General features: G+C 67.2%; 12 protein-coding genes across 12 annotated transcripts; 5 read left to right on the forward strand and 7 right to left on the reverse strand.

The window, feature by feature from the left end:
- Positions 1-13,512: 13,512 nt before the first annotated feature.
- EMIHUDRAFT_45581 (hypothetical protein) lies at positions 13,513-13,938 on the forward strand (the record flags this gene model as incomplete). The annotated part of the gene is made up of 2 exons (XM_005792866.1): positions 13,513-13,611; positions 13,684-13,938. Coding segments are annotated over 2 exons (354 nt in total), but the record flags the coding sequence as incomplete, so codon positions are not given.
- Positions 13,939-15,052: 1,114 nt separating this feature from the next.
- Positions 15,053-18,561, reverse strand: EMIHUDRAFT_222578 (hypothetical protein; the record flags this gene model as incomplete). The annotated part of the gene is made up of 4 exons (XM_005792867.1): positions 15,053-15,175; positions 15,970-16,044; positions 16,114-16,637; positions 18,135-18,561. 4 exons carry the CDS (start codon positions 18,559-18,561, stop codon positions 15,053-15,055), a joined length of 1,149 nt encoding a protein of 382 aa, XP_005792924.1.
- A 5,954-nt stretch (positions 18,562-24,515) lies between these two features.
- EMIHUDRAFT_454208 (hypothetical protein) lies at positions 24,516-26,308 on the reverse strand (the record flags this gene model as incomplete). The annotated part of the gene is made up of 6 exons (XM_005792868.1): positions 24,516-24,790; positions 25,022-25,072; positions 25,166-25,315; positions 25,407-25,709; positions 25,791-26,057; positions 26,252-26,308. Coding segments are annotated over 6 exons (1,101 nt in total), but the record flags the coding sequence as incomplete, so codon positions are not given.
- Positions 26,309-27,389: 1,081 nt separating this feature from the next.
- On the forward strand, positions 27,390-28,632 carry EMIHUDRAFT_222581 (hypothetical protein; the record flags this gene model as incomplete). The annotated part of the gene is made up of 3 exons (XM_005792869.1): positions 27,390-28,093; positions 28,183-28,303; positions 28,396-28,632. The coding sequence occupies 3 exons, from the start codon at positions 27,390-27,392 to the stop codon at positions 28,630-28,632; spliced, it is 1,062 nt and encodes a 353-aa protein (XP_005792926.1).
- A 4,385-nt stretch (positions 28,633-33,017) lies between these two features.
- Positions 33,018-33,767, reverse strand: EMIHUDRAFT_54250 (hypothetical protein; the record flags this gene model as incomplete). Its single annotated transcript, XM_005792870.1, has 2 exons — positions 33,018-33,477; positions 33,538-33,767. Coding segments are annotated over 2 exons (690 nt in total), but the record flags the coding sequence as incomplete, so codon positions are not given.
- A 4,418-nt stretch (positions 33,768-38,185) lies between these two features.
- On the forward strand, positions 38,186-39,752 carry EMIHUDRAFT_439604 (hypothetical protein). Its single transcript, XM_005792871.1, has one exon. It carries the CDS (start codon positions 38,212-38,214, stop codon positions 39,271-39,273), a length of 1,062 nt encoding a protein of 353 aa, XP_005792928.1. The 5' UTR covers positions 38,186-38,211; the 3' UTR covers positions 39,274-39,752.
- Positions 39,753-39,941: 189 nt separating this feature from the next.
- On the reverse strand, positions 39,942-41,914 carry EMIHUDRAFT_557975 (hypothetical protein; the record flags this gene model as incomplete). The annotated part of the gene is made up of 5 exons (XM_005792872.1): positions 41,239-41,914; positions 40,980-41,168; positions 40,706-40,837; positions 40,165-40,481; positions 39,942-40,059 (listed from the first exon to the last, which is right to left on the reverse strand). Exons 1-5 carry the CDS (start codon positions 41,860-41,862, stop codon positions 39,942-39,944), a joined length of 1,380 nt encoding a protein of 459 aa, XP_005792929.1. The 5' UTR covers positions 41,863-41,914.
- A 1,209-nt stretch (positions 41,915-43,123) lies between these two features.
- Positions 43,124-45,357, reverse strand: EMIHUDRAFT_222586 (hypothetical protein; the record flags this gene model as incomplete). The annotated part of the gene is made up of 3 exons (XM_005792873.1): positions 43,124-44,761; positions 44,996-45,124; positions 45,328-45,357. The coding sequence occupies 3 exons, from the start codon at positions 45,355-45,357 to the stop codon at positions 43,124-43,126; spliced, it is 1,797 nt and encodes a 598-aa protein (XP_005792930.1).
- A 3,833-nt stretch (positions 45,358-49,190) lies between these two features.
- On the reverse strand, positions 49,191-51,728 carry EMIHUDRAFT_108449 (hypothetical protein; the record flags this gene model as incomplete). The annotated part of the gene is made up of 1 exon (XM_005792874.1): positions 49,191-51,728. The coding sequence occupies one exon, from the start codon at positions 51,726-51,728 to the stop codon at positions 49,191-49,193; it is 2,538 nt and encodes an 845-aa protein (XP_005792931.1).
- Positions 51,729-59,634: 7,906 nt separating this feature from the next.
- Positions 59,635-61,176, forward strand: GDA2 (glutathione dehydrogenase; the record flags this gene model as incomplete). The annotated part of the gene is made up of 2 exons (XM_005792875.1): positions 59,635-60,507; positions 60,579-61,176. Coding segments are annotated over 2 exons (1,367 nt in total), but the record flags the coding sequence as incomplete, so codon positions are not given.
- A 2,026-nt stretch (positions 61,177-63,202) lies between these two features.
- On the forward strand, positions 63,203-63,952 carry EMIHUDRAFT_222594 (hypothetical protein; the record flags this gene model as incomplete). The annotated part of the gene is made up of 3 exons (XM_005792876.1): positions 63,203-63,225; positions 63,313-63,469; positions 63,755-63,952. The coding sequence occupies 3 exons, from the start codon at positions 63,203-63,205 to the stop codon at positions 63,950-63,952; spliced, it is 378 nt and encodes a 125-aa protein (XP_005792933.1).
- Positions 63,953-64,199: 247 nt separating this feature from the next.
- EMIHUDRAFT_422938 (hypothetical protein) lies at positions 64,200-65,380 on the reverse strand (the record flags this gene model as incomplete). The annotated part of the gene is made up of 2 exons (XM_005792877.1): positions 64,200-64,785; positions 64,871-65,380. 2 exons carry the CDS (start codon positions 65,378-65,380, stop codon positions 64,558-64,560), a joined length of 738 nt encoding a protein of 245 aa, XP_005792934.1. The 3' UTR covers positions 64,200-64,557.
- Positions 65,381-65,999: the final 619 nt, after the last annotated feature.

The raw sequence follows: 65,999 nt of genomic DNA on the forward strand, positions 1-65,999 counted from the left end.
CTTCCTCGAGGTGCTGATTGAGGAGCACGTGCTCGAGCGGAACCTCGAGCGGAACCTCGGCGTGCACATCCTCGCCATCTTCGACGCGTGCACCCTCACCTTCCGCAAGGAGCGCTCGAACAAGGTGCGCGAGCTCTGTTTCCACCCGCTCGTCTACTGCCTCGACCTGCGGGACAAGTGCCCCGAGCGGCACGCGCTCGCCGACCGGATCTTCGGCTCCTCGATGCGCGACAAGATCCGCAACCCCGCGCTCGTCGACCAGCTCTGGAACCACCTCTCTTCCTCGCCGTCTGCCTCCACGCCCACCCTGCGCGGCGGCTGCTTCAAGCTGCTCGGCACCGTCGCCCGCCGCTTCCCGGTCGAGACGTCGGTCGACAAGCGGTTCGAGGTGCGGCACCCGACGTCGCTCTACCACCGCGCGATGAAGACGCTGCAGGCCCAGACCGACTCGGCCGCGCCAAAGCTGCCCGAGGTTGCCGGCGCCCTCTCCGGCCTCGACGGCCTCCTCATCGACGCAGAGCTGAAGCCTGCAGACGTCGAGCTCGTGTTCGAGGTGGTGCTCAAGTGTCTCTCGGTGGACCTCGACGAGGTGAAGCGGTACACGATGCCTCGCGCCGCGCTGACCTGCCTCGGGAACAACGTCCCCGTCTTCGCCGCCCAGACGCCCGCACTCGTCGACGGCGAGCCCGCGCCAAGCGCCTCGGCGTGAGGGCTCGGGCGGCCTGCCTCGCAGCTTCCGCGGAGCCTCACCTGGTAGGCGAGCTGGTGGAAGGGCCTAGGCTGGCGGACTCGCTGCTGCTGCGGAGGGCGGCGGACCTCTGGCCGCCCCTCAAGCGCCTCGCCTCGCACTCGAACCAGTTCCTCCGCCCAAGGAGGGGGCCGCGTGCTGTGAGCAGCGCCTCTCTTCACAGCTGCAGCCGTGTGAACAGGTACCTGCGCCCCCTCGCGGACGGCGTGCTGCGCGAGGTGCTGCACGCCCTCGCAGGCGAGCTCGCCGCTCGCAGCGAGGCGGCAAGGCGCAGGCGGCGTCTCTGCTCACGGCTGTGTTCACGGCTGTGTGCGTGAGCAGGCCAGCTCGCCGCCGCCTACGAGGCAGGAGGGGCGCTGCGCGACGGAGCCGTGGCGATGTACAACACGCTCCTGCGCGCGTTCCGCGAGATGGAGACTGCCGCGGAACGCGGCGAGGAGGGAGGGCGCGGCGAGGAGGGAGGGCGGGGCGAGGAGGGAGGGAGCGGCGGCGCGACTCGGCCGGCGGCGGCGCAGACGCTGCGGATCGGCGGGATCGTGCGGCTGCGGAGCGAGCTGTCGCCCGCCGTGGCGGCTCTGAGCGGCGTGGAGAAGGCCGGAGAGCAGCTGCGAGGCAACCGCCGCACGCCCGCAGCGGAGAGACAACTCACTAACTCGCTCACTCACTCACTCACACTCACTCACTCACACACACACACACACGCGCGCGCGCGCACACACACACACACACACACACACACACACACACACACACACACACACACACACACACACACACCTCTGCCTCCCGCCCCGCCCGCAGACCTCTGCCAGTTTGCGGCCCGCTTCTTCGCGCCGCACGCGCAGCCGCGCTCGGCTGAGGCAGGGCAGACCCTCTCCGGCCGAGCGTTCGAGCTCCCAACTTCCGAGGTGTGAACAGCGCTTCTTCACATCACTTGCTGTGAATAGGCCGAGCGTTCGAGCTCCCAACTTCCGAGGTGTGAACAGCGCTTCTTCACATCACTTGCTGTGAATAGGCCGAGCGTTCGAGCTGCCCAACTTCCTCGAGGCGTTCGCGCTGCTGCTGCCCCACGCGCCGACCGGCACCGCGGGCCTGCTCGAGACACTGCACGAGCTGCTCTACCTGCTGCACGAGTACTACGGCGTCCTGCAAAAGAAGCACCGCGCGCACGCCGCCGCCGCCACACAGCTGCTCTTCTCCGCCCTCGCCGGCCGCGGCGACGAGCTCGACCTCCTCCTCGGCCGGCTTGTCTACCCCGCCCTCACGCTCGCAATCGACTCCATCCCCGACGTCGCCGCCGGCAGCGGCTCCGCCGGCAGCGGCGTCGCCTCTTCGGCTGACGACGGCGGCGGCGAGGACGGCGGCGGCGGGGGCGGGGGCGGCGGCGGCGGCGTTGTCCACCTCGCAACGTATCTGTGGGTGCCCGTCCTCGACCCACTCTTGCGCCCGCCGGAGCGGTTCGAGGGGCAGGCGCGGCGGCGCGGAGAGAAGAAGTACGCCAAGGCGGCGGGCGGGTGGCGCGGCAGGGCGGGCGAGGGCGCCGCAGCCGCGGGTCGAGAGGAGACGTGCGCGCAGACGCTCGAGCACGTGCTCAACGCTCTGACTCGCATGATCGGTACGCTCGACGTGAGCGCCATCGCGGCCGCGGAGGAGGAGGAGGAGGAGGAGGCGCCCCTGGATTCCGCTCCCGCTCCTATCGCCGACGCCGCCGACGCCGCCGACGCCGCCGACGCCGCCGACGCCGCCGACGACGGCACGGAAGGGCTGCTTGCTCCCATGGGCGATGGCGCCATCAAGCAGTCCAAGAGCGGCGACGTCGCGGTCTTCCTCAAGCTCGTTCACTTTTGCGAGGCGCTGCTGCCGGCGCTGCGGCCGAGCTTGCTGCACCGGTGGCTGCACGTCCTGCTGATGGACCTCGTCACCAGGGCCTCGCGCGCGCCGCACGTCTCGGGCTTCGCGAAGCTTCTCCGCACGCTGCTCCAGACGTGCGCACGCTGCAGCTACTTCGACCCGCCCGCCACCTCACCCGGGACGAGCGACGCCGCACCAGCCGCCGCCTCCGAGGCCGCCGAGGCCCGGGCGGTCGCAGGCTCGGCAGACTGCAACCGCGAGCGGTGCTACAGCATGCTGCGCGCCTACCTCGTCTCGCTGCTGGCTCGAGCGCGGCGGCTCAAGGACGAGCTCTTCGCGGCGGTGGTCAACCTGCTGCTCGCCGCGCCGCTGCGCTTTGTCGGGGAGCAGCTTCGCCGGCCGAGCCCACCGCTGGTGGAGCTGCTCCGGCACGCGCTCGCCCTCGGCCACGCCTACCTGCCGCTCGCCCTGACGGCGCTCAGCGCGCTCGAGAAGTGGATGGCCGAGCTGCAGCCGCTCCTTCAGCCCCACTTGCCCGCGCTGCTGCCCGCGCTGCGCGAGTACCTTACCGTCGACGCATCGGAGACGGCCGTCGCAACGGCGCGCGTCGGGGGCGCGCTCGGCGACAAGGTTGGCCGGCGGATGCTCGAGCGGACCGGCAACCGGCGGAAGCGGCGGTCGCGCGAGCAGCACAGCGAGGAGGAGCGGCTCCAGGCGCGCGTCGTGCAGCTGCTCGGGCGGGTGGGGGGGGAGGTGGTCCTGCTCGTGCAGCCCGGGGGCGGGGGCGGGGGCGGGGGCGGGGGCGGGGGCGGGGGCGCGCGGTGGGACCTTGAGGAGCGCGTGGCGTGGGACGTCCCTCTCGAGGAGGAGAGGGACCTGAGCGTCCACCTCGACACGATCCTGCCCCGCGTGCTCGAGCTCGCGACCTCGTCGCTGCAGTACCGCGAGAAGGTCGCCGCGTGCGAGCTGCTCGAGGCCAGCGTCAAGCTCTGCGTCGGCATCAATGCGAACGCGCCCGCCGGCAACGCGGCCGCCGCTGACTTCGGAGCAATCAACCGGCGGCTCTACCCGGCGCTACTGCGGCTGGCCACCGACGCCGACGGCTTTGTGCGCCGTCTCTTCGAGCCGCTCACGCTGCAGATCATCCACTGGATCGTCAACCCGCAGCGCGCCGCCGCGGCGGACTCGATGACGATGCTCGACGCGTGCGTCGCCGCGACGGGCGACACGGAGCACGCGGGGCTGCGCGAGTTTGGCGCGCGCTGCCTGGGCGAGTTTGTGGCCTACTCGATCAAGCACAAGAGCAAGACGAGCAGTCGCTCGCCGCACGCGGTCCGGTCGCTCCTCGTGCGGCTCTACGCCCTCGCGCGCCACCCGGACGGGCTGCAGCGCCTCTCCTTCGCCTTCGCCATCGGCGCGTGCTACAGGCAGCTGCGCGAGGACACCGACTCGCTCGACGAGTCTCTGCTCGAGCTGATCCACAACACGCTCCTCGCGCTGCGCCTCGCGCAGGACGACGCGCCCGCGCTCGGCACCGCCGACCAGCTGTGCGGCGTCCTCGCCCACCTCAAGAAGATGCTGCTCCGCACCGCGGACAGGCTGCGCCGGGCCAACCCGCGCCGGCCGATGTACAAGGCAGGGCTCGACGGGCCCGAGGGCCGCGCGCCAACGGCCACACTCCCGGCGCGGAGGAGTGAAACGCGCTCACCACGTTGCCCCCCGAACGGCAGGCTTCGCTCGCTACCTCCTCGCGCAGAGTGTGACGCCGCACGCGCGTGCTCGCCTGGAGAGCAGCCGCCTCTTCGAGGAGGTGTGCGCGCTCCTCGCGGAGGGGCAGGCAGTCCGGCCCGCCGCCGCGTCGTCCCGATGGGTCGCCAGCGCGCTCGCCTCGGCGACGGTGCCGCGGCTCCCGGTCGTCGAGCGCCTCGCAGCCGCCCCGTGGCGCCAGCTCGCCGCCGGTGCCTGCGGCTCTCGCCCTCGCGAACCCCCTCGTCGCAGTGTTCGAGCCCCGAGGCGCTGTCCTGTAGGCCCGCCCGCCGGCGGCCGCGAGCTCGCGCCGTGGCTGGTCGAGGCGCAGGCGGCGCTCGACGCGACGTTCTGGTCGCTCAAGCAGGGCCACGCGCCCTACTCGGCGCTGCTACGGCCGGGCGGCGAGCTGCACGCGGCACTCGGCATCCTCAACGCAGTGCTGCGCGGCGCGCCGCCCTCGGCGCCACCCCTCGGCTGCGCGCTCTTCGAGGCGGCCGACGCGAGCGTTGCCGAGCCCGTCGCCCCGCTACGCGGCGCCTTGCTCTCCGCGCTGCGGTTCGTCAAGGAGCTCCAGCGGCAGGCGGCGCACACGGAGCTGCGGCTGCAGCAGCCGCTGCTCCACGTCGACGAGCCGGCGGCGCGCGATTGCGCCCTCCTCGCCGCGCTCGCGCCGGCGCGGCTGGGTTTCGAGCTCGGTGTTGTGGCGGCGCCCTACCGCCGGGTGCGCCAGCTCGCTTGCGAGGTGTGTCCCGGCCCGGCCCGCCTCTTGCTCCCGCCACCCCTCCCGTTGGCCCCGGTCGCGCTTTCCGCCCCCGCGCATTGGGCCGAGGCCGCGCTCGGCCGTGCAGGTGTGCATGCGCAGCCACGCTCGCGACGCGGCGGCGTTTGTCGGCGCCGTGCAGCGACTGGTGGGCGCGCCGCTCGAAGCCCTTACGACGGCGGAGCTCGGGCGTCGCGACGGCTCCGGCGACACTCTGTCCCAACAGGCCCTGGCCGACGGGCTGCTGCACCTCCGCAGCGTTGGCCGTGCGGCAGCCGAGGCTTCGCTGCCCCGCGATGCGAAGTCTTACGCCGCGGCGCTCGCCGGTCGCGTACTCCAAGCGCCCGCGTCGCTGCGGCCGCTGGAGCAGCCGCTCCTGGAGACGTGCTTTGAGCTCGCCGTCGATCTCGGCCACTCGCCGCTCTCTCTGCTCCGGTCGATCGACGAGTCGTGCGCGGGGCGGCTCTTCTTCCAGCGCTTCCGCGCCAAAGTCGTCAGCTGCCTCATGGACGTGCCGGCCGATGGCGTCGAGCAGGCGGTCGATTGCATCATCGCAGCGGCGAGTGGGAGAAACGACCTGCCGGGCGCGCCGCTCTGGCGGCTGCTGCTCGTGTGGGTCGAGCAGCTCGAGAGGCGCCGCGACAAGCCGTCCGAGCCTCTCGTGCGCGCGATCGACGCGCGCCTCCCGCCCCTCTTGTCGCGGCCAGCGTGGCCGGACCCGGCTCGCACCGACGGGATGCTCGCCCTCGCGCGGCGGCTCATCGGGCTGGGCGCGCACCTGGTGCTGCTCGCCCCGGGAGGGAGCTGCTTGCTCGACGGGCTGCTCTGCCTGCTGCGCGCCGACAACGGCCTGCCGACTGCCGACCGGCGGCGCGCTGTGGTGGAGGTCTTCAAGCTGCTGCCGCAGCTGCTGAGGTGGCTCCGGCCGTCGGGTGCTTCGGCGGGGCGCCTCGGGGCGCTGGTTTGCGCGGTGCGGGCTGTGTTGGACAACGAGGTGCCGTTGAGCTTCAGCGAGCTGACTCCCGCCCGGCGGCACGAGGTGCAGGAGCTGCTGCGGCCGGTCCTCGACGCCGTCGCCGACCCGCTCGTGCGGTCGCGCGAGCTGCTGCTTACCGTCCTCCGGCTCGAGGCGGTGCGCGAGCCGCAGCTCGGAGCCGGCCACGCAGAGGCCGCCGCAGCGGGTGCTGGTGGCGAGGCCCGCGGCGCGAGGAACGGCCAGCGCGAGGCGGTGCGCGCCGCCGTGCGCGACATGGTCCGCGCGGTGGTCGCAAAGGCGCCGTCGGGCGGTGGCGGCGCTGCGGGCGTCAGCGCGCCGGAGCTGTGGGCGCTGTGCGTCGATCGCGTCTGCGGGCCGGCCGACCCCGGCAGTGGCGGTGCGGACTGGCAGGAGAAGATGCTCCTGCTCGAGTGGGTCTCGGTGCCGCTCTGCGAGGAGATGGCCTCCGCCGAGAGCCTCACCGAGCTCGTGGCCGCCACCATGCCGGCGCTCGCGTCTCTCTGGAGCGAGACCGACTGGCCGAGCCGGCTGCCCGCGCCGGAGGACGCGCTGTCCGCCGCGCTGGTGCGGCGGCGTGCCGCCTTCGAGTGGATCGGCATGCTGATCGCCCGCGTGCCAAAGTCGTCCTTCGAGCCCGGCGGCAGGCTGCTCGAGGCGGCGGGCGCGAGCGGGCTGCCCGACCTCAAGAAGCTCTTGATTGAGCAGTGTGGCACGGCGGCCAAGGAGAGGCTCCCTCTGTCGCGGGAGCCCACGCCTCGCGTGGCCGCGCTCAAGCGGCTGCTCCACACCGCGGCGTACGGCGGGTACGTCAACCTGATCGTGCACACGCAGTCCAAGCCAGAGGTCGTCTCAAAGCTCCTCTTCAACTGGAAGAAGCTGTGGGAGAATGCCGCGCCGACCGCGGCCTTCAGACTGGCGCAGACCCCGGACCACCCCACCGAGCGTGGCTCGAGCCTCGCCCGTCGGCCGGGGGCGCCCCGCGCGACGACTCGCGGCGGCGGCGGCGGCGGCGGCTATCTGCCGTCGCAAGCGCTGATGTCCAGCTCCCTGTCGCAGGGCGCGGACGACCTTGGCTCCGGCGGCGGCGGCGGCGATCCCATGGCCGCCGCGCCGCACGCACTCGGCCGCGCGCACACGCAGAGCTCTCAGGCCCACTCCCAGTCCCAGAGCTCCGACGGCGACGCGCCCGACGGCCGGCCGGCACAGCGCGGGCCGCAGCAGCCGGAGGAGGGGGAGTGGCAGCGGGAGCAGCAGCGGGAGCGGGAGCGGGAGCAGCTCTTCGCCGACGACCCGGAGCGTGTCGGCGAGCTCGCCTCCGCCACGCTCGAGATGGACGCCCTCAACAAGGAGCCGCTGGTGCAGCTGCTGCTGCGCGCCGTCGACCAGGTGAGGCAGCGTGGCCTCGAGGCGCGGGGGGAGGGCGGCATGCCGGTGTGGATGGGCCGGCTGCTCGACACGCTCTCCAGCAGCTCCGCGACGTACACGACCCGGCTGCTCGTCGCGAGGCTCGTCTACGACCTCCGCAACTTGCCGCTCGAGCCGCTCGAGCCGGCAGGGGGGGAGGCCGCCTCGCCGGCCCCGGGCACGAAGAGGCTCTTTGCCGACCACGCCCGCCGGTGGTACAAGCCGCTCGCGCGGCTGGTGCTCGAGAGCCTCCACGCCAACGGCTGCTTCCACTACCTCGCGCACGACCTGCTCCAGCTGATGGGCAGCTGGCCCGCCGAGGCGGTGGACGAGGCGGACGGCGAGCTGCACGCGCTGCTGGGCCACGTGCTGGAGAAAGGGATGCTGCTCTGCAACGACAAGCGAGGGCCCGTCCTGGCCGAGAACGTGCGCACGCTCAAGCTGCTGCTCGGCCGCTGGGCCCCGCGGCTCGGCGCCAAGCTGCCGCTGCGCCGCCTCCTCATCCTCAAGCAGCTCAAGGCGCGCAGCAAGGGGGACGAGGCCAGGGAGGTGCAGTGGCGCAAGGCGGCGCTCCACCTCCTCAACGCGCTGCTCGCCAACCACCTCCCTCTCGCAGACGACGAGGCCGCCACGACCATCCCCGGCGGCCACTGGACGCGCCTCATGCCGCCCGGCAGCCCCGCGCTCGCCAACGCCCCGCCCGCGGCCAGCGACGCGTACACGCCCGTGGGGCCGACCGAGCTGCTCGACGCGCTGCTGAGCTGCGTCAAGCACGCGCGCAAGGCGGTGTACGACCCGGCCGCCACCGTGCTCGGCCAGGCGCTCGCGAGCCTGGGCGGCTCTGCGGCGGCGGACAAGCTGCCCGCCTGCGAGGAGAACGTCTTCAAGTACCTGTCGGAGCTGAGCATGTCCGACTACACGCAGGCGGGCACCAGCCGGCTGCTCGTGCTGCTCGACCACCTCTCGGAGGGGTACCCGCGCCTGCTCGAGCTGCGCGGCCGCCTGCTGGCCGTGTGGGCTCGCAGCAAGCTCCTCGAGGTCCACGGCGATGGGCGCGCAAACGTGCTGCGCTGCATGACGCACGCCGCCGCGCGCGAGCGCAGCGGCGCCGGCCAGGAGGAGCCCGCGCCGCTGCGAGGCGGCCCCGAGGGCGTGCCGCCGGTGACGACGAGCGTGACGAAGGAGGTGTGGGAGGGGCTGCTCTCGCAGCAGCAGCCCGAGGTGCAGCACGCCTCGCTCCGCCTCCTCCTCGAGCTCGCGCAGCACCGCCCCCTCGACAAGCTCTGGCCGCTGCTGCCCGCCCTCGACGCCGCTCTCGCGCGCCACCGAGCGGTGGACTGCCGCGCCCTCTACCACGAGCTGCTCATCCGGCTGCGCGAACGCGCAGCGGAGCCCGGCGCCGCGGTTCCCGACGCGGCGAGTGAGACCCTGCTCCGCTCGGGGCTGCTCGTCGGGCTGTGCGACCCCGACGAGACGAGGAGAGAGGCGATGCTCGGCTACTGGCACGGCCAGCTGCCGCGGAGCATGGCCGCCCGGCTCGTCGCGTGCTTTGAGACCCTCTACGCGCCGGCGGTGGAGGCGCAGTGGCTGCACATCTCGACGCTGCTCCTCCTGCAGCTGGTGCACGGGGCGCCCAACCGGCACAAGACCATCTTCGTCAAGACGCTCCTCGACACGAGCAGCTTCCAGCCCGTCGGCAACCTGGCGCCCACCCGAGGGAGCGCCTCGCTCGCCATGCTGCCCTGGGGCCACGAGTTCTTCTCGCAGAGCCAGCCCGCCTCGCAGGACGCGGGCGAGGGCGGCCCGCTCCGCGCGACCCAGTCCCAGCTCTACTCGCAGACGCAGACGCAGGACCAGCTCGGCGGCGTCCCCGCCACCTACAGCTCGCAGGCGGCCGACGGCGGCGGCGGCGGCGGCGGCGGCGGCGGCGGCGGCGGCGTGCAGCGGCGGCGTGCGGCTCTGCCGCCGGTGCCCGCCTTCGGTATGGGCAGCAGCCAAGCCGCGATGTCTGCTGGCGCGGGCAGCTCGCAGGAGCCGGACGGCGAGCGGCCGGTGCGCGACCGGCGCAGACGCAACCTCGTGGCGGCCAACGCCAGGCGCAGCAACGCACAGAGCGGCGCTGCGCGGCAGCGGAAGGTGCAGCTGATGCGCACGTACCGGGCGGGCGAGGTGCCAGACATTGCGCTGTGCGCGCTCGACTTCGTCGCGCCGCTGCAGTCGCTCGCGCGGCACGACCCGGTGGTCGCCAAGAACGCGCTCGTTCACCTCTACCGCGCCGTCCGACAGCAGCGCCTCGAAGGCGCGGGGGCGGACCAGCTGGTGCGGCCGCGCCTGCGGGCGTGGGCGGCGGTACCACACGCCGTCTCGACGTCTACGCTTCCTCCGCTGTAGGCGAGGCTCCACGCCGGCGTGGCTGCTCTGCTCACGTCGCGCGCGGGAGGCACCGCCTTCGTCGGCTGCCTGCACGAGCTCGCTCTGACCGAGGAGGGGGCGGGTGGGGCTGTGCCCGCTGATGTGAGGCACCCGCTGAGCCCGCTCGCTCCCCCCGCGTAGGACGACACGTCGGGCTGGCTCCGCCCGGAGGACGTGAGCGAGTCGGCGGAGCGCACCGGCACGCTGCACTCGGCGGCGCGGCTCATCGAGCGCCACATCGTCGCGGCGGCGCCCGCAGCTCGCCCTCAGAAGCGAGCCCGCGACCTCGCCTCGGCTGCGGCTTCGGGCGGCGAGCGCGAGGTGCGCGTCCTGCTGATGGAGATCTACCGCCAGCTCGCCGACGAGGATGTTGTGCGCGGCGCGGCGGCCGCGAGCACTCCCGCCCTTGCCGAGGGAGGCGCCTCTCCAGCTGTCGCCCTCCCGCTGTAGGCTTGGCGGCGGAGGTTGCCGGCGTGACCGAGTTGCGCGACGCGCTCTCCGCCGAGGCGCGCGGCGACTCCCTCGAGGCGCTGCGGCTGTTCCAGAGGGCGAGCGGCAGCCTGGGCGAGTCCGGCTCCGCGTCGGCGTCGGAAGAGCTGGAGCTCGCCCAGCGAGGGCGGCGCGCGTGCCTGCTCCGACTCGGGCGGTGGGGCGAGCTGCGCGCGGCGACGGAGGCGCTGGTGCAGCCGGGCGGTGACGGGCTCGGGACATGGCGCGAGAGCGCGCACGAGCCGTGGGTGAGGATGCTGCTGGTGAGCCGGGCAAAGGAGGGCGCCGCGGGGCAGGGCTGGAGGAGCTGGGTCGAGGAGCGGGCGGAGGGGGCGGCGGGCGGGGCCGGCGAGGCGTGTGCTCCTCACCCCGTCCGCGACAGCAGCTTGTTGCTCGATGCCGGCCTCGGCGCTCTCCTCGTCCTCGATCGGCTCGCCGCCGGCAGCGAGGACGGCGCTCGGTCGCTCCTGCCCGGCTGCGTCCAGGCCTTTGTCAGCCGCTGGGCCGCGCTGCACCCGCGCGCGACGATGGTTCGACTCAAGGAGCTGGAGCAGCTGCAGCTGCTCGCCGAGGTGTGGACAGCGCTGCTTCACACCTCTTGCTGTGAACAGGAGCTGGAACAGCTGCAGCTGCTCGCCGAGGCCAACGAGCTGCTCGACGTGCTGAAGCGACCGCTGCTCGCAGCGGCGGGTACCGGCCGCTGGGTCGCGACTGACGCCGTCGCCGCGCTCGCGCGCACGTGGTCGGGCCGCTACCCGAGCAGCTCCCAGCACGGCGCCGCGGTTTGGGACGACGTGGTGAGCAGCCGCGCGCTGCTCTTCTCCGTGCTGGAGCGCCGCCTCAACGAGGCGCTCGACGCCGTCGACTTCGACGACGAGGACGAGCGCGCGGCCATCCGTCAAGGCTCGCTCGGCGCCGCCAAGAGGTGCATCGCCGAGTCGCACGAGCGCGCCGCGCGCGCGCTCCGCATGCAAGGAGACTTCGAGCCCGCGAAGGGCCACCTGCTCGCGAGCATGGCCCTCCGCAAGGCGGACCCGAAGTGCTTCGGGCCGGTGAGCGTGCAGTTCCAGGCCGGCCTCCTCCAGCACACGGTCGCTAAGGCTCGCGCCAGCCGCAACTCGGGCGAGCTGCTGCAGATCTGGCAACAGGTGCGCCGGCCGGATGGGCCCCGCAACGCCAGTCTGGCCCTCCCCACCCCTGAAGCGCTCTCTTCGACTGCAGGGGGCGAAGCTACACGACATGTACGCATCCAACCCGCCGGAGGAGCGGTGCGAGCTGGCCGAGCTTCAGGCAGAGGTTGTGCAACTGATGCTCGACGGCGGCGATGCCGACGAGGGCGAGCGCCTGCTAACAGAGGTCATCGAGAGGCTGCGCTCGCTCCTCGACTCGCCCCTCGCCTCGCCCGCCGCCCTTGCGCCCGCGCGGCTCAAGCTCGTCGACCTCTGCTCCGCCTCCCTCAAGCGCGGGCACGAGACACGCGGCGTCGACCTCGCCCGCGTCGCTGTCGCCGAGGTTGTGCGTGCGATGGCCGGCGGCTCGCTCGCGGCACGCGACCGCTTCCTCACGGTGGTAGGCCCTAACCTGACCCCAAGTCTGACCTAACCCTAACCCTAGGCGCGGGACCGCCTGCTCACGGTGCTCGCGCTGCTGCGCGGCCGCGCGGAGACGTGGGAGGAGACGGGCGCCCAGCTGCTGACTCCGCCCGCCTGGATGATGCTCAAGTGGACATGCCAGCTCCTCGCGCTGCTCAACGAGCCGCACGGCGAGTGCGTCGCGCCCCTCCTCGAGCGGCTGGCGGCTGCCTACCCGGCTGCCGTCTACCACCCCTTCCAGCTCAGCAAGGAGTCGGTCTCGCGCAAGCCACGCCTCGCGCCGCGCGTCGCCGCCACGGTGCGAGCCATGAGCGCCGTGCTGCACAGCCCGCGGCTCGAGGCCCTGGCGGCCGCGTTCGAGGACCTCACGCACCCCGAGCTGAGGTACAAGGACCTGCTCGAGACGCTGACCGACCTGCTCAAGGAAGGGCGGGTCGAGGAGGCGCGCGCCAGCTACGTCGAGCTCACCCGCTGGCTCCGCGACCCGAAGCGCGGCGGCTTCCTCGCTGACTTTGCCAAGGCCAAGGTGGGCAGCCAAGGCGAGCGCACCCTCCAGAAGCTCGACGGTCTGTGCGGCGTCGACGGGCAGCACCTCGGTCGCTTCGTGGGGAGCGGGGGCGGACCGCCGACCCTGCAGAGGGAGCTCAATCGGGTCGGCATGGGCTGGAGGAAGCTCGAGGAGGTGTCGCAGGTGTGGGTCAAGGGCAACAAGCAGAGATCCACCCGGCTCGAGTCGTACTCGCCCCTGCTCGCAAAGTACCACCGCGCCGACGAGGCGGGCGGCGACCCGCTCGAGGCGCTCGAGCTGCCGGGGCAGTACGATGGGGACGCGCCGCCACTGGTCGACCAGCACGCGGCGGCAGACAGCTTTGACGCCGAGCTGCTCGTGATGGCGTCGCTCCGCAAGCCCAAGCGGCTGACCGTCTACTGCTCGGACCAGCGCGAGCGGCGCTACCTGATCAAGGGCGGCGAGGACCTGCGGCAAGACCAGCGCATCCAGCAGATCTTTGCGGTGGTCAACACGGTGCTCGCAGCCGACGGACAGTGCGCGACGCGCGGCCTGGCGATGCGGACGTACAGCGTGCTGCCGCTCAACGAGCGGGTCGGCTTCATCGAGTGGATGGACGGCACGCAGCCGCTCGGCAAGCTGATCGAGAAGGTTGCAAGGGTGAAGCACCGGGGTGGGCAAGATCCGATCAGTATGGCGGCGACCAAGTTCGCCGCCGCCTACCCCTTGGCCAGCAAAGGCCAGCTGCCGAGGTGGGCCAGCTGCAGCCGGAGAGACGCGGAGCAGCACCTCGCTGATGCGCACGCTCTGTTGCCGGCCGACCTCCTCTCGCGCGGCATCGAGTCGCTCTCCGTCGGTGCGCGCTCCCACACGAGATGCCGCAACCTAAACCTCCCGCACGTCGACATCCACGCTCGGCTCGCCTCACCCCCTCTCCCCCCCCCCCCCCCCCCACACACCACCACCCCCCTCCTCCTCCCTCCTCCTCCCTCCTCTGCAGGAGCCGAGTCGTTCCTCGCGACCCGCTCCTGCTTTGCGCGCTCCCTCGCCGTGGTGACCGTCGTCGGGCACCTCCTCGGCATCGGAGACCGCCACCTCGAGGTGCGGCTGTACCTTCTGCTTCTAGTGGTGGGTCACCCTAGTCCTTACCTGTACCTGTCACATGTGAACTAGAACTTCATGGTGGAGGAGGCGAGCGGCCGCGTCGTCGGCATCGACTTTGGCCACGCGTTTGGCTCGGCGACCCACCAGCTGCCACAGCCGGAGCTGATGGGCGTGCGGCTCACTCGCCAGCTCACCTCCTTCCTCCGGCCGCTCGACTCGGGCGTGCTGCTCAAGGGGCACATGGTGCTCGTGCTGCGCACGCTGCGAGCCCAGCGCGACGAGCTCCTGCGCGTGATGGACGTGTTTGTCTCCGAGCCGAACGTCGATTGGGCGAAGCAGGCGCGCACACTCGCTCGTCGCCTCGCTCGTCGCCTCGCCGCCACGCCACCCCACCCGGCCCCTCCCTCCTATCCCTCCTACGCCCGCTCTCGCCTCGCCCAGCGCCCCACCCAACGCCGTTTTCGGCAGGCGCGCAAGCTGGGCGAGGCGCAGCTGGCGAGCGTGCTCGAGCCGTCCGAAGGTGAGAGCCAGGCGTCGACGGTGGTGGCGAGCGAGGGCGGCGGCGCCGCCGACGGCGACAGGGACGCGGCGTGGGCGCGCAACCGGCTGGCCTCAGTGGTGTCCAAGCTGAGCGGAGGTAACGCCGCCCACATCACCGAGGCTGAGCTGCGGCTGAACCCGGTGGCCGCCAAGCCCGCCACCTTCGACCGGCTGGTCGAGATTGTACGCGGACCGGCAGACAGCTTGCGCCGCCAACTGCCCGCCACCGCTCTGACCCCGGAGCAGCAGGCGCGCTGCGGGCCTCGCTACCGCCCCCCGCCACGCACACGCTGACCTGGCTAGCCCCCTCGCCATAGGTTGACGTGCTGCTCGAGCTTGCCACCGATCCGAACGTGCTGGGCCGCACGTACCACGGGTGGAAGCCGTGGCTGTGAGATGCACTTCCGCCTTGCAAGATAAACATCTCTACTCTCTGCATTTTTCGTCATGTGTTGATGTGTATACGCAAGTCTGTAACGTACGGGCAGTCTCTCGGTGTACGGCTTTACCTACCTTACCTCCTGTCACATATTACCGTATGAACTATATCACAACTACTGGGCTGGGTTTTTTTAGGCATTGTGGGGTTGGCACTCCCATCGACCCTCATGACCTCCTGCGGTCTCTGAGATGGACACCAGTAGGTGTGGGACCATAGCCAGGGTACACTCGAAGGCTGGGTAAGCAGTAGAGGTCGATACTCGACGCGTCCCACATGGTCTGTGTCGCTGTCGGCACGCTGTCGACAGGACGTCGAGCGACACCGGTGGCAGTGCCACCCAGGAGTGGTCGGGCGGTCTCCCGTCATGAGAGAGCCACCATGTGATCCGTATGATGATTCCTGACAACCGCCTCAGTCAACTTTCGTCACAGTTCCCGCTCTGAGAGGAGCTGCGGGTCAGTTCGACAGCTGGAGCTGTGTCGCCGGCGTGCAGCGGCCTGCCTCCGGAGGTGCCTCTGAGGTGGACATTTTTTGGTCACCGTGAGAGAACGCGTTCGAATTTTCACTCCGGAACTTCAACTTCGCACGCGCACCGGCCAGGGCTACAATAGTGCCAGTGAGGCGAAGGCGCGAGTCGGAAGGCCGCGACCGTCAAGTGTTCCCCCAATTTTCCTACAATCGCTGTGAACCCAGCCTGAGCCACGTAACTCCACGACCTCTCTCCACACACGACCCTCTCGCCGAAAAAAAAAGATACGCCGCGTTGTACATACATACACACAGAGAGAGACGGGGCAAACCATGGGGCAAAAACCAAGAGGAAGATCGAAAATGGGGGACCCACCCCGGTCCACCTGCGACTCAGACCCCAGACAGAGAGCCGAACCTGCGAGCTGCGTGTGTCGCCCGCTGCTCCCCGCTCTACACCAACAAGCCTACCCGCCGTAGCAGTACGTTTTGAGGCCCATTGCGCAGAGATTTGCATTCATCACGGCAACGTTGTTTCGGTTCGACAGGACGTTTGCACCAGGAGGCGGAGGTGGAGGCGGTACCCCCGGCGGGATTGGAGGCGGCGGAGGTGTTGGCTCGCCTGGAGGCGGAGGTGTTGGCGCGCCTCCAAGCGGGGACGGTGGTGGGAGTGTGGTAGCTGCCGGCGGGGTGGCGGCTGGCGGCGGGGCGGCAGCTGCCCCTGTCCTGCTCCATGGGAGCCAGCTCCATGAGCCGCTCGGTGCGGTCGTTGGCGGTGCCAGTGCCGGCGGCAGTGTAGGTGGCAGTGGCGTGGGTGGCGCCACCGGAGGTGCCGGTGGGAGTGGCGGTGGCAGTGGAGCCGATGGCGACGGCGGCTGTGCGGCCGCCGTGGCTCGGGTCCGCACTGCCACCTCGTAGGTTGGCAACGCGGCGTTCACTGCTGCCTCGGCGGTCATGAAGGCTGCCTCGGCGGCGAGCGCCTGTTCACAGCTAAGGTGTGAAGAGATGCTGTGTGCAGCCTTGACGCCGGCCTGCGGCGGGGCGAGCACCGCCACACCCGCCGCCCTCTCGCGCCCCAAGGCCTTCGCCACCTCAATCTCGAGGGCGACGGAAGGCGGGGAGGAGGCCGCGGCCTTGGCCTCCGCCGCCAGAAGCGCCTTCTCCGCCGCCGCCTCCTCCGCCGTGGCGAGCGCTGTGGCGACCATCGCTACGGCGAGCACGGCGCGCTTCGCGTCGAACGCCGCAATTGGGTCTGCAATGCTCCCAAGAGGGACTGCCGGCGCCGGGGCGGGAGGCAGCTTCGGGAGCGGCTGCGACGCGGCTGCGGCCGCCGCCACAACCGCCTCGGCCTTGCCCGCCAGCTGCGCCTCGACGGCCATCACCTCCTGTTCCGCCGCTGTCAGCGCCCCAGCCGCGAGCTGCAGGCGCGACGCCCAGTTCGGGAGCCACGCCGGCAGCAAGTCCGCCTTGTACAGCGCGATCTCGGCCTCCCTCACCCGCCGGTGGGCCCCCATCAGCTTCGCCGGCAAGGCCAGAAGCTGCGCCGTCGCCAGCTGTCGCACCCGCTCAAGCTCTAGCGAGGCGGGACCAGCAGCGCCAGGCCCGCCGGCGGCACCGCCGTATGCATAGCCGGACGCTGCCTGCGGGGCGGTAGCTGCCGGCGGAGTGGCGGCTGGCGGCGGGGTGGCGGCTGGCGGCGGGGTGGCAGCTGCCCCTGTCCTGCTCCATGGGAGCCAGCTGCTCCATGAGCCGCTCGGTGCGGTCGTTGGCGGCGGGGGTTGGAAGGGCTGGCGGCGAGGAGGGCGCGCTGGCGGCGAGGGTGGAGAAAGAGCCCCCAGCGGAGCGGGCGGCGCGGGCGGGGGCTGCGGCGGCTCGGGAGGCGGCGGCGAGGGGCTGGGCGAAGGAATGGTGTACGGCGGAGGGGGCGACACCGGCGGAGGCGGCGGGGGCGGGGCAGAGGGCAGCGGCGGGCTCTGCGGCGGCGGGGAACTTGATGGCGGTTGGGAGGGCGGACGGAGTGGATGCGGGGAGGGTGGGTGCGCGGGCGGCGGCGGCGGAGGCGGCGGCGGCGGCGGCGGCAACGGCTCCCATCCCCAGAAGGATGGCGGCGAGGGTGGGGGCGGCGGCGGCGGGGGGGCGGATGGAGGGTGCGGTGGCAGGCCAGGAGGCGGCGGGGGTGGCGGGGCGGGAGGAGGGTGCGGCGGCGGCACGTCGGGAGGCTGCGGCGATGATGGCGGCACGGGCGGCGATGATGGCGGCACGGGCGGCGATGATGGCGGCAGGGGCGACGAGGGGGGGAGGTATGGCGGAGGTGGGGCCTCGGCGACAGATGGGGCGAAGAAGGAAGTCAACGCAGTTGCCAAACTGTTCAGCCAGAAGGATGGCGGCGAGGGTGGGGGCGGCGGCGGCGGCGGCGGCAACGGCTCCCATCCCCCGAAGGATGGCGGCGAGGGTGGGGGCGGCGGCGGCGGGGGGGCGGATGGAGGGTGCGGTGGCAGGCCAGGAGGCTGCGGCGGGGGTGGCGGGGCGGGAGGAGGGCGCGGTGGCGGCACGTCGGGAGGCTGCGGCGATGATGGCGGCACGGGCGAGAGGGGCGGGCGGGGCGGGGCGGGAGGATCGAAGGGTGGCTGCTGCGGGGCGGGAGGAGGGTGCGGCGGCGGCACGTCGGGAGGCTGCGCCTGCGGCGATGATGGCGGCAGTGGCGACGAGGGGGGGAGGTATGGCGGAGGTGGGGCCTCGGCGACAGATGGGGCGAAGAAGGAAGTCCACGCGGAGTCGACGGTGGGGCGAAGAAGGAAGTCCAAGAAGGTTTGCGGAGGGGACGGTGGCGGCGGCGGCGACTGAGGAGGCGACGATGGCGGCGGCGGCGACTGCGGAGGCGACGGCGGCGGCGGCGATTGCGGAGGGGACGTTGGCGGCGGCGACTGCGGAGGGGACGTTGGCGGCGGCGATTGCGGAGGCGACGGTGGCGGCGGCAACGTATGCGGAGGCGACGGTGGCGGCGGCGTTTGCGGAGAGGGCGGTTGTGACGGCGGTGCTGAAGGTGGTGCTGGCGAGGACAGACTGGCACTGGCCTGCAGCGTTTGAGGCGGCATTTGGCGGGCCCAGCATCCAAACGAGTCGATGCGCAGAGTGGCGTCTGGCAGAGCGTCGTAGAGAACGCAGCGGATTTTCGCGCGTTCTCGGAGGGCGGTAGTCTGGATACCCAGGCAAAGAGAATTGTTCGTGCATTTGGCCTTGCACCGATCCACGCCGCTCAGGCCCCAAAACTCATCAATGACATACTCATAGCCAGACGAGACCTGGCCCGACGATCCCTTCTTGAACTTGCACGCGCCGACCGAGCTGGTGAGACGGCCCGGGGAGACAAACGACCCGGTGACGCCCGGGGAGAGAAGCGACCCTGTGACGCCCGCGCGACCACCAGCGCCCTTCGCAGCCTGAGCGGGAGGAGAGGGAGGAGAGCCCAGCAGAGCGCCCAGCAGAACGATCGACATGTATCTTAGTACCTGTGTCTTTGGAAGATTCCGCGCACAGCTTTTTTTCTTCTCGTACCCCCCCCCCCCCCCATCTTTCGGTTCCACTTCCTGCATACATTTTTCCATCGGAACACGGGCACCATCGGAACTATCGGAACACGGATCAGATTTCTGGGTTTCAGAAAAATGGTGGGGAACCGACATCATGGCCCCGAATGCCGTGCTTAGGTAATCTCAGCCGCAGCCCCAGCTAGAGGGTCGACAGCGTCCTAATCTAAAATCTGAGGATTCAGGATTGAGGGCTTGCTTCAGTGAGGCCAAAGTGAGTTTATGGATGTGTGAGAACGGTGCGGGACACGAGGAGTCACGCGGACCGACTCGTCGGTGACTCTGCTGCACGCCGTTTCAGAATTTTTCTCAGCGTGAGCGAGACGTGGAAGAATGCGACCGTCTCGGGTAGGAGCGTAGGAAGAGAGCCCGGAGTATCAGAGTAGCCGTCGTGGTCGTGGCGAGCAGCGCCGGCCACTCCGGCGCCGCGTCGGCAACATGGGAGCATGTCCACCGCCACTTCGCGGTCGCAGCGCTGTTGTTTGTCGCCCAAAACGCCGCATGTACCTCTGGCGGGCCAAAGATCGACTCACATGTCGATTTCGACGCGACGGCGGCATGGAGGCATCACGTCTCCATGCCGCCGTTAAGTTGGAGCCTGTCTCCTGGCGATCACAGCGCTCGCAGGAGGTACATGCGAGCTTTTCAGAGTCACTAGAGCAATTGGCCGGCGCCCCTTGGGCGCCGGACCCGCCCCGGGGGCGTGGCGTGTCTAGTGATGTGGCACGTCTAGAATAGATCAAGAGATCAGTAGTCAAATCAGAAAAGAGAGGTAAAGGAACACTCCGGGCCTTCGTAACCGAAAGGTGAGCTGAAGTGCTCAAGAGTATCTGCGTCGTACTTGAGATCGCAATCTAACAAATCGCTCGTGGCGGGTGTCTCGTGGAACGGTGCATTCATTAGCACCTCGTACGGCGACATTGCATTGATCACTCGACATAGATCAGACCGGATCTGAGCCTTCAACTCCCTAATCTGTGGAGGGTCGAAAATATGCTCCATAGAACGTTCGAGCATATTTTTCTTCCACTCTTTCTCGTCTTTCGCTTTGAGTAGCTCTTTGAGCTCGGCAACGCGAGCATGACCGTTGAAGAACCGTTGAAGGAGCGCGTCGTACGCATATTGGTAGGGCAGCTGTGGGAATCCGTCACAAGCTACGTCACCTTCTTTGATCTCTTCAACACTGAGCGATCGGAAGAGGTCTTCTGACACGCACCGCAGCCCCCGCTCCGACCTTCGGATCTCAAAGTCCGTGATTCCGTGTTCCAAAGCCGCCCTTGAATCCAATTCCGTACGTGGCTTTTCCAATTGAGATAATTCCGTATTCCAATTCAAAGCCCGTAATTCCGCAATCCTAACACGCACCGCAGCCAACCGATGCTCTTGCGGTCTCAACCTGTGCATGTCGAGCCATTCTTCCGGTGAAAATTCACTCCAAGGTTGTGGTGCATTCATTAGCACCTCGTACGGCGACATTGCATCGACTTCTCGTCGCAGGTCAGATAGTATCGACGCACTCAGATCCTCAATTTGTGAATTCAGCTCCTCGATCTGTTCCTCTCGGGCCTGCTCTCTCTCTTCTAAATCCTTGCGAGTGAACGAATAGTGGCTGCAGCCTCTGAGCATGGCCCTGAGCTCTGAGTCCCGCTCATGGCTACGGCACATGCGGTCCAGAAGCGAGTCGTACGCGAACTGGAAGGGCAGCTGCGGGAATCCCTCACACGTAATGTTGTTCTTTCGGATCAGATCCGCATCGAGTCTCCTGTACACGTCTTCTGACACACACCGCAACGGCCATTTGTTCTCCTTGCAGAAGGTTTGGTACCCCCAACTGGCGCGCCACTCACGCAAGAGGTCGTCCGTGAGGACCAAGGTGCCTGGTCGTTGATGAATTCCCCCCATGATGATGCAGAAATAGCTGCCTGGGACTCGTCGTTGCTCTTCAAACCAGTTCTGCATTGCCTCAGACTCATGAGTGATGCGGTCACTCGTCTCTGTCAACCTGGCCATCATTGGCTGTCCCTGCTCCATGTATGTCCTCCATGCAACATCGCGACGGTTGACCTTGACGATCTCCTCTCGTCCATTCAAGAGAAACACCCGAACTCCCTGCACCAAATGTCCATCGACGAACTCCCCGTCATGGAACTCTCCGTTGCTGAACTTGACGCATCCCCTCCCAGTGAACTCGAGAAATGATCCCTCCCGTTTCCAGTGGCCGTCGTAGCACCTCACGCGGATTTCGTCCGACCGGTGGTCTTCTTCGAGATACATTCTCGCTCCTCTGCCAAAGAGGCCTCGTATAAATACCTCGTCGATGAAATGCCGATCGAGATCGGCCTTCTTGGCTCCCATCTCCTGTAGCTTGACAATACGTTGCGCATTCTCCCGCTGAACCTGCTGCATATCGACAGGAATCTTGCCGCCGAGCGTTGACGGTGGCTCCCGTACGCTGTACTGGATGGTCGCTGACGGGGGCGGCCGTCTCCCGAGCACCTTCTCCCACGCACTCAAAAGACGCTCCCTGACTCCGCTGGCCGAGGAATTCAGCACCAACCAGGTGAGGTTGGCCAGCTGAAAGAAGAGTTGGATTGTCGGCGTCTTGAAAGACTGCGAGCGCGCTGAGCTATGCTGCTGCTGTCTCTGCTTCTCTCGCCGGTCGCCGTCGTCGGGCGGCCGCTGGCGTGCAGTGCGGTCTCGGCTCTGCTCATGGACCTTTTTCTGTGCCTTTAGGCGCTCTGCCATCAGCTTCCTGCGGGCGTCTCGCTCCTGCTCCCATCGGGCGTGATCGGCACTGAAGGCGGCCGCGTTCGCGTACGGCCTGCCCGGCCCGATTTCCTCCTGCCGTGGCTCGGCCCGAAGCTTGTCCGGCAGGGGAGGCACGTGGATGGTCGAGGGGCCGGCACCGGCCGACATGCATGGAGGGCGAACGCGCGACCAAATTTTCGGGCGGACAAACCGCGCGGGCTGCTACTTTCAATGATAGGGAAGCGATTGCGCGAAATCCCACACTGGTGGATTTTGTCTGCCCTCTAGCCCCCCGCCCCCCCCACTCGGCCGAGAGAGAGTTCCCGCAGGCAGAGAAGACTAATCCTGGGGGAAGCAACTCCAGACGCGCTCGATCGAGCTGGTTCTCCATAAAAAAAGTAATATATCTTTACTTCCAAAACCCGGACGTGCCTCCACCGGCACGCCGCTTCCGACAGGGTGATGGAAGGTTCGACGCACCCCCGGACTGGGCAGAGAGATCCCAGTGCATCTGCGCTGGGCTGTCCACCCCGCCCCCACTTGCCCTGACTGCACAGGATAGCGTGCCCCGACAAACGGCGACACATAGCGGGGGACACTGCGCCGGGGGGTATGCCTAACTTTGGTGCTTTGTGTGGGTCGCGTTCCCATGGTAGTTGTGTGGCTGAAGCCCTCGTGCCGCTGGCTTGCCCCTTCCAGCGGCTGGCCCCTCGAGACTGTCGGTGCTTGGCGGGAGGAGGGGGAGAGGGAGGCCCGGTGGGAGGAGAGGGAGAGGGAGGCCCGGTGGGAGGGGAGGAGAGGGAGGCCGCCTTGGGCTCTTCTCCTCCCCCCTCCCTAGGCTCTTCTCCTCTCCCCACCCTGGGCTCTTCTCCCCTCCTCCCTGGTACTCTCGGCCTGATTACCGGAGCGACTGCTGGAGCAGACGCTGGGGGGACACTCACGCCCGGAGGCGGTACGCACGACCCGGAGGCGTGGGGATGGGGGGGGGCCGCGCCGCCGCCGCCGTGCCGCCTTCTCCCGCTTTGACCTCCCCCTGAATGCCTTTGCAAGAACCGCCAGCGGCGGTGGTTGAGCCGTTCGCGGTTCGAGCGGGGACCTTTTGGCTCCCGGATCGAAACTCGGGTGGGGGTTGCTTCGCGGTAGCGAACGCGAGCGGCGTGAGCGCGTGCGTGTGCGCGTGCGCGGCTGCAAGGCGAGGCGCAGGCGCTGGCGCAGGGGTAGGCAAGGCGAGGCGGGCGGCGGCGGCGCGCGATAATTCCTTTTGCCCGGGTGAGGCGTGGCGAGCGCGTCGCGCGGTGATGACGCCGCACGCGGAGAAGCTCTTGGTGACCCACCGCGGTGGCAGCGAGCCAAAGCAAGCCACCTGCCGCATGACGGGTTGACCTCGAAAAAGAATTTTTTCACCTGGTTCTCCATAATTATCTTTACATTTTCTTGCGACGGGTTGCCGGCTCGCATTCCATGAAAATGAACACACATGTGTGATGTGTGTGTCTCCTCCGCAACAGCTACTACTGTATAAAGTCGGAAGTATGGGACACTCTCGCTCGCGGATCCTGCTCTAGGTCTAGCCCGCTGTGTGGACGCGCTGGTCTCCTCTAGCCCCTCCGCGTGGGCGAAGGCGTGGCCAGAGCGTGGTCCAAAGAGAGCAAGCCTGTAGGTCGGGCGGGACACTAGCGACCCTGGCCGGCCTTCCGGCGGCAACTAACGCCGCACACGAGCCAGGGGGAGCCCCGCCCCGTGGAGGGAGGGGAGGGAGGCTCTGACAGCAGCAGCTCGAGTCGGAGCCGGCGCCCCTCGCACTGCAGCCTTACTTGTTCAGGTTCCTCCACTTGTCCTTGAGGTGGACCTGGCGGCGTGGCGTCGTCGGGCGCGCGTCAATGACTCCCATGCGGCGCGGCGCGGCAAGCGGGAGGGAGGCGGGCGGGGGGCGGGCGGGCGGGCGGGCGGCGGGGAGGGTGGGACGGGTCGGCGCGCATTCGTGCGGTGCTTGTGGAACTTGAACTCGCGTAGGATGTCTGCCCAGCGTCCCTCGCCGTACTTTTGGTACCCCCGCTTGAGCTGCTCCACCTCCTCCGACGTCCACCGCAGCCGGCCGCACTTGGACTGCGGCTGCTTGCCGCCCGTGCGGGCCTGCTTGGCGACGGCGGGTCCGGGTCCGCCAGAGTCATCGCCGTCCGAGTCCTGCGCGCGGGTGCGCGCCACCGCTCAGCCAGAGGCGAGGGAGAGGGGCGGAGGGAGGAGGGGCGGAGGGAGGAGGGGCGGAGGGAGGTGGGAAGGGGAGAAGAGGGCAAAGGAGGGGCGGCGGGGGCGGCGCGGGAGGGGCGGCCTCGATCTCGCCCTGTATCTCGGCTGCATCTCGGCTGCATCTCGCCTCGATCTCGTCCTCGATCCGGTCGCCCGACTCGTTCCAAGGGATGCTCTTCCCGCGCCGCGTGCTGTGCACCGGGTCCGCAGCAGACGACGAGCCGCCGCCCCCTCGGCCCGTCTCTGGGCGGCCAGCCGCCGCACCGCCCGCCGCCGCACCGCCCGCCGCCGCACCGCCCGCCGCCGCGCCCGCCTTCCGCTTCCCCAGCGCCGTCGCCTCGGAGAGGGCGGCGGGCAGCGGGTCCACGACGCCGCGCGCCAGCCGGGCGGTGCCGCGCGCGAGCTCGGCCGCACTCCCACTCTGCGCCTCCTCCTCCCCCACCTCCTCCTCCGCCCCCGAGTCCCAGGCTCGGTCGGCGGCGGCTGCAGCGGCTGCGGCGGCCGCCGCCGCCCTGGCCGCCCTGGCCGCCCTGGCTGCCTTGGCTGCCGCCGCCTCGGCCGCCACCCTCTCCGCCTCGGCCGCCTCCGCCCTCCGCTCCGCCTGCCTCTGCTGCTGGAGGATGCGCGCCTTTGCCGCCTTCGCCGCCTCCGCCTCCTGCTCCTCCCTCAGCGCCGCCGCGCGCAGCTCCGCTGCCTTGGCCAGCTTCTCCGCCTCGATCCGGTCCAGGTCCGCCATCGACAGCTCCTCCACACTTCGCTGCCCCGCACCCCGCCCTGCACCCCGCCCCGCCCGCCCGCCGTCAGATGGGCCCGCCTCCGCCTCCGCCTCCGCCGCCGCGTCCGCGTCCGCGTCCGCGACCGCCTCCTCCGCCTCCGCAGGGGCCGCGCGTGCGCGTGCTTGCGCGCGCGCCCCGCGCACCGTCGGCGCCTCCTGTGGCGGGCGGGCCGCCTCGCCCTCGTCGGCGCCCTCCTCGTCGGCGCGGTCCTCGGCGCGGTCCTCGTCGGCGCGGTCCTCGTCGGCACCCTCCTTGTCGGCGCGGTCCTTGTCGGCGCAGTCCTCGCCCTCTCCGAGCTCGATGCTGATCAGCCGAGGGTGAGGCAGGAGAGGGCGGACGTGGTCGGAGAGGTACTCGTCGATCATGCCCTGCGGAGGAGGAGGAGGAGGGAGGAGGAGGGGAGGAGGGAGGAGGAGGGGAGGCGGGAGGGCGGTGGCGTGGTGGGCGGGCGGGCGGGCCAGGGGAGGGGAGAGGCGGCGGAGAGGAGGGGGAGGGGAGGGTGGGGGGAGGGGTGACGCGGATGGTGCGAGGCCGGTGGTGCGAGGCCGGTGGTGCGAGGCGTGGGGCGTGCGGTCGCAAGGCGGGGGTGGTGCGAGGGCCTGCAGGTGCTCGGCCGAGTGCCGCTGGAGGAGAGGGGCTGCCTTTGCAACCTGCGGGGGGGACACGGGAGGGAGGGCCGCGCCCGCGTCGCGTCGCACGCGGTGCGCCACGCTGCACACCCTCCGCTGCGGAGGACGCGGCACCTCCCCCTTGCACGCGCTCTCGAGCGCGTCGGTGAGGAGCCTCACGCACGACTTCTCCGCCTTGAAGCGCGGGCGGGAGAAGTGGCGGTCGAGGGCGCGCTTGCCCTCCCTCCAGCTGGCGGGCGTCGCGCGCAGGTGCTCCAGCACGACCTGGACGGCGCGGGGCGGGGTCGCGAGAGTTATGCGCAGCAGCGGCTGGGCCGGCTGCGGTGGCAGGCCCCGCCTGCATGCGCAGCTCCACCCGGAGGCCGACCAACGCTTCGGATGCGTCGTCGATGCCGAGGGACGCAACGAGCCTGTCGAGCGCACCCAGCGCTTCGCCGAGCGGCGTCGCGCCGGCGGAGACGGTCTGCAGCTGACGCACCCGCTTCCAGTTCTCGGCGCGCGCGTCGGCGGGCTGCACGCCCCGCTGCTCGAGGAGGTCGGCCACGGCGCGGGGCATGGGCTCGCCGCGCCCCGACGAGCAGGCGAGCTCGTAGATGCCCGACAGCACACGCGAGGCGATGTCGGGGTCTTGGCGAGGCGGTTCGGCCATCGGCTGCGCCTGAACCCGATGTCGTTCGATGTCGTTGGGAGTGCTGCCGCCAGCGCGCTCGTGTTTTCTTTTTTCAGTGATTCTTAACACCAAAAGGCACGGGCTGCCTGTGATGCACATGGCGCGGAGCAGCATCGGGTTGGTGTCGAACCCGAGCGGGTCCTCATCCCAATCCCGGCGCCCACCCTCCGCGTCGTCCTGCTCATCGTGCGCCGCTTCCTTTACTTCGACTTTACTTACTGCCACTGCGCCGCTGCACGCTGAGCTGCCGCCGCCGCCGCGGCTGCTCGCGGCCACGTGGCACGAGGCGGCGTTGGCAGCGGCGGCAAACAAAGCGTCGCGCGCGGTGCAGGGCAACTCAATCAATAAAGTAGACGGGGCCGCAAGTTGTTGTCATGGCAGCCACCATTGTAGCCAAACGAGTCGGCCAGCTGCGGCGGCCCAAGAGCGTCGGCAGCGTCTCGACCGTGCCAGAGCCCGTCTTGGGCAGTTAGGTTAGGTCTCCGGTGGGTGTCGGTCGTGAGCCTGACGCAATGAGACACGCTCCGCACCTCCGAAGCCTCCGAACGTTCGATTCGCCCCGTAACGTCTAACCGCCCGCCGCGCATAACTGACTCCTCATCACCTCCCTACCAACATACATAGGGAGGAAGGTGAAGAACAGTCAGGCTCGGACTGGACACCAACGCGGCACGCACAGACAAAGAAAACAGCGTTCGAAACCAAATCAGCGCCAGTGTCGTGCCCAACGCGGTATGCGTATGGGTGGACGCGGGACAGATGATGACGACACGCACGAGCGACACACAGACACAAACAGGCTCACAAGACACACAGCCAGCTGGCTGCCACACACCCTGTCCCTGAGTGGGCGTACACATCACTCAGGGCCACGCCCCCCTCTCGCCCCCCCCAAAGCACACACGGAACAAACATCACCTGGCAACCCTGTCTGCACGTCTCTCGCGCGCGCGAGAGAGAGTTGTTTTGTGTTTGCGCGCGCGTGAACAGGGCTCCACAGGCCCCAAATGACGTGTGAGTGTTAGAGTTGTTTGGTATTGCTAAAAATCTCTCTCTCACACGGACGCCGGTGCCAAGGGCTCAAACAACAGCACACAAACACAGACAGTAACGTGTGAGACTAGTCACTACTCGAGTAGAGCAGGCTTGCTCCGCCTCTAATCTCGTCGCCGGCCGCAAGGCACGGACAAGACCGTGCGTGTGTGGGGTCTTGTGAGCTGTCTATGGACGCCACCCTCTTCACAGGCTAGCGGCCAGCCGCTAGCCCTAAACTCGCACTCATGGGTGACGACAATTCATTGGATGAGTGTTTGCGAGCAGAAGCGCGTGTGCTGAATCTAGATCGCACGCCGTGGCATATCACATATGTATGACTTGGGTAGGCGTGCGACCGCAGCGCGCCGCCCGCCCGCCGTAAGCTCGACGGGGCGCGCGTGTCAGCTATAAGTTTGCCTGGAGAGCTATCCTGGTCTTTCCGAAGAACGAGCCCCGCGCCACGGGTGCCAGCCGTGCGAGGGTCGAAGGCGGTGTCGGTTGCAAAGTCACGCGCTTCCGCACGCGCCTCACCACACACGAACACAGATGGCCAAGCGCGCCGCGCCCCGCCGCCGCCTCGCCGTTCCCTCCTCGCCGGCGGCCCTGCTCGACCTCCTCGACGACGAGGTCCTCATGCACCTCCTGCAGCAGGCGCCAGCCATCGACTTGGCGCGCGCGTGCTGCTGCTGCGCCAGGCTGCGCGCTGCGGCGAGCGGCGCGGCGGCCCTGCTGCTGCGGCGGCGCAAGCCCTCGCCCTTGCCGCCGCCCGGCACGCCGTACAACCGCCTCCGCGCCCTCGGCACCGCCGAGGCGCTCGAGCGGCAGCTCGGCTGCCCGCGCTCGAGCGTGCGAGCCGGGTGGCGGGACGAGTACGTCGCACTGCAGACGGAGGACTTTCGGCTCTACCAGCTGCTGACGGGCGAGGCGTGGGGCTCCGAGCACCTCGACTTTTGCGCCGAGTTCTTCGGCGCGGGCGGAGAGCGGTCGGTCGACGCGTGCCTCTCGGCCAACGCGGGCGACATCGAGTGGCGGGTTACCGTGGCCGGCTGGAGCAGGCAGCACGCAGAGGTGGTCACGCTGCTGATGACCTCGGGCGCCGCGATGAGCCGCTCCCTCAGCCGGATCAAGACGTTTGCGGGCCGGCCGCGATACAGGCTGCCGGTGGCGCTGGGCCGCCCGGTGCCCTTTCCGGCGTCTGTGTGGGCCGTGTGCGACGCACTGGCGGCGGCGGCGCTGCGCCAGTCCGGCCCCGCGCCGCCGCACCTCTACTCTCCCCTCTCGCTGCCGCCCGAGGCGTGGGGGACCGGGCCCGGATGCCTGCTAGAGGAGGACGCTGCGTGGGGCGGGGCTGCTGCGGAGGGCAGAGGCGGCGCCGCGCCTCCTCGGAGCTCTCTCGGGGCCTTGCCGTAGGCGCGCTGCTGCGGAGGAAGGCGAAGGCCGGGCTCACGCTACGGACGCGCTCCTTTGTCAACGCCGAGGAGGCGTCGCGGTACGCGCTCGGCTCGGGCGAGGGGTTCCTGATCCACAACGACGAGAGTGAGACGCCGGTGAGCAAGGGACGTGTGCCGGAAAGAGAGGGTCCGCCCAGGGTCGACCCCCGCCCCTGCACCTCGCACGGCGCCTCTCCCCCTCCCGCCAGGTGCACGCGTCCGAGGTTGTCCGCTTCGTCAACCGGCGCGCCGACGCGCGCGGCTTCCACTCGCTCATCCAGGATGCCCCCGGGGAGGGGCTGCGCAGCAGGAGCGGGCCCGGCTACACGCTTCCGCCCTTTGCGACGGTCGTGCTCGAGCGGGTCGACGCGCCGGGCGAGTGGCGCCTCTACGGCAAGGAAATGCGCTGCCGCCTCTTCACCTGCTCCGTCACCTACTCGCTCTGACCGCAGCCCCCCCTGCAAAGAGGGCGAGATGGCGCTTGGTTTTTGCTTATTTTGTGCTGTAAGTCGTGCTAGTGGCATGATTCGTCTCGCTCCGCTTCGCAACGAGTATTTGGGTGCAGTGTGTCATCGCGAGTTGTGCGGGGACTGCGGTGTGACATGTGTAAGTCGGGGTAAGCTATGTGACACAGACACACTTTCACTTGACACACACGGTGATTTTCACACAACACGTCGCGCGAAGAGTGAAACCCCCCAAAAGCGTAGTCTCATTCACGGGACCTTCAAGAGGCACAGCTCACAAGCAGATCACCCTTCGTAGCGCACGCAAGCCGTACAGTACTCTAGATACTGCTCTGCATAGAACACATATTAGGTGTAGATACACATACACACACCAGCTACGCCTGCCGACGGACCGATGCTCACGCGGGATAGGCACACGATGGGCGAGCCCGGGGCGGTGGGGACGCTTTATGACGAGGCGTACAAGAGGCTGGGTAGGCCAGGGTGCGACGGGGCGCGGCTGAGGGAGGCACACCGCCGGCTCGAGAGAGCGCGGGACGACATGCTCAACCCAGAAAAACAACGAGAAGTTAGGGAGGAGTGGAAGCGGGAGGGATGGACGCGGCACGTAACATCGACATTGCGATGCGCGATCGACGCGAGCGCGCTAGAGGCCTACGCCGCCAGGCCAGAGGCCAACGTGGTGCCCGTTGATAAGCACGGGGTGCCGTATCGTGGCACGGAGCGGGAGATGATACAGAAGCTGCTTGGGAAGGCGTGTAGACGGGCCGGAGCGCGATGGGCGACCGTCGTCGTGAGATACTGGTACGGACATATGGGGGCGGCGCTGGTCGACGCAGGGCTTGTGAGCACGTCGAGGGAATACGCGGTACCGCCGGACCGTGACGTCGATCCGTTTGCGCTGCCACGCCGACTCCGGACGCTGGCCCTCGGCCCGTTCCACGACTTTGATGATGCTGCGGCGCACCCGCGAGCGCGAGTGCAGATGGTGGGGCCGGGGAGCGGCGTGACAAAGCAATTCCTGAGCAACAGGGAGGAAATCCTAAGCAGCATGGGGGCGGCCTTGTTCCAGGGAGAGGGGCGGCGGGAGAGACGTGCGCGGGTGAAGACGCTCTTCGCCTCGATCGACATGGACGGGAATGTGGCGACGTGGGCGGAGAGGTGGGGGTTGGACAAGGGCAAACTGAAGCAGACAAGGGTAGCACTAGAGGGCGGAGGCTCCTTTGACTTTGGGGCGTACCTTCAGGCGCAAGCCGAGGGCACGCTCTGGCTGAGCAACAGCCTGGAGGAGAGGACGGGAATGACCCGCTTTGTCACGGATTGGCTTGCGCACCACAAGCCAGGGAAGGGGCACCCGGAACGCACAGTCAAATCGTTCGCCTTTCAGGAGGCGGAGAGTATCAGCCGAAGGGCGAAGGTGCGTTGGGCCGCGCGCAACGGCCACGCAGTGCTGTCGTTGCAGCACGACGGTATAGTCGTAGCGGTCAAGAGAGGGAGTGACGCCGGCGACGTGGCGGAACAGATGGCGAGTGCGAGTGAGGAGGCGCTCGGATACCGGCAGCCGTGCGAGCTAAAAGAGCAAGAGCCGCCGAGCGGAGTAGCGAGACCGCAGCTGGCGACACGCGATGAGGTGGGAGGGGTAGTGCCGGGGCTAGGAGAGATGGAGGGCCCGCCCCCGAGGCACGGCGCGTGGGTAAGAGACGCCGAACTCCAGGAGGATCCGCTTACGCGCTTCCTACTGCGGTGGGACGAATTTGAGGTCGGGACACGGGCGCTGTCCGACAGAAACGGGACGCAGGTCATGATGGGCAAGGATAAAGAGCCGCTCGGCTCGGGGAAGGGCCGTGAGCTCAATGCGGAGGTGGCCAGGATATGCCTCGCGCTGCACAGAGCGCGGCCATTCACGCACCTCGCTGCGACGGATGGAGGGAGAGACACGCCGAATAAGTGGGTGGGGGATAGGTTCGTGCCGCAACCAGTTGTGTCGTACGGGGTGTACGAAGGGCCGGCCCGATTCGGGAGACCCGTCGAGGGATCTGGACAGCTCGAAGGGGGGGACGATGAGCTGCGGCTCGCGTTTGGGCAGGGGCTGTGGGGCGGCAGACTGCCGGACGACTGGCAGGTGATAGACGCGGAAATGTACGCGGTGCTGGCTTACCTGCGTAAGATGGCAACGGCGGAGGATGCGGCGGACAGGAGGTGCCTCGTCTTGAGCGACTGCAAGCCCGCGCTACAGCAGATCGAGGCGGCGTACCGAAAAGGCTCTCTCGAGGGGCTCCGGGAGTGGGATCGAGGGGCTCAGTTAGAGGGGATATGCAGATATCGCGCCCAGCTCGAATCCGTCACGTTCCTGTGGGTACCGAGCCACGCGGGGTGCGCTGGCAACGCCTATGCCGACGCCGCGGCGACGGCATACATGGGGGCCAGCGAGATTGAGGATGCCACCGCCGTCATCCGTGAAGCAGTGAGAACGCGCCCGTGTCTGTACACGGACCGCCGGAGGACGGCAGACAGAGAGGGGGGGCGGGAGGTACTGGACCGGAGGACCTATTACGCCACACGCGGCCACACGAACGAGTGGGTGCGAGGACGGCTCGGCGAGGGGCTCACGGCTGGGTCGCACACGGCAGGGGTGACAGGGCCGCTGTGGAGCGATGTGGTCAGGGGAACGACGAGACACAAATGGGACAAGCGCCAGCGGATCAAGGATCAGCACGGCGAGCGCGAGATTGATTTCGCCGACGTGGATGACCACAACGTGGTGACAAAGACCGTCATGGGAGCGCGGGTGCGGCAGCAGGCGGGGGTGCCACACGGAACGCACCACGAGAGGATCATGCGGGGAGAGGCGGGGAGGGAGACCCCGGGCGCAGCCACAAGGAGCGAACTCAGGGGCTGCCTCGTCTGTAAGGCCGCGAGGGACGCGGCGAGGAGGGCAGCACTAAAGCGGGACCCGCTGTGTCCGATCGTGCGGAAAGCCGCGCAGCAATGGACCGAGGAAGATGAGAACCCGCCTAGAGCGACAATGGCGCACGTGCTTAGCGGCGCCTGCCTGGGGAATAGGGAGCAGGCCAGATGGTTCCTCAGAGTAGCGCGAGCGCAGACAGGGACGGCGATCAGCAAAGTGGCACAGGCGGCACCCGACTCCAAGGATACGCTGAAGACGCTGAGGATGGCGCATGTCGCTGCGCTGAAGGGCTCACGCTACAGGGTGCTGGACGAGGACGGGTACGATACACTAGCCCCCGCAGTCGGGGGGGTGTTGCCAGCACTGGTAGATGACCTCTCGGAGAAGAGCCGAAGGGACCTTGGCACCGGGGTCACGAGGAACCTGCAAGTCGTGGCCGAGGCGGCGACGGGAGCGGTGCAGAGGTGGATACAGCTCAATGATGAGGCTACGGCGCGCATAATGAAGAGAGAGGAACACATCGAGTGGCTGAGGAAGCTCTTCGCTGGGTGGAAGGAGGCCCGCCCGGCCTTGAGGGAGTCGCGGAGGAGGAGGGATAACGGAGGCAACGTGCAGACAGGCCAGCAGCCAGCGGGACGAACGAGGACCGCGACGGCAGCTCAAGCGGGAGGGAGCGGAGACAGTGGGCAGCGAGCGAAGTGGGTGAGACTGATGATGCTCCTTCGACTTAGGGAGCGGTTCCGCTGCTGGGCGAGCTTCAGGGTGGTGCTCACGCGAAAAGGAATCGACGCAATGTACAAAGCATACAAGAAGAGGAGAAAGAAGAGGAGAGGCGCCAGTGATGACGAAACAGAAGCTAGTGCAGACGAGGGCAGGTCAGACCCGGGGACGGCGGAGGCGGACCAGACGGCATCGACCGCCGAGGGAACGTTGGGAAGAGGCACGAGGAGGGCGGCGACTTCGACCGACTATGGAGGACCCGTCGCCAGACGACGCAGGGCAGACGACGGTGAGGCGGAGCAGGCGCGCAGGGCGAGACGAGGGAGGGAGCAGGACGTTGCGGAGATCAGCAGGAGGATGTACGAAGAGATTAGGAGCAGCAGGGACCCGAGGGACCATGTGGAAGACGGCTAGTGCTAGTCCCCCATCGGGAGGACGACCCCGGCTAGTCGCCGACCACACCCACAAAGAACCCTGCACAAAGATCGCAAGGGCGGGGACCTGTTCCTTTTTACCCATCTCCTAGTAGAGGTGTCCGTTCTATTTATTTATTTACACACCAGCTCGAAACATTCACGCGAGTTCGCGTCGTCACGCGCGCAGCGGTGGCGCAGCATCGCCCCCACGGTCGCTGTCAGGCCTCGTCACAGCCATCGGGTATTGAGGCATTGAGCTCCACCGGGGGCGGAGTGCACGGAGCAGGTTTCAACCGCCCCTCCTCGCCGCCGCCGCTCTCTGTCACGTCGCCCGGGTGCCTCTGCAGCCAGGGCAGCGCGCGCGCCTCCGAGGCGGTCGGCCGGTCGGCCTGGCTGGGCGCCATGCAGGCCGCGACCCACGCCCTCGCCTGCTCCGCGAGGGCCCACTCCGGCTGCTCGAAGGAGAGGGAGGTGAGGCGTGCCGCCTCCGCGAGCGCCTCCTCGTCTGCGTCCTCCGCGTCGGGCAGCTCGAAGGGCAGCTCGGCCGTCAGCAGGACGTGCGCAGTCACCGCCGCCGACCAGACGTCGGCGGGGCCGCCGTACGGCTCTCCGCGGCGGTCGCGGCTGAGCCAGGTGAGCACCTCGGGCGCGGCGTACTCTGGCGACCCAGCGAGCCCCTCGCAGCTCTCGCCCTCTGCGAGCGTCGCCGCGTACCCAAAGTCGATCAGCGTGAGCTGCGGCGGCAGAGACGACTCGCCGTCCGCCTCCCGCCCCTCCCTGTCCGCCCTCCGCCCGCCCACCAGTCCCTCCTCCCCGCCGGGCCGATGATGCTGCGACGCCGGGTAGTGCGAGATGATGAGGTTCTCTGGCTTGACGTCGCAGTGAACGACGCCGATCGAGTGCAGCGCGGCGAGCGCGTGGCAGAGCTGCGCCATCAGCGGCGCGACAAACGGCTCGGGCAGCGCTCCATGCCGCTCGACGAGCGTGAAGAGCTCGACGCCAGCGACACGGTCCAGCACGAGATAGACGCTCGAGGGCGTACCGAGCACCTCACGCAGGCGGACCACCCGCGACTGGAGGGCGGAGCACTCGGAGGCGAGCCGCAGCGCGCGGCACTCGCCGACGAGCATCGCGAGAGCCTCCTCGTCGTCGTTCAGCACGGACAGCTCGATCCCTTTGAGTGCGATCGAGTGCTCTCCGAGGCTGCCGGCGGGCCGTGCGCAGTGCACCTGCGAGAAGTGGCCGACTCCAATCATGTCGCCGAGCTCGTACCGCTCCTCGACCGAGGAGAGGACGATGTCGACCGCTGAGCCGAGGAGCATGAGAGACCGGGTGCGGGTGCGGTGTTAAGCTCTTCGGGAGCGGGATGCGGCCGGCCCACAGCAACAGAGAAGAGAAGAAAATGCGCCTTCGTATCCATTATAGCTCCGAGTAGAGGGGGAGGTCTGCTGCTAGGGGAAACCCGGAGCGCGGAGCCAACCCTCGGAGACCCGTGATTTACTTTACGGCCCTTGCCCTGCGAACGCGCACCCCCCCCCAGGGCTAGGGCTCTCTCGCCCGCCCACCCGATGCCAATCATCCAATCATCCGGCCCGCTGGGTGCGCTTCTTAGCTCCCCGGCCCTGGATGTGCGGTTAATGACTGCACTCCAAGTGCTCCAAGTGCGCACTTGGAGTGCAGTCAGTAACCTCATGCCCAGGACCGGGGAGCTTGAGCACTTGAGCACTGGATAGGGTCGATTCCGCATGGTACGGGACCCCTCGATCGTCTCGCCCTCCCTCACTGGTGTGTTCATTGGGGGGGGTCATAACAAACACGGTACAGGATCGAGGTGCACGCTGCCGAGGCAGTGTCGTCCCCCCTCTCCCCGACGGCGATGGCGGTGTGACCGATCGAGCTACAAGAGGAGCTTGTTCAGCAGGATCCGGGATTAGTCTGATGCACTGCCTCACTGGGTCTGAGATCACCGAGACGCCTCCCATCACCGTCTCGGATTCATGTGGGATCGAACCACTCCGGGATGGGCAAGCCCATCGTTCTCACTGAGAGCTGTGCCTTCCTATCACCTGTGAGAGACAGCGGAGAGGGTGTGCGCCACATCAGCCGGAGCGGGCGGTGAGGGGGGGGGGGGGGGGGGGAGAGTGATAATAGGGGTGCTGAGGTGGGGGCTGGGTGTGATTTTGGGGCAGTCTGGAGGTCATTCTCCACAATTTCCTGCGACAGACTGAAGCGCGCCGCGAGGTAGGCGGTGGCAGCGCCAGCGGCCTTCGGGTCAGTCCTTTAAACAAACAGAAGACTTAATCCCCAAAATGATTTGTGAGTGATAGATTTGTTTGCTCGCTAAATGTCTCGGGTCCGAGCGTGCCGGTGTCGGTAGCAGGTCTCACGGGTCTTGAGCACTTGAGCACTTGATAGGGTCGATTCCGCATGGTACGGGACCCCTCACGGGTCTAGTGAATCATAGATAGAGATTTTTAGGAGCCAACAAAAAACTCTAGGGGGCCGGGGTCGTACGTCGTGCTCGAGCGGGAAGACAGCGCGCCTTGCGACCTTGTCGGCCCAGCTGCCATCCCAGTACAAGGTGTACCCTTTCTTCTTTGTGAATCATAGACCATACGCTCTGAGGGAGAGATTTTTAGCAATACCAAACAACTCTAACACTCACACGTCATTTGGGGCCTGGAGCCCTGTTCACGCGCGCGCGAGACGTGCAGACAGGGTGTTGTTTGTCGCTCTGCTGAAAGCACGAATTTCTCTCTTTAAAGCCCGAAGGGAGCGGCGAAAATCGGCGGGCGATCCATCCCCATGGGCGACCGGTGGCGCCGCCCGAGAAAGAAAAAATAAATTTTCAGAGGGAAGGAAGAGCCCGCCGAACTTCAAGTAATTCCGGCGCAAACGTGCGTTCCATCGGCAACTCTGTCCCCCTAAGCGCAAGGCGTCCTTCCTCGCTGGCGCCAGTCACAGCCTCCTGCCGCTCAGCCCTACGATGTCCATCCTCTTCGCCCTGGCGCCCCTCGCCAGACCCGACGGCTTCACCCTGCTCGGCGAGCAGCGCAGTCCGCCTCCCCCTCCAAGCCCGGTCCCGCCTCCGCCGGCCCTCGACGGAACGCTCGCCGCCGCGTGCTCGGACGCCTGTCCGCATGCACGCGACGGCGAGTGTGACGACGGAGGCGACGGCTCGCTCTATATGGCTTGCGCCCACGGCACCGACTGTATGGATTGCGGCGAGCGCCCTCACGCCTCGCCTCCACCTTTGACCCCAGCCTCGCCCTCGGCGGCGTCGGGGCTTCCGGCCTCCGAGTGCACCGACTCGTGCTTTCACTCCAACGACGGCGAGTGTGACGACGGAGGGCACGGCGCCCTCTACAGGTGCCGCCCATCCCGCCCGGCCCTCCGCCCTCCCCCTCGCCTCCTCCCAGCCGGCCCCACAGACACCCAACCGCCTACCTCCTTGCCCGCAGCGCCTGCGACCACGGCAGCGACTGTGCCGACTGCGGCCACCGCTTCCCGTCGGCTCCGCCTCCGGCCTCGCCGCCTCCCGCGGCGACCACGTCGGCTCCGCCCTCCGAGTGCACCGACTCTTGCTTCCACGCTCGCGACGGTACAACCCGAGCCTCGGCCCTTGCAACCTGCAAAAGGCTCGCGAATCTCACCATCTCCTTGCCTCTCTCAGGCGAGTGCGACGACGGCGGCAACGGCGCCCTCTACAGCGCCTGTGACCACGGGAGCGACTGCTCGGGTGAGCCCCTACTTCTCCACCACTCTCTTCCCCACCTTCTCTCCCCTCTCCCCTCTCCCCCCTCCCCTCTCCCCTCTCCCCTCTCCCCTCTCCCCTCTCCCCTCTCCCCTCTCCCCTCTCCCATCCACTCTCCACGTCCCCCTCTCCCTTCGCCAACTCTGCGCTCCACCACCTCCGATCCCCACCTTCCCCCTCACCTCCTCCCTCCCGCCCCCCCGCAGATTGCGGGCACCGTTTTCCCGCCTCCCCTCCCGCGCCGTCCAGCCCGCCCATGCCGGCCTCGCCGCCACCATCTGCCTCGCCGCCGCCGCCCTCGGCTGCTCCGTTTATGCCGCCTCCTATTTTCGGAGCAGAGTGCCACGACACCTGCTACCACTCCTCCGATGGCGACTGCGACGACGGTAAGTCACCTAGTCGCACCTCTCCCCCACCTGCCTCCCAGATCCCTCCCACTTCCCTCTCACCGCCCTCTCCCCTCCCCCTTCCCTCGCTCGACTCCCCCGACTCCCCCGACCCCCCCCTCACCTGCCCCCCCCTCCACACACACACACAGGCGGCGACGGCTCCGACTACTCCATCTGTGAGCACGGCTCGGACTGCACGGACTGCGGCCACCGGCTGCACCTGCCGCCTCCGCCGCCGCCGCCATCCCCGCCGCCGCCTCCGCCTCCTCCTCCGCCGCCCCCCTCGATGCCGCTCCCCGACGGACACGCCCACGCCTGCGACGACACCTGCGTCCACTCGAACGACGGTGCGCCCGCCCTCGACCCCTCGGCCGCAGCCCACGCGGCCGCCCTCACCTCCGCCGCCCGCGCGTAGGCGAGTGCGACGACGGGGGCGACGGCTCCCTCTTCTCCCTCTGCGACCACGCGTCCGACTGCGGCGACTGCGGCCACCGGGTGGTCCCCGTCCTGCCGCCGCCGCCTCCGTTCACAGCCACCACCGAGGAGGGCCTTCGCTTCACTCTGGCGAAGGCCGATCACGAGTGCGCCTCGGCGGACGTGCGGCTCGGCGACTATGGCGAGCTGGCGCACTGCGCCGCCGCGTGCGGCCGCCTCTTCGGCTGCAAGTTCTTCCTGTACGGCAAGGGGCGCAAGGCGGGCAGCTGCTGGGCCGAGTTCGCGTCCGACTCGACCTGCCCCGAGGGGTGGGAGCCCGACCAGTACGACTTCTTCGCGCTCAACCTCGCGTCGCCGCCGCCACCGCAAGCCAGCCCGCCGTCCGGCGCGCCCTCGCTGCCGCCCTCGCCGCCGCAGTCGCCCGGGGCGTGCACCAACAGCTGCTACCACTCCTCCGACGGAGAGTGCGACGACGGGGGGGCAGGCAGTCAGTACAGTCTGTGCGAGCTCGGCACGGACTGTGCTGACTGCGGGGTCCGTCTCGAGCTGCCCCCCCCTCCGCCGATGCCGATGCCGCCCCCCTCCCCACCCCCGCCGGCCATCGCGAGCATCTGGCTCCACACCTTCGCCGAGGCGGTCATCGACGCCACGGCCGGCCTCGTCTACAGCGCCGTCGCGCAGATCTGCTCGCACCGCGCTCCCGCCAGCATCGCGCGCAGCTTCAGCGCCCGCTACAGCCCGGACACCGCCCTCGCGCTGCCCATCTCGGTGCAGCAGCTGCTGACCTACACCGTCTACTTTTCGCCGCGCATCGAGCTGAGCGACGTCGAGGCGGCGGTGCACGCGGAGATGTGCCCGGGTGACACCGGCGTGGCGCGCGAGTGCGAGGTGATGAGCGTCCTCTCGGGCCGCCCTTCCACGTCCGACGACGCGATGCAGCTCGCGCACGTCGGCCTTCGCCGCTCGCTGCACGGCGACGAGACCTTCGACATCAGGCAGCTCAACAAGACGAGTCTGCTCGCCTCCCTGCGCGCCGTCCAGTTGTCCAACGCGGCCGACGACGTGGCGGCCCACGAGTGCCCAGAGTGCGCCGAGGGCCTCGCCGCCGACGCGGAGGACTACCTCGCCGACGCGAGCGAGCTGGTGCTCGGCAGCGCGCCGAGCCAGCAGGAGGTCCTCCTCAAGCTGAACGTCGCCGGCTGGCCAATCACGCCCGAGGACGTCGCCGCCATCGTGCCGGCCTTTGCGGGCCCGCTCAACGTGTCGCCGCTCCTCGTCTCGGCGGAGGTGGTCCACGCGTCGGAGAGCAGCCCCTCGCCGCCCACGCAGCAGGAGCGCGCCTCCGCCCGGGAGGGCGAGGCGGTCCCGCCCGTCCTCATCCTCGAGGTTGTCGCGGCGGCGGGCTTCCTCGTCGTGGTCGGCGTCATCGCGCTCCTCTTCTGCCGCCGCCGCGCGGGCGAGGAGGGGGCGGCCAAGGAGGCGGCGGAGGAGGGCGGCCCCGCGGCGTTTGACTGGGCCGGCCGCCCCCTCAAGCCCGCCTCCAAGAAGGCGGCGCGCAGCAGCCTCATCTCCAAGCCGTCGCGGATCGCCGTGCGCGCGACCATCGACCCGAGCGTCGCGGCCGCGAACCGGAACCCAAAGGCGCTCGACCGCGCCCGGATGAGCCGCAAGAGCAGTCTCCCGGTGATCATCGACCACCCCGTCACCGAGCTGTCCACGGTCAGCGCGGGCGCAGAGCCCTCGGGCGGCGCGTCGAGCAGCTCGGTGCCCGCGAACCCCTTCCTCCAGCCCGCCGAGCCGCCCGCGCCGCCGCCGCCGGTGGTGAGGGAGATGACGCCGGCGCCCGCATCGCGGGGGCTCGCGGCCGCGGACGGCGAGGTTGAGGTGAGCAACCGCAACGAGATGTACGACGCGCTCGACATCCCGCCGGTGCTGTCGCCGAGCGACCGCGTGTCGCCCGACGACGACATCCAGGTCGCTGTGGTGCAGGTGTGAAGGTGCACACACAAGTTGCTTGCTTGACAGGCCGACGCGGGGCATATTACTGTACGCTGGGGCGAGGCCCGCTCGGACCGCGTTGTACGATCTCTCGGGTACAATTCTCGCAGTGCGCACAGGGGTCGGCTGAGGAGTGGGGTGAGCAAGCGCAGAGTGGAGTCAGAGTTGTGTGCGTGTGTGGATCCGATTCCTGTCTGTGAGGCTGAGCGCAGCTGTGCGGCTGCGGGAGAGGGGCGATCTGGGTTTCGCATATCGCACTGCGTGGCACGCCGGTGGCCGGTGCGAGTGTGTGTGAGACTGACGGAGAGCCCACACCGCTCTCTATACGTGAACGTGTGCAGAGAGAGTAACGGCCTTTACGTGGGGGGGGGCGCCACACACACCTGTAGCATGTGTGCATAAGCGGGAACCGCGTTCTTGTGCTTTTGTGCGTTGTGGGTTGCGCGTTTTCTTTTTTGCCTCCTTACAAGTTGAAGTTACACGTGTTCGTGTAAAAATTACGTCCTTGATTTGTTAAACTTAAATTTCTCTACAAGACATAATAGTAAATCGACAAAACGAGAGCAGACGGGCATCCACAGAACGCAATTCGGAGGTGGCTCGTGGTGGGGCGCGTGCGCAACAAATGTTAGCAAAACCGCACGAGAAACGACTACTCCCTTCCATCAGTCCCGCCGGCGTCGGTCGCGGTCGCGGCTCCGCGAGCGCGAGCGCCGCCGCTCCTTCCGGTCGCGGCGGTCCCTCTCCCTGTCCCGGTCCCTATCCCTGTCCCGGGAGCGGGACCTGCGCTCCCGCCGGTCGCGGTCCGCTCCTCTCGGCGGAGGGCCTTGTGGGGCAGGGGCCGACCGCGCAGGGGGGCCGGGAGGGGGGCCGACGGCGACGCTCCACGTCCTCTCCTTGTCGTGCAGCCGGACGCCCATCCCTCGAAGCTGGTCGCGCAGCTGGTCCGCCGTCTGGAAGTCGCGGTTCAGCTTTGCGCGGTGCCTCGCCGACAGGAGCTTCTCGATCTGCTCGGCGTCGCACGGCGCGCCGACGTCGCCGACGCGCTGGTAGTCATGGCCGCCTCCGCCCCCGCGCGGCCCTCCGCCGCCGCCGCCGCCGCCGCCGCGCGGCCCTCCGCCCCCTCCTCCCGCCTCGTATGCGGGCATCGCCTCCTTGCGCCGCCGCTTGTTCCAGAGGTGCGAGACGGACTGCGAGAAGTCGACCTAAGGTGAGGTAAGGTAAACTTCTCCACACACACGAGGTGGTGGGGCAAGGGGGGGCGACCCTCGCGTCTCCACGTCTAACGACACGAGCGCCGCGGCATTCAAAGTGCAAGGCCCAGTGCGCGTGGGTGAGCGGTGTGTGTGTGTGCGTGTGCGTGTGTGTGTGTGTGTGTGTGTGTGTGTGTGTGTGTGTGTGTGTGTGTGTGTGTGTGTGTGAAGTCGACCTTGATGCGGCGGTCGTCGATGAGAGCGCCGTCCATCTTGAAGTAGGCCTGCGTGCACGCCTCCTCCGTCTCAAACTCGATGAAGGCGTAGTTGAGCGAGTCGCCTGAAGCCGGCGCGGGGGCGGGGTCGGCGGCGCTGGCATCGCGGCGTCCGAGTCCCCTCGGCGGCTACGGCGCCCGTCTTGAAGTCGCGGATCACCTGCTCACAGCAGACGGCGTGAAGCGCGCCTCCTCACCGCAGCTCGCCGCCCCGCCGCCGCGGCGTCGCCTCGCACGAGGTGATTGCGCCGAAGCGGCCAAAGATGATGTCGAGGTCGTCGTCCTCTGTCACCGGGTTGAGCTTGCACACAAAGAGCACATTCTTGGGCGGCTCGACGTCCGCGTCGGGGAGGTCGCCCAGCATCTCTAGCACCTCCGCGCGCGACTTGGCCGCCTTGACGCGCAGCGCCTCGTCCTGCGCCGCCTATCCACACGCTCGTGCGCCGGTGGCGAGGGGGACGCCTCGACGCTGCGCCGCCGCCGCCCTGCGCGACCGGGTCGTCCTCGCCGTCGCCGCCCAGCTCCTCGTCGTCGGCGAGGCGCTCGCGGTCCTGCTGCCGGTGCAGCTCCGACGGCGGCGGAGACGCGTCCGGCACCTCGAGCCCCGGCGGGTCGTCAAACGGGTCGTCGAGCACAATCGTGTGCCTCACGCGGATGTTGCGGAAGGGGCGGCCGTCCGGGTCGCAGTAGGCGGCGCCGATCTTGCGCGCCACGTCGAGCCCCTCCGCCACCTCGCCAAAAATTGTGTACTTGTCGTCGAGGTGCTCCTGCGCGTGGTCGCCCACCGTGATGAAGAACTGCGAGCCGTTGGTGTTGGGGCCGGACGAGGCCATCGAGACGACGCCGGCGCGGTCGTGGCGGAGGGAGCGGCGGAACTCGTCCTCGAAGAAGCGCGCCTGATCGCCGTACAGCAGCCCGTAGAGGGAGGAGCCGCCCGTGCCCGAGCCGGTCGGGTCGCCGGTCTGGATCAGCGCGCCGGCCTGCACGTTGTGGAAGAGGCAGTGGTTGTAGTACTTGACCTTGCACAGCTTGAGGAAGGACTTGCACGCGATGGGCGCCTCCTCCGTCCGCAGGTCTATCACGATGTCGCCGACGCTGGTCTCTAGGAGCACGCTCATTGGTCCACGGAGTGCCGCTCGACCTCGAGCCGCGCTGGCCTCAAGCGCAGAGAGGCAACCCGCAGCAAAAGAAAAAAAGTCTTACGGCAAAACTCCCTCGCACAACACTGTCTTATCTTGCGCCGCCTGAGGGTAGGCGACGGCTAACACCACACTTCTCCCCTAAAATCCCTGTGTGGTGGCGGCGTACCGTCCTCCCATCCCTCCCTTGGGTTGTCTGTTTTCGTTCTTTCTTTCTTCTGCCGCCTTTTTTGCCGGTTCACGGAGCTTTTTTGCTAATAACACGAGCTTCTTTTTCTCGACGACCGTTTTTCTGCCGCCTTTTTTGCCGGTGTATGCACGAGCTCCGCGTCCGGGCGCTGCCGCCACCGGGAGCGGCGGCGGGGAGCGGAGGGCGGACGATCGTGTACTCTCTGTTTACATTTCCGCGGCGCCCCTACCGCTCGCCTGCGCCCTGATCGTCCTTCCAAAATCCTGCTCGTGCAGGTGTGGACCCTGTCTGGGCCTGTATATACTTTTCCGTACAGTGTTGTGTGTCCGTTAGCTCCGAGTAGAGGGGGCGTTCTGCAGTTAAGGGGAAACCCGGTACACGGAACTAACCCTCGGAGACCCGTGTTTACTTTACGGCCCTTGCCCTACGAACGCGCACCCCCCGGGGCTAGGGCTCTCTTGCCCGCAACCCGATGCCGATCATCCGGCCCGCTGGGTGCGCTTCTCAGCTCCCCGGCCCTGGATGTGAGGTTACCGACCGCACTCCCAAGTGCTCCAAGTGCCCCCCCGCCGCCCGCGCGGCTCCAAGTGCCCTCCGAGGAAGAATTTTTGCGATGGAATTGGCGGCGATAATGTGTGCCCAGACATCACATAAATCAAGGAGTTTCTGTGTAAGCGGGAGAGGTGCGTGGCGCGTGGAGAGGAGAGTTGCGTGCGGGGGGGGCTTCCATCGTCACTCCCGAGCTCCGAGCAGCGAGCTCGTGCGCTCTCCGCGCCACTTTGTGTAACAATCAACGAGTCTCTCCTGGGTCACTCGTACGCCGACATAGACTCAAAACAAACCACGCCCGTCACACATGCAACTGTAAACACGGGCAATGTCGTCTCGCTCTCCCTCTCGCGTCTCGGCTCTACGACTACGTTCCCCAGTAACCGCTCTATCGCCGGCGGCGCCACCTCTCTACGGCTCTACGCGGCGCTCTCTGGGCTTCGCGCACCGCTGCGGTAGGCCACAAAGAATGTGAAAAACGCACCTCAGCCCAACCGCACCTCAGCCCTGCGTGCGGTTCCCCTTGAGCTCCGCCACCTGGTCGAGCGCGTCGCCGAGCAGCCCCTTGGCCACGCCGAGGTCGCGCAGCTGCTCCACGCCGCCGCTCGCCCGCACCTCGGCGGCGTTGTCGGCCACGTAGCGGCGGCACTGCGCGAGGAGCCGCCCATCGCCCGTCATGTGCGCCGCCTCGAGCAGCGGCACGGCGCTCGCCGGCCCGACGCTCTCCTGCAGCGCCTGCGCGCAGAGCAGCTCGAGGCGCGGCACCTGGTACATCTGCGCCAGCTGCCGCAGGTCGAGCGCGCGCTGCGCTCTGCCGCCCCCCTCCTCGCCGAGGTCGAGCTGGTCGGTGCAGAGGTAGCGGACGAGGGCGGTGAAGGTGGCGAGGTCCGTGTTGCGCACCGTGACCTCGGCGGCGTCGCGCTCCTTCATGCCGATGCCGAACATGGTCCGAAAGAACACGGACCGCACGCAGAGGACGCACTTGCTCACGTGCTCGTAGCGCTCCTCGTCATCGCCGACGATGAAGGTGACCTTGCCCTCTGGGAGGGAGGCGTCGCCACAAGTCTTTCCGAGGTCGGCCACCAGGGTCGAGGGCGGCACCACAATCGGCGCGAAGGTGGGAGGCGGAGGAGGCGCCGACACGCAAACCTGGCGGAGGCCACCGTCTTTCGTGCAAACCAGCAGCGTGCTGCCGTCGGCGCTGACGGCGACGCCGAGTGGGTTGCGGAACTGCGCCGTGCCGCCCACGCCATCGGCACTGCCCTCGGTGCCGCTGCCAGCGAGCGTCGTCACCGCGCCCGTCGCCACCTCGACCCGCCGGATCTTGTGGTTGTTGGCGTCTGTCACAAACAGCGCGCTGCCGTCCGGGCTGATGGCGACGTCGCTTGGGAGGTGGAACTGCGCCGCGCCGCCCACGCCGTCAGTGCTGCCGCGAGTGCCGCTGCCCGCGAGAGTGGTCACCGCACCAGTCGCCACCTCCACCCGGCGGATCTTGTGGTTGCCGAAGTCCGCCACAAACATAGCGCTGCCGTCCGGGCTAATGGCGACGTCGATTGGGCTGTAGAACTGCGCCGCGCCGCCCACGCCATCAGTGCTGCCCTCGGTGCCGCTGCCCACGAGCGTCGTCACCGCGCCCGTCGCCACCTCCACCCGCCGGATCTTGTGGTTGTGTGAGTCAGCCACAAACAGAGCGCTGCTGTCTGGGCTGATGGCGACGCCGCTTGGGACAGTGAACTGCGCCGCGCCGCCCACGCCTTCAGCACTGCCCACGGTGCCGCTGCCCGCGAGAGTGGTCACCGCGCCCGTCGCCACCTCCACCCGGCGGATCTTGTGGTTGAACATGTCCGCCACAAACAGCGCGCTGGCGTCCGGGCTAATGGCGATGCCGCGGAGGCTGGCGTCCTCCAGGCTTGCCACGCTGCGAACTCGGCCGGCCGCAGAGACGTGCAGCACCGAGCCCTTGCTCCCGACGTACCAAGCGCCCGCGCGATCGCTTGTGACGCCGAGTGGTTTGATCGATGCCAGAGGGCCGTCCTCGCCCTCGAGCGGCAGCGTGGTGACCTGGCCGACGACGGGCGCGCCAAAGAGGGGCGCCTCGAAGCCATCCGCGACCGCCGCAGCCCCGTCCGATTCGCCGTCCTCGCCGGCGGTGCGGGCGCGCTTGCGGGCGGCGGACGCCATGCAGGAACCAACGCACCAACGCCAAGGGCTGGATTCGGGTCCAGGACTTGGTGTGGCACTTCTTTGAGCGCCTAGAAAACTAACTCACTTGGAAGGCTCGAGAAGTTCCCCATGTGCAGTAAGGCGCGCGCGCACATGCACAACAACACCAAAAAACTAAAAAGTCCACGTCGCCGGTTCCGGTCGCAGCACCTTTGCCAGCGCCCGCAGCGTGGCCCACACCTTTCGCGGCGTGCTGATCGACACGCGGTCGCCCCCCGCGCTCAGGTTGTCGAAGCCGCGGCGCGCGAGCTCCGTCAGATAGTCGCGGTACAACTCGACCTGTGTGCATGCAACTACAGCTCGAGCTGGTGTGTGCAGTGTGTGCATGGATGCAACTTCTCGAGTGTCCGTGCGTGCGATCTGGGCGACTGGGCCCCGGGGATGTGCTTTTGTGTAGTGCATGCACACAGAGTCTCAGAACTCTCTCAGAACGAGGCCGAGGAGAGCGATGAGTCAGAGGATGAAACAGCAGGAGAGAGAACGACGATAACGGGAAGAACGCGAGGTGGCATGAAGGTCGCTGCGAGAATTGGCGAGGGAAGACTCTGCGAAGAGAGATAGGAAGAGGCAGACGCCCAAGGGTGGGCGACGGCTAGCACCCCACTCCCCTCCTTAAAATCCCTGTGTGGTGGCGGCGTGCCGTCCTCCCAGATCCCTCCCTTGGCTTCTCTTTTTTTGACACGACAAGGGCGCAGCCTGGGAGAGAGATTTTTGAAAACCAACAAGAAATCACGCCTCTCACAGTGATTTGGGCTCGGCAGCTTGTCAGCCCTTCGAGTCAGCCCTCAGCCGAAGCTGGGGCCGGTCCCGTAGCCGAGAGAGCCCGCGTCGATGAGTTCGACGTGGTCGGGGGGCCTTGCGGAGAGGCCAGCGAGTTGGCGATCGCTGTACTTCATGGGGGTCATCAAGTGACCGCGACTGACAAGCCAGAGGTCGATACTCTGGACGACCCATTGGATGCCACGAATGCCTGAAGGAGAGGGAGGCGAGGCCAGAGGCAGACTCAGCTGCTCTCGGGTGATCTCGCTTTGGGAGAGAGAGACAGACAGAGAGATTTTTTTTCGCTTTGGTGGCTGAAGGCCCGATGGTCCTGTCATTCGCGTTCCGAGTCGTGGGGGTAGAAGATTGCGGGGGGGGGGGGGGGGGGTCGTGTCAGCACTTCCTTGAAGTACAGCGGACCGCCAGGCTCGCCGGCAGCATCCGCAGGGAGGCAGCATATCAGGCACCAGTCTTCTGGATGGAGAGCTTGACACGAGCCACAGCCGCGGTTCTTTGAGAGACTGAGAGAGAGCTTTCGGTTCTTTCGGACTGGCGGAGACAAAAGAAAAGTTTTGAGTTGTTCATACCGTCGTCCCCCTGCCTGTGTCCCTGATCGTCCTTCCAAGCACCTGCTTTTATTTCTACTCTCGTGAGCTGTGAACAGACGCACTTGCCTTCGGGGGCAAGTACCCAAATCCGCTAGGTTGGGCGTGCTTTCACAGCATCGCGCGAGTATTTTATTTCCCGTCGTGCAGCACTGTCGACGGCGTCCACTGTGACCGCAACCCGACCTGGATACACATATGCCCTCCTTCGGCGGCGGCACTCGGCGCCGCCTCGCTGCCTTCCCAGGCGCCAGTGTTCCTCGCGGCGCCGGCACGCGCCAGCTCCTGACCACCGTGATTGCTCTCTTGGGCGTCGCGCTCCTCCTCCTCCAGGCGTCCTCCGTTTTCACGCCTAGGAATCCTACACGGATTGCACCCGAGCCCTCACCCCGCGTGGAAGCAAAGCACGGATTGCATCCTCGCTTTCCTCGCGTCCTCGTGCCGATAGCGGCGAACCGCACCGGCAACTCATCGCCGGGCGCACCAGGACCGGCGGTCGTCCTCGGCGGGCCTTACCTCGTCCTCGGCGTCGCGACCGCGCCGCGCAACACGGGCCACCGGCAGTGGATCCGCGAGACGTGGATGAGCCTGCCCAACATCGCTCGAGGCATCGACGACGACGCGACGCTCGCGGAGCTCAAGGCCCTCGGGGCCACGGCGGTGCGCGCATCGGCCTCGCCAACCTCCAGCGTGCGGACCTTCTTCCTCGTCGGAGCGGCGGTCGCCGCCGCAGACCTCGCCGAGGAGCAGGCGCGGGAGAGGGACATCGTCGGGGTGGACGCGCGGGAGACGAAGCCGCCGGGCGAGAAGATGTTTGCCTTCTTCCAGCTCTGCGCGAGAGCCTTTGCCCGCACCTCCCGATGGTGCATCAAGACAGGTGTGCCCCCGCCTCCGCCTCCCCCTCACTCGCCTCCTCCTCCTCTTCCGCCGCCGCCGCCTCCGCCTCTGCATCCTCCGCCTCCCCCCCTCCCCCCCCCCCCCTCCGGCCGTGGCCATGCAGCATGGCCTATCACTAAGTCGAGCATCGCCCGCTCGACAGATGACGACACGTACGTGCACTCGGTCCGACTCGAGCTCAACCTGCGAAGCCTGTGGGACTCGACGCCGCCGCAGGAGACCTCCCCGCGGGCGGCGTCGCCGGCGGCGGCACCACCGGCGTCAGCCGGCGGCGGCGTGGCCGATCGCTCGACGGGCGGCGGCGCGGGCGGCGGCGCAGGCGGCGGCGCGGGCGGCGGCGCGGTGTACGTGTACGGCGGCGCGACGCTGTGGGCGTCGTACGTCAAGCGGTCCTTCCACGTGTGCGGGCACGGGATGGGCCCGATGATGGCGGCGGGCGCGTCCAGGACAGAGGGGTGCGCGGCGCAGGGGGCCGTCGGCCCCTTCCCGTATGCCGCGGGCGCGCTCGAGGTGCTGTCGATGCCGCTGGCGCGCTGTGAACAGCGTCTCTTCACAGCACGCCGCTGTGAACAGGCACGCTCGAGGTGCTGTCGATGCCGCTGGCGCGCTGGGTCGTGTCTCAGCCGGCGGTGGTCGAGTTTGTGCGCCGCGCGCGCGGCAGCGGCGTCCCCTCAAAGTGGGACATCGGTGCGCGCGGGGGGGCGACATTGGGACTGGGGAAGGGGCGGCCCACGGGGGCGGGGATAAGACCGCTTCACGGCGGGCTGCCGAGTAGGCGAGGATACCGTCCTCGGCATGTGGGTGCACGAGGCGCCCTTCGCGCTCACCTGCCTGCACTGGGGGTGCGCGCCGCAAGAGCAGACAGCCTGTGGCCCGCCACGCACCGCCCCATCACCGCGCCGCATGCCCCCTCACTCTCCCGCGAGTTGGGACGCTCGCCCGCGTGATGTGACACTCGTTGCTGCGGCGCACAGGTGGGATAAGATCCACGACTTGTGCTTCCTGTGCAAGGACAAGGCGCAGCTGTGGAAGCCGATCACCACCCAGTCGGTTGTGGTCCACATCAAGGGCCACCAGGCGAACCCGAAGAACTTCCACGACATCCACCGCAACTTCACGCGCATCTGCAGCGGCGAGTGTCTGCGCAAACACCTCCCGTTCGACGTGCCCTCGCTCGCCGACTTGTGCAGCAGAGGGAACATTCGGCAGGCCTACTCGAAATGCACGGCGTTGTAGCTTCACTAATGTGCGTGTGCTGAAACGGACAAGAAAAACACTAGCCAGACCCAGAGTGCAGAAAGCAGAGTCCAGCGAAGACCCACCTGGGCAAGAGACCCCCACCCCCCACCCACCCCCGGTTCCCCCCCGGCGGGCGGCGGCCCGGGGGCCGCCGCGGGCCCGCGCGCCGCCCGACACCGCCCGCGGCCCGCTCTCCCCGACACCGGCGCGACAGCCCCTCCCCGCTCCCGAGACGGGGACGCCAACACCCTCGCCCAGGGATCTACAATGCTGTCTTAACACTTAAGGTCTGACAGGTTCGGCACCGGACACCGCCTCGGTAAGACACGCACATACATGGCGCATGCGGACGCACCACACCGCACACCGCGCTCCGAAGTGCTAAGTTCCTCGCAGTACGTAGAGAGGTCCCACAGCAGAGCACAGATGCAGAGGCCCAGGATGCGAAGCATTGTGAGGCGAGCTGATCTGGTTGGCTAATAAACACGGAGGGGAGGCGGAGGGGGCAGGCAGGGAGGGAGCACAGGCAGGGAAGAATTCTTGTCGTTGTCAGAGAGTCAGACGCGCTGTCGTCGGACATGTCGGGCGGTCCTGTGTGGTGAGGTGGGGAGTCTTATGTGAGCAAAATGAGCACGCGCCTCAGGAAACGAGAAAATGTCGGCGCATACCGCCGTCGTGGTTTTTACAAGGAGGCGCGCCGCCACTTCAACGGCCCCCACACATGTTGGCGACACCTGCAGGCGACACCGTGGGGCAACCACCGAGAGCCGCTAAACCCGCCGCTCCTGCGCACGTAGCATGGGCCATGGCGCGTAGTGTCATTCGCATCTCCCCGCTGTGAGATCTCACTGGTCCCTCAGATTCCCGTCATGCTGCACGAGGACAACCTTGCCCTTTCGAAGCGCCGTGACCGTGGCGAGCGAGCTGGGCCGCCCGCATATGGTCACCTCATCGTCGGTCTGCAGCACCGTGTGCCCGTGCGGCACGATGGCCACCCTGTCTTGCATCTCGCTGATCGAGCCGTTGGCCGCCGATGTCCTATTTCGCGGCCTTTTGCTCGGCTCAGGCGCGGCGATCGCCTGCAGCTCCTCGGCCGTGACAACGACCGGGCTGTTTCGGCGGCTCTCGATCGGGGACGGCGCCGCCGGGTCGCGATATATAGCTAGCACCTGCACATCCTCTGGCACACGCAGGCTGCGCACCGGTCTGCCATTCTCCTTCTCCGTCATCGTCACAGTCATGACGTCAGCGGCGGGGTCGTCGTTTAGGAGGAGGGACGCCGACTGCGACGACTGAACGAACTGGTTGAGAAGATTGCGGACCGACGTGTCAAGGTCGGACACGACCCGCACCCCCTCCGCGGGCTCCAGCACGGCGAACTTTCGCTGCCACGCTTTGTCGACGCACCGGACGATGCAGAGGGGGACAGCATCGGCGTGCCTCTCGAGCACGAGCTGGCACGCCGCGTGGTTGAGCCTGTCGCTCTCCATCATGCTTACAAAGGCGTCCACGCGCGTGCTTAGTAGCATCTGCCGGATCGCGCCGTCGTTGAGGATGGGCACCGTCTCGACGTCACGAACCCTCCACTCAAACTCGGCCACGTGCTGGCCCGCGAGGTCGGCGTGTACCTCCCACTCAAAGAGCTTGAGGGTCACGTCCGGAGGCGCGCCCTCCACGCCCAGCACGCGCGCCCTCCCAATCCGGTCGACGTTCATCTCTCCCGCCAGCCGCACCGCAAGCCGCAGCAGCACTGGGCCGGCGATGAGTTCGAGTAGGACTAGCGTGCCACCGATGGCGGCAAAGTCGAAAGGGAACGCCTGCAGCGCCGGAGCGCGTTGCTGGAGCTCCCACATGAAGCAGAGGGCCACCTGCGCCTGCACGAGTCCGCGCACAGGCGCGGCCGCAACGGCCGATCTTGGCTGGCGCTGAGCCATGGCGGCTACAAGGGACACTAGCCCGGAGGCCACTGCGCGGAGGACGAAGATGGCGCAGGCTGCAGCGCCCGGCGCACCCAACACACCAAAGGTTGGGAGCCACATGCCCGAGAGCGTCGCTAGCATGAGATGAGCGCTCTCAGACCACGGCTGCAGGACGAGTTGCCACCGCGTGCGAGCGCCGGCCCCCCCACCGACGCCCGCGGCCACAAAGAGAGACGCGAAAAAGCACGCCAGCCACGGCTGGAAGGAGAGAGGCGTCGACGTCGGTGTCGACCCCGGCGCCTGGTACCCGAGCGTGCAGACGGCCCCTTCGCTCCAGTGAGTCGCATTCGGAACCGCCGTGCACTGGCCCTCGAAGACTGCGCAGCTGTAGAGTGCGCTTGACGCATCTCTGACGCTCCCGCTGGACTGCTCCATCGTGTCCGCGGCGCAGAAGGTGGCGAAGGCGACTGCGAGAACGACGACCCCCTTCAGCCCCCGAGCGATCTCGCTCGCGTGCGCTCTCGTGTAGCCAAGCATCTGGGCCCCGGCCTTTCCAACCAGAGGCAAGGACCTGCGGCTCTGGATTGCTGCCCGGAGGGGCGTCCTGTTGATGCCGAGCAGCACCGCCGACAGGGCGGCCGCCACGGCGAGGGTGAGGCCGGCGGAGACGGCCGCCGAGGCCAAGGAGAAGCTGATCCCGTAGTGTGCGTTCGAAACCACCGGCGTGAGCGCCAGTAGGAGCAACACCGACGCCAGCATCGCGCCGCTGGTGGCGTGGAGGCTTGTCGCCGAAAAGACTCCGGCACTGTGCATGTCGTGCAGCAGCTGGGCCATGCAAGTGGGCTCCGCGGCGGCTGACACCACCCCAATTGCAGCGGCGGTCGCCAGGGCATACTCGCCGACCATGACGGGCAGCACTACCGCGTCGGGTGCCGGCGCGCGGCCGACGCCGAGAGCGCTGGCTGCGCGGGGCGCACCCACCCACTCTGCTGTGATTAGCCGCAGCGCCACAAAGGCCGCCACGGCGCAGCACAGGGCGTGCACCACTCCGGCTGCGGCACTGCCTCGGTGGGTGCGCCACAGGTCTCGCAGAGGCGCCACGTGCAGCGCCGACTCGAGAGCCACGAGGGCGCGGCAGGCGGTCGACGCCGGCCGCAGGTGCTCGAGGGCAGCGGCCATAGGCAGCATGTCGACGACAGGAGCGCAGGCGAGGAGGCCGAGCAGGATACACCCCGCCATCGGATGCACCCCGAACAGGCCAGCGGCCGCGCGTCCGACGGTGGGCGCAGCCAGGAGCAGCACTAAGAGCGCGAGGGCGGCCTGCCACGCCTCGACGCCGAGCGGCCCGGCGTCGTGAACGGCCGCCGGGAGTAGAGTCAGGTCGGTGCCGCAGGCGCCAGGCTGGTCCATGTAGCCGGCCACCCCCGATCGCCATGACGCTGCCTCGCCGTGCTGCGTTCCCATGGTGTGCTTCCGCTCGACCAACTGCGAACTATCGTGGACGTGCGCAACTGTGTCAGGTGCGTGATAACTCTGTTTCGTATGTTGTTGGCAGATCTCTGAGTCATAAGTTCTCTCTCTCTCTCTCTCTCTCTCTCTCTCTCTCTCTCTCTCTCTCTCTCTCTCTCTCTCTCTCTCTCTCTCTCTCTCTCTCTCTCTCTCTCTCTCTCTCTCTCTCTCTCTCTCTCTCTCTCTCTCTCTCTCTCTCTCTCTCTCTCTCCTCTCTCTTCCCTCCCTCAATCCCGCTCTCTCTCTCTCTCTTTCTTTCTCTCCCTCCCTGCAACCCTGCTCCCTCCCCCCCCTCGCTCCCGCTCCCGCTCCCTGCCTGCCTGCCTGCCTGCCTGCCTGCCTTGGGGGCCTGCCTCCCTCCCTCCCTCCCTCCCTAGCCCTGCGGCGCTGGGCAGATCTTGGGGGCAGGAAAAAAAAGACCGGTGCATTATTAGACTCCCAGATCTGCTCGCTCGCCATGCTCCGCATCCTGCTCCTCTGCATCTGCGCTCTGCTGTGCGCGGCCCCTCTCGCCCGCGGAGTGCTGCTGCTGCTCGGGCGTGCGGCTGACACGAGCCCCCCTCTCCGTGCGCAGTGCGCAGGCGTACCTGCCCACCGCGCTGCCCGCCTCCAAGGTGGCAGCTCGCGCCTCGCCTGTGGAGATGGGTGCGCGGCGGCCTGTGAAGAAGGCGGCGGCGAAGAAGCCGGTCGCTCGCAAGGCTTCGGGCACCAAGGGCAAGGGCGGCATCCTCCCGTGGGTCACCAACGAGCCCGGAAGTGAGTCGCCGCTCGCCTCCCGACCTCGTCTCTTGCCGCAGTTGCCCTCCCTGCGTGCACGCCGCTGCCGTGGACGATTGCGGGGCCGTCCCAGCCGCGGAGGCCCAGCCCTGCCTTCTCCCCCCCCCCCCCTCCCTCCCCGGAGCCTAGGGCGAGGTGATCAACCTGTCCGAGGTGACGCTGCGCGAGGCCGAGCGGTGGATCGGCTCCGGCTCGAACGCCGGCCCTGCGTGTGAGCCGCCGCCCCGAGCCGTGCCCTCCAGCCGCCCACCCCGCCCGCCCACGCTCGCCCACGCCCGCTCTCGCCGCCCTCGCCGCCCTCGTCGCCCGCCCCCGCCCTAACCCGAACGCAGCTTCCCCCCGCTGACCGCGCCCGTCTCCCACCGCCGCAGACCTGTTTGGCCTTGCGAGCAAGATGATCTACCCCGCCAACACGCGCAAGTAGACGCCTCTCGCGCGCTGCGCCCCCGCCGCTACCGTGCCCGCCCGCGACGGGAGCTATCCCTCTCTCGACGCTCGCGGCGCACGTCGAGATTCCCGGTGCGGGGCGATTTTGTGAGCTCTGGGTGGCCCCGGTCGCGCCTGCGTGGTCTCTCATTCTTCTGTTGTTTGTGTATCCCTAGCCAAAAACAAGAAAACGAGCCTGTCTGGCCTGCCATGACCCATGTGCGCGCGCGCCGCGCGCCTCGCCCGAGCGCAGCCACCTGCGGACCGCGCTAGCCTCTAGCCTGTAGCCAGCCTGTTCCTGGCTCGTGCCCAGGCCCCAGCCTCTCCTTCCGCTGCCGCCGGCCTCGCAGTCCCGCCAGCCATCACGCTGCAGAGCCTGCGTAGACGCCACAGACGCCAATTCTGCAGCCCACAGCCCTGGCAACTGAGGGCGAGGGCCAGCAGTATACGACGACGACGGCATCTCACACCCCTCGCTGGCCAGCGCCATCAGCCCCTCACGGCCCGGCCCAACCTTCCCTTCCCCACCCTCGCCTCCAGTGCCTCCAAATCAAGCCGTCGCACCTCTCTTCTTCAGCGAATGCAGCGGCAGCACCACGTCAGAGGCCGGGCCGACTGGCGGACCTGCATGCCCAGCCATGCCCCCCACTCCCCACCCGCTTGGATCGATCAGCTGACAGCTCCACCAGCTCCCACCACCGCGTGTCGTGTCATGAAGCATGATAGATAGTAGAAAGTCTGATCTCCAAAAAGAATTTAAACAAAAGAACTCTCTCTCACAGCAGACAGGCTCCAAAAGGAACTCTCACGCGGAAGAAAGGCCTCGAGAGTTCGCCACTTGGGGGGGGTCAGCCTTAGAAGACGTGGCTCGAGACATGCAGCCTTAGAGTTTGGCAGGCCAGTTGATCCCACAAGCTCGAAAGAGCCATTTGTTGGACTCAATGTTCTGCGCCTTTTTCTCCTTCCTCCGCTTGTAGGTCTGGCATGTGTTGCATTCTGTCCCACCTTTGCGTGCGTAGTTCAGGTCCACTCCCGGATATTTGCCTAGCGGGTGACCAGTGCTCACGCATTTGCTACACAAGCGCCGGTCAGTCATCAAACTTAAGTCTTGAGTCGGATCGCGGTTGAGACTTACGAGTTGGCAGCTGCCTACTGGCGGGAGTTTTTTTGAGACTTGTGTCTTGCGGCGCGCTTGGCAATGGAGCACCACACCGACACACCACAGTCACGCTGTGTGCACTACAAAAAATGCAAACGGCATATTCACGTAGTACCCACTGCACGGCCGCAGGGGAGGGTAAACTTGGCGCGCACGACGAGACAGGCTAAATTAATTTAATTTTTGAGTTTCCGTACAGTACAGAGGGATGTTTTTTCCCGGTCCAGTCCAGTCCCGGTCCAGTCCAGTCCTGTGGGACGGTCCAGCTAGGCGGCGGCGACGGCGGTGGCGAGTTGGGCGGCAGCAGGCTGGGCGGCGACGGGCTGGGCCGCGGCGGGCTGGGCGGCGGCGATGACTGGTGGGGGCGGAGGCTGACTTGGTGGGAGCGGCGACGGTTGAGGCGGCGAGGGAGGCTCGGAGGCGGCGGCGAGGGTTGCGACGGCAAGGGCGGCGGCGAGGGGGGGGGGGCGGCGACAGGGTCTGTGGGGTTCCCGGTACAGTCCAGTCCTGTGGAATCTGGAATGATCCTGCCCCGGTCCAGTCATGTCCAGTCCCAAGTCTTCGCCCCGATCATGTGGAAAGGGTTTGAAGGGTGCAGGGGGTACTGGTGCCGTCCTATCGCGTCTTGTAGTATTCTGGCGCACCTATTACTTCTACATTACGTTCCGATTTTTTGAGAACTGTGATGCTGTCTGAGAGCGAGTGCAGTCGTATCTGATAGCGACCTTTATATAACACTGGTTTGTGAATCGCCTTCTTAAACCCACCGAAGCTTACGCTTGCCTGTGGGTCGTTTGGATCCGCTTGCTCTGAAAGTCGTTTCAACATTTCTTGGGGGCGCTGGCTAACGTATGTCTTTTGATTTATTTGATCGACTACGATTAAGCAGGTACCACGGCATGACGGCTCTCTGTGTATTTCCACTAACCGATGTGGATTCACTACATGAGGGCAGACTTCTGTCATCCTTTTTTTTGCTGGGGTGGATTTTTTTTGACACGGCGACACGCGACACGGGTCCCTCCAAAAACTTTCTGGGAGATTGATATTTTTCCGCAAACTTGCAAGTCGTTGCGGATTTTTTTTTGCGATTTTCTCGAATCTCAAAAAAGTGCCGTGTCACCCGTGTCACCCGTGTCACCCGTGAAATAAAATAAATTTCAAGAAATCTCTGTGAATATAGATTCTCATTGAGTGTACAAACCCCTGTAGGACATATCCACACTTTACACACACACATAGAGTCCTTTCACAGCAGCAGTTCTCATGGCCGACACGGGTGACACGGGTGACACGGATGACACGCACACGGCACTTTTTTGAGAATCGAGAAAATCGCAAAAAAAAATCTGCAAACTTGCAAGTTTGCGGAAAAATATCAATCTCCCAGAAAGTTTTTGGAGGGACCCGTGTCGCGTGTCGCCGTGTCAGAAAAACATATTATTTTTCCTCCCTGACTCTTTCCCTCCCCCGCACCCCCCTCCCTCCCTCCCCCCTCCCTCCCTCCCCCCGCACCCCCCTCCCTCCCTCCCCCCGCACCCCCCTCCCTCCCACCCCGCTGTGGACCGGCTGTTTCATTTCCTTGTACGAGGCCCACGGGGCATACACACGGTGGCGTATCTTGGGTGAGGTGGTGAGCAAGTAGAAGACAAGTACATCTGTACACGCCACAGCAGGAAGTGAGCGACATCCGCCGGCATCTCCTCTCTCTCTCTCTCTCTCTCTCTCTCTCTCTCTCTCTCTCTCTCTCTCTCTCTCTCTCTCTCTCGCTCTCTCTCGCTCTCTCTTGGCTCTTGGGAAGAGGTTCCTCCTTTCCGCCCCCCCCGCCCCCTCGCAAGGCGCGAGACACACACACACTCTCTCTCCCTCTCCCTCCCTCCCTCCCTCCCTCCCTCCCTCTGACGACTCGAACCCGTGAAGCTTCCCCAAGATGCGGGCAAGAACGGTAGCGACTCCATCCCCCCCATCCGCCTTGGCTAAAATGTACAATCGAGTACAATCGTACGCTCGTTCGTCCTTTTCGTAATCTCAAACAAACCCAAGTAGACTGACGAAAAGGAGTGGCCTGGTCCGCTGAAAGTCAGACGCACGAGCAAGGGGGGGATAAGCGTAAAAAGGGACGGAAGCCGAGAGCGCTCGCAAAGAGGACGCGGCGGCGGCCAATGGCCACATCATCAGCATCACCGCCCGCACCACCGCCCTCTCCCGCCGCCCCGCCGCCTCTGGCTGCCGACGCAAGGCGATGGTCAATTTTTTCTCTCGCACAGAGGCGTGCGATCGAAGCCGAGGCTCATGTTGCGGAGGCCGAGCCGCTGCTCCCTGACGAGTTTGGCGAGCAACCTCGGCCGATTGTCATGCAGTTCCGGGGGAGATCATTCTCGCGCAGGCCAACGGAACGGGAAGTTCGAGACCACGCCACTCTCGGCATTCTGCGATCCAAGTGGGACGCGTTTGATTGCTTGCCGCATCGCAACACCATTAGACGCAAGAGAATGGCGGAGGTGAGGATGAGTGCTGGCGCGTCCCCCTCCCGCTCGACGGAGGGCGTGCGCATGGGTCGGCAGGAGGCCGAGAGGCTGGAGGCCGAGAGGCTGGCAACCGAGGCCGTGCATGCAATCGAGGCCGAGACCCATGTTGCGGAGGTCGGTCCGCCGCCCCCTCCTGATGAGTTCGGCGAACAACTTCGGCCGCTTGTCATGCAGTTTCGGGGCAGGTCATTCTCGAGCAGGCCAACGGAACGGGAAGAGCCGGATCGCGCAACGCTTGGCTTTCTGCAGCGTAAGTGGGATGAGTTTGACGAAAGGTCGCTCACTCGTCGAGCAATTCGTCGAGCGAGGGCAAGGCGTGCGTGCGTGGCAGAGGCGGAGGGAATGCGCTTGCACCTCTCCCGCAACAGCAGCACCGGATACAGGGGGGTGTCGAAGAAGCGCAACCGCTTCATAGCGCAGTACACGGTAGACGGGAGGCGTAACAAACTCGCGGGCTCCTTCGGCACCGCGGTGGAGGCGGCAGTGGCGTACGCGCGGGCGATCGACAAGACGGTGATGGAGAACGGCATGCGCTGGACGCACTCGTTGGCCGATGTGTGCGGTGCTGGCGCGTGGTCCACTCACTTGCTGATCCGTTTGCCCCACATGCATTCCCGTTGCGCACTCCTCTCTCCCATACTCGTGCCCCACATTGCTCGACGTTGATGCGAGATTGCCGATCAATGCGGAGCGGTTTTGAGCCGGAGAGCCAGACCCCGTGTTCGATTGGACTCGTTGTAATCAAGTCGATGCAAGTCAAGGCTCGCGAGCAAGCCACCCTCTTGTGCTCAGGTTCTGCCTTCTCAATGCACTCTCCCTTCCCCGCGCTTTCGCAGGTCCATCCCACACGGGCCCCGCGGGGGAGGCGCCGGCGGTGGTGACAGAGGCGCAGGGCTGGCGGCTGCACCTCTCGAGTCGCAGCAGCACCGGCTACGCAGGCGTACGCAAGCAGGAGCAGGCGTCGGGCTCGCGCGGCCGCCGACCTCCCTGGGCGTCGGGCCGCTTCACGGCGTACCACACGGTGGACGGACGAAAGATCTTCATCGGCTTCTTCGACTCGGCGGTGGAGGCGGCGGTGGCGTACGCGCTGGCGGAGGGGTCGGTGGACGGACAGGTCGCGCCGCCCGCCGGGCGCGAGGTGCGCTAGACTGGGAGACCACCTCGCTATGAAGCCTGGACCCAGTTCTCATGATTGTACATGACTAGCGATGTGTTATAGTTCCTCTTGTGTAAGTCAGACGCGATTCTCTTGCCGGCACCCCCGCACAATCACACACACTTGCCCCCTCGCCCCACGCGGCGTGGTGCCACCCCCTCGCCCGAAAATGAATGAAGAGGAACCCGCGCGCCCGAACCCGCTCCTACTTGGGTTTGTCCGCGACACATCGCGGGAAGAGACAGGCCCTTTTCTCGCGGCGGCACGGGGTGCCCATCCAATATCACCCCCCCGCCGGGGCGTGAGAACCGATCGGAGGCTTTCCTCGTCATCATTCCGGCGGTAGAGAAGCGACTCCATCCCCCCCGCGCTGGCCTCGTCTGCCTGGGCGCTCGCGCGAACGGTCGCACATACACGCGTATATGGTGCGCTTACACCCCTTCCTGCTACTCTCGCTACCTGGTCTTGCGCACGCCGAGACATTCACCATCCTGGGTGACGAGCTTGAAGGGGGCTGGAGCCTCGCCCCGTGGAACGACGGGATCACCGCGCCTGGCACAATGGAGGCGGTGTATGAAGATCCATGCGGACAAACGAACGGGCTCTCGTACAAGGCATCGCTTCCTCGCGGGCGGGCGTTCGACCTCCTCTGCGACCCCGCCACGTGCAATAATCTCATTCTTCCTGAATCAAAAGGTGGCCGCTACTCGAACATAGTTTTTGAGATGTTCGTGCCGCCGACTCCGGACTCGAGATCGTGGGCGATTCCGAAAGCTTCTTGGGTCTCGGAAATCTCGCTGCAGCATTCCACTCAGGACCAGGCGAGCCTAACCGGATCAAGGCGTGGAAAAATTTTGATCGCGAAGACTTCACCCTGAGCTCAAGCAACGGCAAGTACATATTCTGCACAGACGTGCCGGACTGGGAGGCAAGTGTAGAAGGAGACGGGTGGGGGCTGCTGGCATTCGTCAACCTCCCTGGCTCCGCAACGGAGCCTGTCCACGCAACGTCGGATTTCTACCTGGACACTGTCTACTTGGCGGACCAGGCATCGGCCGCGGAACTTGGGTGCAAGCAAGACCTTGACGATTCCATCGACACTTGCATCGTCTGCCCACCCTCGAGGCGCCATCTTCTGTTTGCCAGCCTTCCCTGCTGCCCCGACTGGGGACTCCCCGACCGGGGCACGGAGTACTACTGAACTCCACCATTTGGTGATCTGTGATCGGCAAAGAAGCTGCGCCGCCCCAATGACAAGGAGACGGTGAGTAGGCAAGCGAGAGCCAGACCGGACGCACCACCCAGGAAGAAGCGACAGTGCAATACGCATAGGTCGGGTGATATGGGGAGATACGGGGAGATATGGGGAGATATGGGGAGTATGGGCAGCAAAGGATGCGCACCTCCGGCCCCTGCAGCATGCCTAGAGCGCCGCAGATTGGCCGCTCGTGCAGAGGCGAGAGGTTTTAGTAACAGCATCGTGTGTGTCTCGCGCCTTGCGGGGGGGGGGGGGGAGCGGAAATTCCCAAGAGCGCCACTCTTGGAGCGCCGCCACTACGACTACCACCTAGAGCGCTGCAAGCAACGCCGGGCAATGAATGACGGCTTACCGCCCACCCAGCCCCCCTCGGCACACCCCGGCAGCCACTGTGTGACGGCTCGAACCCGCTAAACATCGGTGTTTCGGGCGGTCCACACAGATCGGGTCTGTCATACGTGCAATTAGAGAGGACAAAAAAAGAAAAGAAAAATTACCCCCGACCAGACCCCTCTCCCTCCCTCCCCAATACCCCCACCCACCCTCCCACACCGCGGTCATGGGCATCGCCATCCCCATCGGCTTGGCAGTTACCACGGCGCTCGCCTTGCCCATGGTGCCCGCCGTTCCCACCCGCTGGGCAGCGCTCGCTCGCCGGCTCCCGGCCAGCAGCGCTCCCACGCCGGCGATTACGCTCTACCGCGACACGAATGGATGGTGCCCGTTCTGCGAGCGAGTGTGGCTGCAGCTCGAGACCAAGGGCCTGCCGTACGAAGAGGTGCTGATCAACCTCCGCGATAAGCCACAGTGGTACAAGGACATGGTCCCAACCACCCTCGTGCCAGCAGTCAAGATCCGCAGCGGCGGAACGGAAGAGGTGGTTTGGGAGTCGGATGTGATCTTGCGGCGGCTCGAGGAGCTCCACCCAGAGCCGGCGATGCTGCCGCCCGACGGAGAGCGCGCGGCCGCCGAGGCACTCATTGCGGAGGCCGGCAATCTTTCCTCCGCCGGCTTCCGCTTCGCGGCCGCCGTCCGCAACGCGAGCGTGACGCAGGAGGAGGTTGCCTCCCTCCGCGCAGCCTTCGAGGACGGGCTGGACGCGCTCGACGCGGCCATCGCGGAGGGAGGAGGCCCTTTCATCTGCGGCGGCTCGGTCGGTCTCGCCGACGCCACCTACCTGCCCTTTCTCGAGCGGTGGGCGGTCCAGCTGCCTCTCACGTCCGGGTTTGCGCTGAGGCCGGAGGAGGGAGAGCCGCCTCGCTGGCCGCAGATCGAGGGGTGGTTCGTGGCGATGGCGGAGGAGCCTGCCTACGCACGCGTGCGCGGCGACACCTACTCGTGGTCCGCCGCCGTCGCCGCCTTCCAGCGCATCTTCGCCACCAACGGCACCCTCTCCGACGCTCAGCGCGCGGTGTCGCGCCGCGCCGACGGCGCACCGCGGAGCGAGGCGCCGGAGGCGTAAGAGGGGCCGCGTGCAGACCTCAAAGGGTGTTGCGGGTAGGTGCCGCTGCGCTCGAGCTCAGGCGCTCGGCACAGGCCGCTCCCTCGGCCGCCGCGGCCCTCGCTGCGGCGGAGAAGATCATCGCCAACTGGGAGGCTGTGGTCGCCGACGCGACGGCGGCGGAGCCGCTCTCGCAGGCGAACTTGCAGCGGCTGGAGGAGGAGGACGGCGCGGCGGTCGAGCTTCTGCTGGCCGATTGCGCGGCGCGGCTGCTGCAGTGTGCGGGCAGGTGGGAGGACGAGGCGGGTGGCGAGCCAGCAGCCGAGGGCGGCGAGGAGGAGGAGGAGGAGCGCGCGCTGTGCGAGGCGGAGCTCCTCGGCCTCGAGCCGCTCGAGCACAAGGTGCGCGCCGACGCCGCCAGGCTCGTCTCCGCGCGCCTCTGCGCACCGCGTGACATGGGCGCCGACGCCGCGGAGGCTATGCGCGGCGTGCTCATGGCGATGGCGAGCGAGAGCGAGGGCCTCGCCTGGCGCAAGTCGGGCGGGCTGCTCTGAGCGAGGGGTCAGCCAGCTCCGCGCGCGTAGAGCTGCGGGCCGGCTGGCCGAGTATCGTCGTTTTGGGCAGCGAGTTATTTCATCGATGGTGCGATGGAAAGAACACAAAACCCCCGACTAACCTCTATAACGGCTCTCGTTGTGCGAGTATATGGGCCACGATGTCTCAAATATGAGGGGTTTTGACTCCTTCCAGCTCCTGACGCTATCCCTGGCAGCTCTAATGACCAGGATCAGTAGTGTTGTGATAGAGGCTGCCCATACTAGCGCAGGAGCTGCCACACTCGCCCGGACCGTCCCCTTCTGGGGCCGGTTCCGCAGCCCGCGAGAGAGCCGACAGCGGGGCCGTGCCGCGGGTGCCTACTGCCGAGTGCCACAAACACTGCGCCGTCCCGCCATCACCTACAGGCTGTCTTGTGTGATGGCTGGGATGTCCAAACGCCACCATCTTGGCTCTTGCGACCTCAAACCCGCGAGCTGTATGGGTGGTCCTGACGTCGACAGACGCCCGATGACCACGGTGAAGCTGAGCCGGAACGAGTCGACAAGTCTCGCCTGAGCCCGTGGCGGTCGCCGGCTGAGTCGCCGTGCACGGGCCGGTACCTCAGGCGTCACCTCCGCAGCCTCAGGTCTCAAACTCCACCACCTCCGCCGGGACACCTTCGGTGGCACGTTCGGCGGCGACTTTGTGGCAGCTCCACAGCGAGCGCGGCGTCGAGCCTACTCACTCCAGCTGGATACACGCACTCCCTGGGACCCAGGGAGTGCGTGTATCCAGCAAGCGGTGCTTCCTGGCGGCGCGCGCCGGCTGTGGAGCTGCCACAAACTCGAGACACGCTTTTTGGGACATTTTCGACGCTTTTGGCCCATATACTCGCACAACAAGCCTAAACGTCAAGTGCGGCCGTTTTGCACAGTGTTGTGCGTCTTAGAGAAAAAATCGCGTTTGCAGCCAACTTACCCCAAATCTTCTGCACTCACTTCCTACATACATAATTTTGACCGCGCAAGATAAAAGGGTGGCTAAGGGCTCTGCCCGCAAGGCGCCCGCGTCGCAGACGCGGTACCATTGACAAATCTGCGATATACCCCCACACGAGCAAATAGCAAAATCCGAATACCGTGCACGAACTGGGCGATGTGGGACGTGCAAGCCTTCAGCTGGTGCCAAGACATTCGTAAAATTGAAGCCACGAACGTCCGCCAAATCCGAACACAAAAAAACTCTCTCCCAAATCCGTGCTAGGGAAAGCTGATCGAGCCCAGCGTGCCCGCGGCCGCCTCCCGCGCAGCACCGCCGCTGGGGACGACACGCTGCGGAATCGGATCGAGCCCATGCACGGGCAAAGAAGGACGCTGCAGAAGCGGTTGGAGAGGCAGCCGGCGTCTGCCGTCACAACGAGTCCCAGCGCTGGTTGGACATGCGCGTCGGCTCGCCCGAGGACTGCTGTCGCGACCCTCCCGTCGTGACGCAGCCTCTGACGAGCTCTGCAACCGAGGAGAGTGAGGGTGCGCCTCCCCTCACTGCTGGCCTGGCTGCGCACCGCCCCACAAAGCACCCCCTCGAGCATCTCTACAAGTACAAGTACAAGGGCGACCTTCTCCAAGTCGTCAACGCGCCCGGCGGCTCCGGCAAGACTTTAGCCTTGGCCACCCTCCTTGCGGAGCAGGAGGAGATCCGCTCTCGGTCGGCAACGTGGCAGCTAGTCGGGAGACTCGGTAGTTGTGACCCCCCTCTGTGCTCTGAGTGAGGACAGGAGAGAGAGAGCTTTTGTGGTGTTGGTGTACGCAATAACGGGACAGGGTAGTCGTTCTCTCTAGCTCCCCTTCTAGCTCTTAGCATGAGCTGCGCCCTGTGTCCGACCCCTTTTGCGCAGCAACACCTTAAACTTTTAGGCCCTCCAAATTCGGGTCGGAGCGTAGCGGAGTGGGCCCCGAGTTTGAAAAGGGCGACGGACGCTTGCGTCCTAGCCTCCAACAACGCCTCCCCGGCGCAGAGGGGCCCCCGGAGGGATGCTCAACCGCTCCACGCCACGCCGCTTGCGGCGGTCCTCTTCCCAGCTCCGCCGGCCGCCGCGTTATTTCTCACAGCCGCCCAGCCGCTCGAGGCGGGCTTCTGGACGACCTCTCATGGCCGATCGCTGGGAGGCGCGGTGCGGAGGGTGAGCCGCCCCCACGCCGCCCGCCGCCCGACCCCCGCGCCGCCCCCTCTCCTCACCGGCTCGCCCCACTTTTCGCAGCAAACGTCAGCGGCCCGACTCGTCCGCCAGCGAGACAATCGACATGAAGCGGCTACGAATCAACTCGAGGTGGGCGCCCCCGCTTCCCGGCCGCCTCCCGCGCGCCAACTCACCGGTCCTCCCGTGCAACCGCAGCGAGCCGCTGGACACGCCGCCGGTGCCGCTCGGCCCAATCTTCCCCCCGGCGCCCCCACCCCAACAGCCGGCGCGGCATCCGGCGCAGTACCACCCGCACCATGCGCTGCTGGCGGCGCAGCAGCAGCAGCAGCAGCAGCAGCAGCAGCAGCAGCAGCAGCAGCAGCAGCAGCAGCAGCAGCAGCAGCAGCAGCAGCAGCAGCAGCAGCAGCAGCAGCAGCAGCAGCAGCAGCAGCAGCCGCCGCACCTGCAGCAGCCACACCCGCAGCAGTGGCTTCCGCACCCGGGGCTTGCGCGAGCGTGGGAGGCGGCGGCAGCAGCTGCCCCGGGCAGTGCGGCGGAACTGCTGGCGAGGGGCGGTGCTCCCGCATGGGGCACCGCGCAACTCTCGCCCCCCGCGGCTTACGCCGACATCAACTCGATGCTCGCGCGCCTGCACATGGAGAGGGTTGCGGCCGGGGTGAGACCCGCGTGGCGAGGCGACGACGACGACGAGGACCTCTGAGCGGGGTTGCGAATGTGACTCTCTCTCTTTCTCTCTCTATTGTCTCCACCCACCCCACGAACGCGTGATGGTACGCGCCCGGACTCGTGCGTGCGCACCAGTCCAGAGTCGAGATGTGTCGGAGCGCAGGGTGCCTTCTGGAGCTCCGCCTGCCCCCCCCCCCCCCCCCCCCGCGTACCAGTGAGCAGTGTCACCGACCGGGGGTGACGACGTGTGCAGCCATGTTTTAAGGTCTCGATCAACTATTACACACGTGTACATTCTCGTACACGGTATGTGGATACAAGCCTCAAGCCACACACACACGGACGCCTGGCCCTGGGGAGAGCGTGGAGCGTGGTGGAGGGGTGTGGGCGAGGTCGTTGCTGGGACGGACGACGGGGACGCACAGCCGCGCACACCTCGACGAACCTCAACCTGCGCCACCCACGCCGGCATGCAGCCGAACAGTACACAGCCGCAATTGGCGACACACCCCCCGCACCGTTGCATGTACTACGTATGTGTACACCGCCACTTCCAATACGACGAACGCGCACGACAACAGTATGCACACCAAGTGTGGGCAAGCAATGCACAGCGTGACAAGGAATAGACGAGAGGCGTCAGTCCAGAGGCGGCGGGTCGCTCCTCGCGGTGATCGAGCTGAGCACGATAAGCCAGAAGAAGCTCACCGCGGCGACGAAGGCGATCCGCCACTGCGGCGGCACCACGCCGAACGTGAGGCACTGCACGGGCGTCCAGAGCGCCCAGTACTTTGCGAGCAGGTCGCGCCGCGCGTCTGCGAGGTAGCGGCGGAGGGCGAGCCTGGCGCCGTAGCCGAAAGCTAGCGCCTGCGAGACAGGGCGCTTCTGTGGGGCAGGGCAGCTCTGCACGGGCAACTCTGCAGGAGCGAGGTGGATGCAGCGCTGGGCCCACCTTGAACAAGTAGGCAGCGGGCAGGCAGAGGAAGGGAGTGAGGATAAGCTGGTCCACGGCGACCTTGGAGAGGACGGTGCGCAGGTCAGAGCCCTCTCCCACGAGCGCGGGCAGCATTCGGTTGAAGAGCCAGTGCTGGAAGCACCCCTGATAGATTCCTCCGTACAGCAAGAAAGCCAACGTGCGACGCGCGCAATACGGTGCGGCGACCTCAATCTCCTCGCAGGAGAGATCGTCGCAAGTGACGACGCGCGCGCCAACAGGCTGGAGTCTGCGCTCTCGCGTTTGTGCGAGCAGATCGGCAAGCACAGCCTTCACGCCCACGACAGCGAAGGCCGAGGCGTACGGGGCTCGTCGCAGGATGGTGTCAGCCGCGCTCATCACGACATCACCCTGGATGGCAATCGCGACCGGCCTGCGGGATCGATGCCTTACGGGCGTGGGGCGATGTGCATGCAATTCGACCCTGGACGGGCAGGCGAGGAGCGCAATCAGCCCGATCGCCGACATTGTTGTGGCATACTCGAGTACGCAAAAATAACCAAGGGGCCGCCACTAGCTCTTACGTACACGGAGGAGGACTGCTGACAGGGTCGAAGTCTGTGATGTATCGTACACCTTGGCATCTTACGTAACTTTGTCCCAAACGGCTCGGGCCGTCTCCTGACGCACGGACGGGGTTCGGGGTGTCGGCCGCGGGGGTGGTCCGTGGACCGTGCCGGCCCGGAGTGAATACCGAAATACCCCCCTTTCCGCTGAGAGCCTGCGCACAACGCTGATGATAGAGCTGCAAACAAACCGTTAACTTTGGATCTAACAGTCGCACCCACACAACACGATGTTCATCAAGAGTACTGTGCCGTATCAAAGTCTGTGCAGGTGTGATCTGTGATCTGTGAGGGTCCGCCCGCAGGCGCATTTTGTATACCGAGGCGGTGCCCGGTGCCGAACCTGTCGGACCTTGAGACAGCGTTGTAGATCCCTGGGCGAGGGTGGTGGAGAGGGCGGTCCGTCGGCGCCAAACCACCTCCCACCGAGGCGGGCAGGTTCCACGCGTTCCCGGACCGCCCCGTCGGAGGTAGACCGCTCGTCTAGCCAATCAGCCTTAAGCGAGCGGCCTGGCCGTTGG

The sequence above is a fragment of the Emiliania huxleyi genome (assembly GCF_000372725.1).
Source record: "Emiliania huxleyi CCMP1516 unplaced genomic scaffold EMIHUscaffold_104, whole genome shotgun sequence".
In the NCBI taxonomy this organism is placed as follows: domain Eukaryota; phylum Haptophyta; order Isochrysidales; family Noelaerhabdaceae; genus Emiliania; species Emiliania huxleyi.

Coding starts and splice junctions, on each gene's coding strand:
- EMIHUDRAFT_439604 (XM_005792871.1), top strand. CDS start 38,212: ATGCAGCTCGCGCACGTCGGCCTTCGCCGCTCGCTGCACGGCGACGAG.